The 72089-nt window shown below is 38.6% G+C and overlaps 2 protein-coding genes across 5 annotated transcripts in view; both read left to right on the top strand.

The window, feature by feature from the left end:
- The window catches only part of BMI1 (BMI1 proto-oncogene, polycomb ring finger), a 10181-nt gene extending 7121 nt beyond the window's left edge, over nt 1-3060 (top strand). For all 3 annotated transcript variants that reach the window (XM_074358514.1, XM_074358516.1, XM_074358515.1), the window contains exons 8-10: nt 153-251; nt 630-710; nt 801-3060. In XM_074358514.1, coding sequence (XP_074214615.1) covers nt 153-251; nt 630-710; nt 801-1130 — 510 coding nt within the window. In that variant the 3' untranslated portion in view covers nt 1131-3060. The remainder of the gene's footprint in view (nt 1-152; nt 252-629; nt 711-800) is intronic.
- A 14048-nt stretch (nt 3061-17108) lies between these two features.
- On the top strand, nt 17109-70045 carry SPAG6 (sperm associated antigen 6). 2 transcript variants are annotated; one of them, XM_074358141.1, is made up of 11 exons: nt 17109-17269; nt 17348-17443; nt 30787-30953; nt 34436-34619; nt 50340-50545; nt 51432-51605; nt 52786-52938; nt 55085-55276; nt 60712-60828; nt 64214-64359; nt 69209-70045. In XM_074358141.1, exons 1-11 carry the CDS (start codon nt 17245-17247, stop codon nt 69276-69278), a joined length of 1530 nt encoding a protein of 509 aa, XP_074214242.1. In that variant the 5' UTR covers nt 17109-17244; the 3' UTR covers nt 69279-70045. The 2 variants fall into 2 exon arrangements, with proteins under 2 accessions (XP_074214242.1, XP_074214243.1); XM_074358142.1 differs by lacking the exon at nt 64214-64359.
- The last annotated feature ends 2044 nt before the right edge of the window (nt 70046-72089 follow it).

The following is a 72089-nucleotide window of genomic DNA, read 5'->3' as shown; positions in this document are numbered from 1 at the left end:
AGCAAACTCAAAGACTAGCTAAGAACTTAGTCACATCCCAGTTTCAGTATTGGTACCTTTTATTATATTTAGACATATATCTAATGGACTTTTTTAAAAAGTCTTAAAGTTAGGAATTTTTAAAAAATTCCTTTTCTTAAATATACTCTTAGGTGAATGATAAGAGATACTTACGATGCCCAGCAGCAATGACTGTGATGCACCTAAGAAAGTTTCTCAGAAGTAAAATGGACATACCTAATACTTTCCAGGTATCTATTTTGTAGTCTTCATGTGTTTTATGTAAATCCTTTTTTTTCATTCAATGACTTTTTTCCTTTTTGGATTCTAAACCCAAAAAAGCAACAATTTCTTTTTGTTTTTTTTAATTTGGCACAATTTGGAAATAGTTCTTAAAAGGTTTGGTATGGATTCCTTTTTACGCTATGAAAACAAACCCCTTAATAATTTCAAGAAATGTTTTTCCTCATTTAAAGTTTCAAGAGGGATTTGTTTCTTTGTCCAAATGTTTGGAGAAATTTTTTTTTTTAAAGCCTCTTTGGATTATATTTGGATGACCAAAAAAAAAAAATCTAGATTTACCTTGGTTCTTTGTGATGTTAATAAACTGAAGTGTTGTTTTTCAACAGATTGATGTCATGTATGAAGAGGAACCGTTAAAGGACTACTATACACTAATGGACATTGCCTACATTTATACCTGGAGAAGGGTAAGTAGCCTCCCTGATGCTCGACGATTATTTTGGCAAGCTGTACTTAAAGATGTAAGACTGATTGTTTTTTCCCTCTTAACTTTGTAGAATGGTCCGCTTCCTTTGAAATACAGAGTTCGACCTACTTGTAAAAGAATGAAGATCAGTCACCAGAGAGATGGACTGACAAACGCTGGAGAACTGGAAAGTGACTCTGGGAGTGACAAGGCCAACAGCCCAGCAGGAGGCATTCCCTCCACCTCTTCTTGTTTGCCCAGCCCCAGCACTCCAGTCCAGTCTCCTCATCCTCAGTTTCCTCACATTTCCAGTACTATGAATGGAACCAGCAGCAGTCCCAGTGGTAACCACCAATCTTCCTTTGCCAATAGACCTCGAAAGTCTTCAGTAAATGGATCGTCAGCAACTTCGTCTGGTTGATACCTGAGACTGTTGAGGAAAGAGATTTTAATCCCCTGATTTCTATAGATATCTTCATGCCATTACAGCTTTATAGATGCTAATACATGTGACTATCGTCCACTTTGCTTTCTTTTGTAGTGACATTAAATTTGGCTATAAAAGATGGACTAGATGTACTATTCATATGGACGTTAATGGAAAAGATCGTTCCTCTAAAGAATGGGTTTCTGAGAAAGCAGGCAAGATGTTTTTTTTCTGTGTGTTAGGACAGATGTGAAATGGTTTCTGTAACCATTGTTTGGATTTGAAAATCTTCTGCAGTGAATATAAACATTGGGCCATAGTTTGTTAATCTCAACTAACCCTACATTACATCCTCCTTGATTGTTCTTGTTATTATGCTGTTTTGTGAATCTGTAGAAAACAAGTGCTTTTTATCTTGAAATTCAACAAATGGAAAGAATATGCATAGAATAATGCATTCTATGTAGCCATGTCACTGTGAATAACGGTTTCTTGCATATTTAGCCATTTTGATTCCTGTTTGATTTTTACTTCTCTGTTGCGACGCAAAACCGATCAAAGGAAAGTAAACTTCAGTTTTACAATCTGTATGCCTAAAAGCGGGTACTACCGTTTATTTTACTGACTTGTTTAAATGATTCGCTTTTGTAAGAATCAGATGGCATTATGCTTGTTGTACAATGCCATATTGGTATATGACATAACAGGAAACAGTATTGTATGATATATTTATAAATACTATAAAGAAAATATTGTGTTTCATGAATTCAGAAATGGTTGTTAAATTCTCCCAACTGGTTCGACCTTTGCAGATACTCTATATTTGAGCCTTACCAGCATAGAATATTTTTAAGTGTGGATAGCTGATTCTAAATTCTGTCCCATTGGAAGCAATTGGCATATTCGTAATACTGACTTTTCTCTAGTAATACATGTTTACTTTTAAAATTAATAGTTGCATTAAAGAAAAACTTTTGACTAAGGAATATGGAAATGCTGTCTTCATTTCCCATTGCTTATGATGGAATTAATGTGTTTTTAAAATGCATATTGGTCACTGGAATTCTAAAACAAATTTTTAAATAAACCAGCAAATTACTGAAGAAAGCATTTTATCTAAAATTATTTTAGTATGTGGTATAGTGATCATTTCAAATTTAAGAGTTGCTTTTACAGTTATAAACAATGGAATATGCCCTCTGTAATATCTGGAAATAGAAGCAATTTATTGTGAGCTTCTACAGGTATTAATTTTTAAGTAGAGTGAGCATGTTGAATTTAAAATATGAATATCCCCAACAACTTTCAGTTTGTGTTTTGCTTTGGTCGAACTTGGTGTGTGTTCATCACCCATCAGTTATTTGTAAGGGTGTTTATTCTATATGGATTGTTTCATGTTTGTATGGGAAAATTGTAGCTGAACATTTCATTGTCCCCAGTCTGCAAAAGAAGCACAATTCTATTGCTCTGTCTTGCTTATAGTCATTAAATCATTACTTTTACATATATTGCTGTTACTTCTGCTTTCTTTAAAGATGCAGTAAATGAAGTTTTATGAAACCACAAAATACATATATTTTTATTTTGACCTAAATTTGTATAGTCCCATTGTAAGTGTTGTTTCTAATTATAGATGTAAAATGAAATTTCATTTGTAATTGGAAAAAGTCCAATAAAAAAGGATATTCATTTAGAAAACAGCTAAGCCTTTAATAAAAATTTGATATGAAAAGCACACCATGCAGAAGTTTTGGGAACCCTGTTGTGGACTACAAGTGGTAAAAGCTAAAGAAAATCCACTGCTGTCTTAGTGATGTTGCTAAGAGTCATGCTTTGTTGTATAATTGCTTGAAAGCCCAATTGAAAGATGTATCTGTTTATTTACTCTACAATCTTTGAAGTAAAAGTTACCCATGTTTGCCAATGTTGGTGATTTTAACTCATTTTTCTAGGCCTTTCTTCTCAAGTTTTTCATCATATTATCTAAGACCTAAAAAAAAAAAAGTTAATAGAAGTTTTAAGCAATGTTTTTACTTTGGCTATGACCATGTATATAAAGAATGAAAAAATATTTTTCAAAGGCTATAAAAACTTCTAAGTGCTAGTGGATTGTCATTGACTCACACAAAACCAAGTTGTAGGATCAATATGGAACTCCAAGACTTTCTCAACCTTGTTATGGGATTATTTTTGAAATTACTTAGTAAATAATTTGAAATTACTTAGTAAGTGCAGATACTGCATTTATGGCTCATCTAACACTATTTTACCATACTTGAAAGCATGTCCATTTATTTTGTTTGAAAGAGGAATTTTCCCCTTGTCAATTTGAAAATTCCTTAAGCTTTAAAGGATATTTCATTGAAAATTTGTCTTAATAAAACAGAAGGAAGATTATAAATGTGCTGTACTCTTCTATATTCAGCCATCACAGATCTGACAATTAAGACTTAAAACTTCTGCTAAACTACCACTTAAAATTTCAACCTTTCAAAAACCTATACCAAAACTGCTAACTTTGTACCTCTTTGCAGTCAAGGCAGGGTACCTGAAAAGTTAGCTTTTCCTTCTGAAAAGTTAGCTTTTCCTTCTGAAAAGTTAGCTTTTCCTTCTGAAAAGCCTTCTGAGATTCTATACCACAAAATTAGGGCTAAAAATATCCCACAGAAAATGCCTAAATTGATTTCACAGATTTTAGCTTAAATGCAAAAAGAGAATGAGGCTGGTTGCTGTTGTGTAAATAGTGATCTATCTTGCTTTTACACATGCGTGCCACTTTACAAGAACCTTTTTTGCTTTTAAAATTACCGGCCGTTAATTGCACTGAGTTGGGGAGAAAGTTACCCATCAGTTGACTTAACCTACCAACTATATTGCTGCTTTCCCTATCCGTATGCGCAAATACTAGGATCTCTGAAGGTGCCATGCAACAGGCAGAGTTACTTGATGAGGGCTTTTCTTCATGCTTTCTTCTTATTCTTTTCCCAATATTTGGAGTTGTAGCTCATTTGTGAAGTCTTTTGGTTCACTCATTGTATAGGCCTATCCAGATAAAGTTTTGTTATGAAATCATAGTAGGAACCTAAAAGGAACCCAGGTGAAATCTACTTGCACTGGCCAAGCAGAAATGAAAATGTTCGGTTCTTAAAAAATAGCTTATGGCAATCTTTAGAGGAGATGGGATTTTAATTTTAGGAATAATCTGCACATGGAACCTAGTCCCTTTTAGAATCCTAAGGTGAAGGGAGTGTTATTTTTGTTCATTTCTCTTTATACCTTCAAAGTTTGATAAGTAAATCTTTTTCTTCTGACGCTGCTCCTGGAATGACAGTTGGAAATTCTGATTTAGTTTAGTGCTCCATGAAATGGAAGCTCCATGGTATTTTGAAACAGGATGATTGTTTCCTCCATACAGTCTTCCTTACACTTTATCCCAAACAAAAGGTCTTGATGAAATTACATTTTAAAGGACCCTTTAAAAAAAGCCATATATACCTTTAAGACATCTAAGGTGCAAACAACACAGAACGCAGCTCCAACATAAGGCTCTTGGGCTAGATAAGGTAATTTCACTTGAGGATGTTTCAGGTATAAAATGAACAGTACAAGCGATTATTTCTAAGGTCGCTCTAAAAAAAAAAAAAAAAAAAGATCCTGACTCCTCCAAAATAAAACCTTGAATTAAACTAGGACCAAAGAATTCAGATAGACGGGTCCTTTACAAAGAAAATAAAGTATCGCAAAAGGGAGCTTCCCAGTAAGTCAGACTTGGGAATCACCCCCGCGAAGCCCCTGAGCCTGTCCACCTCCTCGCAAATCTCAAGATCGCCCAGTTTTGATTATGAAAGTCTCCGAAAATGTTTACACAGTCGAGTGTTTCCTGTTTCCGCAGTTAATTTTTTTTAACGTTTTTTCTTCTTTTGGTTCTTGAAACGGATTTCCTTTATTTGCACCAGTTTCTTTTTCTGAGTGTGCAATTTCTAGAGGTCTCACATGAAGATTTCAGTATCAATTCCGGTCTTCATCAAGTCGACGACATCAAAAGTCATTTATCACTGGAAAGTCTACTCTAGGATCCTTAAGAGTTTTCTCGAGAAGTTCAAGTGCATATGGAAAACTCACCCCGAAGTCTCATTTAACCCTCTAAATGAATAGTAAGCACTCAATAAAACTTCCAATGAATGAGTTTAATTACTCCCATTCTTCTGACTCTTGTCTTAAAATAGCCTTTCCAGAGACCATTAGAAGGAATTCTCCAACATAACAAGTGATGTTCCCTCAGAGTCACCTACATTTCAGTGAAAAAAAAAATTACTTCTTGCTCTGATTGTTGGGTCATCATAAACTCCAAACTTCATTGTGAACATGATTTCAAGTTCGGTGCGGATTCGGCGCTCTCCAACTCTGTCCTTCTAAGTTAGGTAGAACCCTAAAGACCCTTGGAACGCTGTGGACCAGGTACTCGGAAAATGAGTCGTAAATTGAGATGGAAGGAAAGAGAACATTACGGAGATGGCTAGAGGGGTTACTGAAAATAAGGAAGTCGGTCCAGGAGCTACAGTCTTAGGTCTAAGTGCCCCCCAAGAGCGGAAGATACTCAAAGAAAGCCGAAGGCAGGAGCGCGCTGCAGGGCTTGGAAGATAAAGTAGGGGCGAGGGTGATTAGCATGGAATAAGCAATGGCCGGTAGAAATGGATCAGGATGCCCGGCTGGAGAAAATGACCTTCCTTTCCCGGCAGCGCTGCCTTCCCGGCTAGGGAGCCTTTACCAAAAGGACGGGTTAAGGAGGAAACGGCCCTTCTCCCTGTCTTTATTTTTTTAAGTAGCTGCTCTCGGAAGACTGGAAAGAGCTACAGCTCAGACCTCTGGCGCGGAGCGCGCCGCGGGGTTCGTCCCGGCTCCGCGCGCGAGCCCAGGCCGCGGAGCTCCGGGAGGCCATTTTGCGCGTGCGCCGCTCGCCTCGCGCCGCCCTCCGCTCGGCGGACGCGGATCCCGCCAAATTTGAAAGCGAGATTTTCAGGCCCTGCCGGGCTGGGGAGGCGGGGAAGCGAAGTCGTTTCTCCAAAGCCGGATCCCGTAGCGAGTGACGGCGACAGCCGGACAAGCGTGGCTCCACAAGGCGGCCCCCGTCCTGCCGGAGGCTTCTCCACCGGGAGAGACGCCGGCGGGGCAGCCCGGCTGCTGAGACACATCCACTGACTCCTGGGCCGCGAGCTCCGCGCGGGCAGGAAAGGGTCCCACGTCGGAGGAGGTGGCGGCTTGGCTTGCAAAGCCCCTAGAAGCACATCCTTGAGGGGCCATTCCAGATCATCGCCTTTCTTTGCCCTCCTCCCTCCTGCTGTTTCAAATCCTATGCCCTTTCTCCTTCAATAACGAGGTGTCCTTGGAGTTTGGGGTTTTGTTGGAAAGATTGTAAGCCAGATGATTAACAAAATATAAAATTGCCATCTCGAGGGTTGCAGAAGGCTGAGCTTCGTGGACGGTGACTAGAAAGGCCGATGGGAGAGGGTCCTACGGTTGAACATGTTTAATGGGCAGTAGGCTCTAATCCCCCGGGAAGGAAAGTTGACCGGGTGACAGTGTCAAGGAGAGGGTAGCTGCGCGGCAGAAAGCTCAAGCTCTGGGCGAAGGACCACACCTTGGGTTCCCAAAGACGACGGCTAAGTGCGTCTTCGGGCAGCGCGAACCTGGGATGCCCAGCGCCCTTGAGACCCCCGCTGGGTAGAGGAGCAGGCGGTCGGGTGTTAGGATGTGCCCCCCGAAAGCCGCCGGGATGCAGCCGGTTTCCTGCAGAGCCCCCGCCTGCTTGATCCTCGGGACAGAAATGCTTCTCTGACCCGGGAGTCCCACGTGCACCCAAAAACGGGGAGAGGAAGGGACGGTTTGGGGAAAGAGGATTGGGGTAACAGCACAGAAGTGAAAGCAGCCTAAAATGGGCGACGCCCGGCGAGTCCTCTTTATCAGCGCGGCAGACTGCAGGAGCCGCCATTTGGTGGCGGATTTCGGTATTTCAGTAGCACGTTGTGCTGAACGTCACAACTGGCTTGTCTACGTGGCACGGTCTTTTCTGAACCAAGGTTTTTGAAAATGCAAATTTCTCCCTGTTCTCCCCCCTCCTAGGGGTTACGGACCCCTCCCCCACTCCCAGTGGAGGGCGCCGCGGCTCCGCTCTGCCCGGGACCCGGGGCGGGGACCTTTCCTCGGGGCTGCGCCGGCCCCCACCCACGCCCAAGAGCTAGTGTGATGCGAGATGGAGCCTAGAGCAGGACTAACGGATGTTTTCCTCCTCGTTTTCCCGAGATTCCGAGCCTGCGGCTCTCCTCTCCCCCTGCGGAGAATCTCATTTCCTTGGGGCGGTGACGGGCATTGTCTTTTCGCGGGGCCATGTCCCAGCCCTGGGACGCCTCTCTCCTCACACCTCTCGGATGCAAGGAAAGGAAAGGAAAGGAAAGGCGCGCCAGGCGTGGCCGGAAAGGACCCACCCGACGAGAGGCGGCTCCTCGGGGAGTGTCGGGTTTGCATCCCGGACTTGCACTTCCAGCTCGCCCCGGAGCCCTCCGGAGATTGGGGGAGCTAGACACTTATGGAGAGTGCCAGGAGGACTGGTGTCCCAGCCAGGGTTGCCGAGTCCTCGAGGGTTTCAATTAAAAGCCCCCAAAGCACAAGGTGCCTACCCGTTGGAGAACAAAGGGCCGAGGGGCGAGCGCGAGGCGAGTCCGCGCGCGCGGCTGCCCTTGGCTGGGCCCACCTCGGAGTCGGGGGCGCGAGCAGGGCTGACTCCCGGCGGGATGGGAGGCGGCGGGCGCATTGCGGAGCCCGCAGCCCCCGCCTTCCTGGCGGACAGAAGGAGCCCCGTCTTCAAGCCAGAGCTGCCATGTTGTATTCGCGGAGAGTGCCAGTAATTTGACGCTCCCGAGGCAGCGGCATCCCAAACCCAAGAGCCCTTAGGGGCCCTAAGTGCCGCACAGCCGCGGTCACAGCCCGAAGAGACCCCGGGGCGCAGGCAGGAGCACGAGCGCTGCAGGCGGCAGAGCCGGCGCGGCCGCGGCGCCGCAGCGTTTCCCCTCGCCACCTTCCTTCCAGGGGCTGCGGGGCTGCGCGCTCAGCAGAGGCTCGGTTGCCAGTAGCAACCACACGACGGCGATTTGTAGCCGGGGCTGCCGCCGCTGGTACCGCCGCCGCCTCGTACACCTCGGTGTCCAAGCATTTGGAACTCTGCGGGTTGCCCCGGTTGACATCTCTCGTCCCCGCCCGGGTTCCTCATCTTCCGGGACCCTCAGCTCCGTTCAAAAGCCATCTCCTCCGCCTCAGCCCTGCCCCCACGGCAGACAATAGACAAATAGGCTCGGAGCGCACACAGCCGGAGCAGGCACCTGAGCCCCCAAGATCCAGGCACTTGGCCTCGTCCCAGCCCCAGGTGCCCTGGTCTCCAACTTGAACCGAAATCTTTTGTCAATGGCCAGTCCATTAAAAAGCTCTTCTCGACATCAGCAATATGGATGATGGTAAGGAAAGAAGTCAAGAGAAGACCCCCACTCCCTTTCTAGTAACATCGACACAAAGAGCTTAGGGTTGTGTCTGCCCTTAGGAACTGGGGCTTTCCTCTCTGGGTTAGAGCCACAGGCAAACGCTACAGCCTTCTCTCTTCTTTGTCTACCACGAATATTTTACATGAAATCCATAATATAGCAGCTTGCATAGCTCAGACATTACCTCCAGATGCTTGTTCTTATACACAGGTGGATGGAGCACCTTTTCTCTCTCACTTCATTTGATGAACCACACCAGCCCTTGGCAGTGTGGACTGAGTGGTCTGATGCATAAAGAAAATGATTGACTTAGGAATCTTTCTGCCTTTTCTAATATCTGGCTCTAGGACACTGGTTTAATTTTTAACAGAACTCTTACTAATGTTGTTAACAGGTTTTTATTGAAGAAAAATCTTCAAAGTATCCAGTAAAGTCTTCTATGAGCTATTAGGATAACCCGGGAAATATGCGAATTGCCAAATTTCACTCCTAATAATTGTTCCGGCCATAAATAGCCATTAAGTTAGTTGAGTGTTCTTCCTAGATTGAAATTTAATGTAAATTACAGATGTTATAGAAATTTTGAAGTTTAAAGCTCCTTGAGGAGAAGCACCTGTCTTATTTATCATTTTATGCTCCAGAGTCCTTTTAACATAACAAATATTTGTTGAATCTCTAGAAGAATCCAGAATTTCAATAACTCTTGTGAGAAATAAAACTTACTAATTACTAGAAAGCTTAGATATCTTTAATGAATTCAATAAAAAGGTAAATATTTACCAAGCTAGTAGCTCTAATCAGATATCCCCATTCATGCATATTTTTACCTAATTATATTTCAAATGTGGTAGATTGTACTAAAAAATATCTGACAGATGTTTCCAGAATTCCCAGAATGATAAGGGCTTGTAACTTTACTATTTTCCCACCAAAGGTATCTGGAAATTGGTTAAATAGGCATAAGTAAGATGATATTTTAAAGTGACTGTCATACAGCACAGGTGTAGCATTAACTGCCTTCACTGTTCAACAGAAAATCTTAGTATTGGATACTGCAAATCTACTAAGACAACACACCTTGAAGTATCCTATTTAATTTAAATAATCTTTAAAACATACTGAGAATGGTTAATATGTCTTAATCGTATCTGATGGTAAACTTAAATCAACATTCCTCCTAAAATGCCTCTTAGGTATGTTGTTATAAAAGGGTTTCATCTTTAAGCTTCACCAAATGTCAAGTTCATTAAATATGACAGTTTACTTCAAACTTAGCACTACTTGGCCCTTGGAGGCAACATAATGACCTGTAGCTTGCACAAACACCCCCCCCCCCCCACCACTACCACCTGAAAAATAGGACAGCAAGGTTTTAGTGAAAACTTCTTCCTATCGTCTTTCAAGAAAGAAAAGCCCCAACAACTTGCTTTGGACCAAGTTAAAGAGATTATCTCCCTTTTTTCAGTAAGACTGTCTTTCAATGAATTGATGGATAAGATCAAAGTGCATTCATATTCATGTGAATTATCGCTATTGACTTGAATAATGATGGATTTCATTGTTTTATTTAAACTGAAACCAGCAATGCTGCTGCTTTTGAGTCTACACCCCTAAGGCAGTAGAATTTCTTCTGAGGACTCAAACGCCAAGCAATTAGGTCTGACAACCATGTCATTTCCACAATGTACTTCCATACAGAGGACTTTTTTAAAAATTGGAATTGGTAACATTTCTATAGAATCTTACTGCACAATTTTTGACTTCTTCCCAACCTTCTGAACAAAACTCCTAAGTTCAATAAACACACATCCAAAATATTTCAATATAAATGGTACTGGGAAAAGAAAGTGATGTTTAGAAACATCTAGTTGTTCATGAATCAGAAAATTAATGCTATCAGTAATTAACTCAGGAGAATGTTTTTCCTTTGAATGAGATTCATTATAGTTTGTTTTCTACTGTAACTGAAGAACTCAGAGTAAGCTTGGGAAAATGTGTTTACCAGCTGTTCTTTCTAAATATGCCTCATGACAATTATCTTAAAATATTTTCACTTGGGTTCTCTTCAAACTATCTCAACATTTTCTAAGGAGAAAGAGGTAACGAGATCCTGTGGACCCCACTCACTTTTACCAAATAATCATTCTGCTCAAATTATTCACCAATTAAGGTTCTTTATCACTTTGGAAACACTTGAAAGGAAATTCATTAGAATAAAGTAAGTTTACAACATAATAATACAAGCAACTTTAAAATAGGTGTAAGGAAATGCTTTTTTATGAACTTTAATATACACTATCCATAAAGACTCTACACTTAAAGACAGAGCTTAGTGCAACCAAGACTATTATATTATCATAGTCAGCAATGGGTTCTGGGAATATCCTTTCCAAGAAAAATAACTCACATCTTGGTTGACATCTTAGTTGGTATCATTCTTAAATGTTTTACATATATTTAAAGCATTATGCACAAGCATCATTTTTTTTTTTAAAAAAATCTGTTTTTATATCTGGCTGTGCTACGAGAAGTCTGTATCTTCACTGTCCCCACTTGGTGTCCTTAGTATTGCAAGGCACTCTTTAAGCCAAGAGTTTGTTAGTAAGTTTGATTCCCTTTGGGACTTGACCATAAATATATTGACATTACTTGTATACGTCTAACTTTTTATGTGTAAACTTTAAGACCTTTGTCTTTGACTTAAAATAAGCAATTACTTATTATTTCACCAGGAAAAAAAAAAACACTCCTAGAACAAAAAGCATTTCTTTACAATTCATTTCCTGCCTTACTAATGGGAAAGGCATTAGTATTTTCTTCATGTAGGTAGTCATAATCTTTTCGTACGTTGTCCATATGAGAACTTTGTCACTTTAAAAATAAATATGAGGCAACATTGGAGGAGGTCAAGTAATTCAGCATTAGCACTATTCAGATGTTTCCCTGAAATATCAAAAGTAAGATGATAGGAGTTGTGTTGTATAGCTTACTTGAACTAACGAGGATGCAGATCGTAGTGCAAAAGAAATTAAAGAATGGGAAGACGTGCCACTGCGTCTTCCAAATCTAGCCTACGTTTTAGCGGAGCTCTCTCTCGGCTCTGATAATCTCTAAACCGACTTGCACGGTGGATAGCCTGTGACATTTTTGTGAAAGCAGAGACCTTGAGCACCTTCTCTCTGTACTTTTGCAGTATTTTCCAGGAGCTAGAGCATACAATTATTTTTCAGAGTAATCAATGAGCCAGAAGTTTTGGCTTGTGGACTTGATGTAGAGAAATGACGTCAAAAAGTTAAAAAAAGAGGCTCGCACATGCGCAGTGATATACAGCTTTTTTTTTTTTTAAAGTAAGCTTTGGGCTCCTCACCCCGCCTCTGGGATCCGGCCTGCGCGGCGGGGTCGGGAAGCTGAATGATGTAAGGTGGTGTAGGAGTCCCACACCCGACTCCCGGCAAAGAGTCTCACCGCCCCCAATATCACCACCACCACCACCACCACCGGGGCTCTCTTTAAGTCCGGAGAGGAGAAAGTCAAGGGGAAGCAAGGCCGACCCGGGCGGCCGCCGCGAGCTTTTCTGGCTGCGCAGAGCTGCGGGCCTCCGCTCCCGGGGTTCCGGTCTCGGCCGGCTCCGGGCTTGCCCTGGGAGTTGGCCGCACCATTCCCCGGCCCACGGGTCAGCCGCGCCGCGGGGAGGCTCGGGCCCGGACCTCTCCGCGGGAGCCCGCGCGGCAGTGCGGTGCTTGCTGGAGGCCTGGCCGGAGAAAGCAAAACGAAAGGACAGAGGCCTTCTTCATCTTGCAACTCGCTCCCAGCAGACGCTGGCTGCGACATCCACGGCCCCTTTTCACCCCATCCCCAGGCCAGCAGCCCGCGGGGCTACGAGCAAGCGGGAGAGTGTGACCCCCCCCCCCCGCTCGCACCCGCCGGCCCCCGCTGCCCCGGAGGACCCGCGGGAGGGAGGCCGCCCGCGCCGAGCCTGCGCCGCGCTTCCGCACTCGCGCCTTCGGGCTGCGCGCCCCCGCCCCTTCCTCCCGCCCGCGCTCCCGGCCCTGCCACCCCTGCGCCCTCATTTCGGCGCAGCTCAGCTACCGACGGCGGTGGCCTCGCCGGTTTCTGATCCGAATGACAGCCTGACCCCAGCCTCAACCGATTCCCGAGCCCCCTCCCCGGTTAGAACTGCGCGGAGACCGCGGAGGTGACTGTTGGAGTTTGAGAAACTTCGGCCTAAAGGAAAAGCCAAGGACATTGGCGGAGCATCACGTTCTTCCCTTCCTCTGGGGCCCCAACAGCCCATCCACACTGAACGCAGTTGCCTGCCGTCGAGCCAGGGACCCCGCGCCCATGCTGCGCGGGGATCCTCCTGTGTTCAGTTTTGCTGCGTCAGCCCAGAACTTTCCGCTCCGGGCTGGCGGAGCTGCAGCGCAACCCTGTCAGGACCTGCGCCTAAGGGTTGCGTGGGCCGCGTCCCCGCGGGTCTTGGCCCGGATGCCGGCTTGATAGGGTCCGGGGATCTTTTCTTATGTGGCACCTTCTATCTTTTGTCTCTTAAGTCCTCTACTAATAAAAAGGTGGGAAAGGACTAGCACTGACCTTGTCTGGGACAAGTCCAACAAGCCCAGGATTTCAAAGGGGGTGGGGGGGGGCCTGTGGGTGTTGAGAGGGAGTGGCTGACAGACTTCTGTGGTAGGGCGCCTAGAGGGTATCTGATGGTGCGGGGGTTTGGGTACAATTTTAAAGAAAAACGCACGTCAAGTCTTTAAAAAGAAGATATTCACATGATACACACACACACACACAAAGCAGCAATAATTTGGTTTTTATGCATGTCCCATTGCCTTAGAGAATATTATGCTGTACTTAAGACTTGTACATTAGAAGCATCAATGTTTAGTATCAGTCACTTTGTGCCATATGGTGCCTTTGGAGGTGAAGTTATTCATGTGTGGAATCCCCCTGATTCCGGTTTACTTTGGTGGTGGAAAAGATGAGTTCAATTTCTGCATCCACTGAATTACTGGAAAAGGAAGCCATGTACAGGAGTATCTAGAACTTTGGGACCAGCAAACTCATTGTCATTGTAGCACTTTATTGGCCTTAACACAAGGAAACGTAAGAATTTTAAAATGTAAGGAGTTGACTTAAAAAGGCTTGAAAAGCAAAGAATGGGATACAAGACACAAACACAACCCCAGCATAGAAATGTTAATCTTCCTCTCCTGGATGGAACTGTCTCGTCTGCTCTGTTGACAAACTTGAGGGCACATCCCGTTGGTTTGCTGAAACCCAAAAGTAAAAGCCTGACACTTTTTCCCAAAAGAGGGGCAGAGCAACATTTAAGATGTCATATGTTAGCTTTCTTCATTACAGATCATATTTTGAGTCCACTAACTTGGGTTATAGGGTATTATTATGCCTTTATTTTTTAATTGAAGTATGTACATATGGTGTTATATAATTAATTTTAGATTTGCTGTTGGCAAAATGATTATTGTATTCTCATAAATTACATGCAGTTGCCAAATGAATGCATATTTAAATACCACCAATATGTTTTAATTCTTTGGGGGAGGAGGGAAGGAGATTTCATATCTAGATAAAACTCAGCTAAGTTTTCTTAAAAACAAGACATCTTTTATTAGTTGACTGATGTTTTGGATACTCTCACCTCTTCCCCTAAGCCCCTCTTCTTTGCTCCCAAAGCACTAATAGCGCTGAGTACAATTATAGCCCTTAGAACAGGGCAGACTGCAGCATATGCTTGTTGAATGAATTAAACTTTAGATGTCTGTCTCCCACTAGATTTTCTGTCCTAGAAGACAAGCGCATTCTTTTATTAGCAAAGTGTCTGGCACACATTGATATTTAATGTTTTTGTCTTAGAAGAGGAATGTGTACACACACACGCACTTGATTCATATCAACAGCAATTTTTAAAATGTGGATATCTAATTAGCACATATAAAGCTTTAAATTTAAAATTCAATTAAAAACTAAAAAAAGTCTGTTAAAATTAGTAAAATTTAATTTTAGGCGTGTGTAGAATATATTCCCATGATAATAGGATTTTCTGAATTTCCAGAGCAGATTTTTAAAGAGAAACACAACAGGATTTTTAAACTGACTTTATAATATTGTCTTTTTGAGTCTCATTTTCATAAAAAGAGAAAATAAATGCAAAAAATGATTTTGAAGTTACATGTAATTAGCTTTGTATAAGGAGCCAAAGGCTTCCACACAGATCTTTCATGGAAGCATTTTTGCAAGTTACTGAGATAATATGTTTCATTCTCAATCAAATGTATAGTTTAATGTGTCAAGTACATTGTATATCTGTATTTAAAGTCACTAGCACTTCAAGAAGAGTAATCTTAAATAGCACTCTTTTTTAAAAAATTGAAATATCCCTTTGAATAGTTTTCTTTCTCACTGCTTAACTGTTAGAGGTGTGAATGTCATCTTGGGGCATACAATTAGCTTTGTAAAGCAGAATGGTATTTTAAAGTTAGTAATTTGAAAGTGGATCAGAAAATATAGATTGGCTTTCTTGTCAGTAAAGGTAATCTTTCAATTTTGCCATTCTTTACATTTAAATTACTAACAATTCATTTATATTTTATGATTATTCTAAGTTGAATTTCTCCATTTAATTTTAAAGACTTTGAAAAAGAAAGCCAGAAGAAAGAGCAAAGATCTAGCTTGTTTAGGATGTCCAATTTCACATATAAAGTAGGAATTCCTTATTTTTATCAGGAACAATTCAACCCATAGACACTGTTAATGACAAATACACAGACTCTATAGTTAAGAATAGTTTATATAGCATTTGAACTTGTTTTCAAACTTTGTAGTGTTCCATAAGTAGACTGTTATGTTTATAGGTTTAGACATTTTTTTTGCTATTGAACTTTTATCTCAACACTTTCAAAGCAGAAAATAAATAGTAAAAACAACTTCTAAAAATGGCAGCTCTGGTAGCTTAGGAGTTTGAATTGTTTAAGGACTGAAACTAAATATGGAACCTTTTAGTTTTAAGGGGATTTCTTTTTTCATAATGCAACAAGGAACTGAAAACAAAATTACAATGAAGGTTTATGCAATTTTAATTATTTGTCCAGTCTGTTTCCCTCCATACACACCACACACATCTCTAAATTGGAACACACAAAAACTTTAATTTTAAAGGACCTTTCTCCTTGGGGAAATGTGGAGATCACCGTGAAACTTTATGCCTCAGGGTTAAGTCAAGGGATTGTGGGTGTCAATGGCTTCTGAACTGCAGAGTAAAACATGAACCTGTTCTAGGGGTAGCAGGGACCTGGCTGAATATACTTTTTCTTCCCTGTGAAGTCCCAACTATTTGGGGCTTCACAAAATACCAGGACTTCATCAGAGAGTTCAAGTCAGAGTGAGCTTTCCAAGATTATTATATAGCACTCATCCCAAATATGAGAACAAGCTAAGTTTGCATGCTCCCTTCTCTTAAAGAACAGATATCAAGAGGTTTCCTGTCTTGGCACTACCCATCAGCAGCTGTGACTAGCTTCTCACTTGACACCTGGTGAAATTGTAGTTTCTGGTGGAGAGACATTTAAAGTTGATACCTGTCACTGAAACATTTGGTATACAGTTTTCAGACAAGCTGGAAACCAGTAATAGACTACTTAACTTTTGTTAAAAGGAACTGGGTAAAGAATTAGTTAAGTAAGCTAGGGAAGCTAGTTAAGATAATTTGAATCAGGAGTTTTCAGGTAAAGATTCTCCCTCTCTTTTGGAAACATCTTTCAGCAACAAAGTGAAGCCTAAATTTAAAAGACAAAGTGTTTAAAAATCACATAAAAGTGAGGAAACAATTAAGTTAGCAGTAATTTGGAGAAAGTCATGGAGGATAAGACGTTTATCAGATTGTTTCTTCGTCTGCTTTTCTCACTGAATCTCTAGGAAGGCTTATTAAATGCTTTCTATACGGTATAATTAAAGATATGAACATAGTTGTCTTGACCCTCGAGGAATCCTGAAACCCGAAATGCCAGGTGTGTAAAAGCGGGATTAAAGGGGAAAACATTTGACTTTGAGGTTGCACTGACAAGAAATGAATTTATGAGATTTACACAATGACACACGTGTGATTTCTCTCGACCGTCGAAGCCCAGGCGACTGCATCGCCGCAGTTTGCTCATCTCCCTGCATTTGAACCGGTTGCCTGGGCGCGTGCGGCTCCCTCCGGCCCCGCAGCGGTCAGGAAACCGCGCGGGTCTGGGTTCGGGTAGTGACACTCGACGGCGCACTGCTCTCGGCGCAGCCGGGCCAGCTCCGCACGTCCGGGGACCCCCCCCCAGGAGGAGTCCCCCAGCGGCTGCGGACCGAGCGGGGCGCCGGGGAGGGGGGCCCCGTGACGTCACTCCCGGGACTGCGGTTGCCGCGAGACCGCCGCGTTCCGGTTCCGGCCGGTTGCCCCGGAGACGCGGGTACACAGAAAAACGGCTCCCGTCGGAGGCCGACTGGTCGCCGCGATCGCCCTCTCCGCGGACTCGCCGGCCGGGCGCCGCCGAGCTGGTGGCGGGCGGAGGGCCGTGGGCGCCATGAGTCAGAGGCAGGTGCTGCAAGGTAGGCCCGGGCGCCCCGACGGGGGGCGGCGGGGGCCCGGGGCCGCGGGCGGCGCGCTGCAGCCTGTCTCTCCCGCAGTGTTTGAGCAGTACCAGAAAGCCCGGACCCAGTTCGTCCAGACGGTAGCGGAGTTGGCGACCAGACCCCAGAACATCGAGACGCTGCAGAATGCAGGTGAGCCCTCACCCCGAACCCGCGTCGCCCCGCATCCCTTGGCGCCCCAGCCTCGCCCCGCACCTCCTTTCCTAGTTGGCCGGGGTCCTCGGCCCTGCTTCGCCCCTACCCCCGGCATCCCCTGCCCCTCATCGCCGGTGTCCCCTGGCCACCCCTAGCCCCGGGTCCCTGTCGCCTCGCTCCCCTCGCGGCTGGGCTGTTGCGAGCGGCAGGATGGGGACAGGAGGACGGCGTCCCTGAGTTTCTCCAAACCACTGCGAAGGCTGTAGAAGCGTTCTGTCTCTTTAGCGGGTCTTTTCTGCTGAAGTTTCCAAATTGGCTTGAGAGGGGCCCGACGTCCTTATTTCCATCTTTATCGCAACCAAGCAACTGTAAGGTTGAAAGTCAAGACCATAAGAATTGCCTGGAAATCATTTTACATGAATGTGAAATCTACCCTAATCAGAGCCATTTTATCCGGATGCCCTGCCTTTGATCACTTTCGACTTCTCACGCCAAAGGAATTCCGGAGCGGTTGACACGTTATTTCTAGTCTTGCATTAGTGAAAGAGCAAAGATATGCTTAAATATTTTCCAAGAGTTTCAAAGAAGGCAGAGACCTAGCCTTGAGAAATCCTTATGGTGCTATTATTCCACCTCTCTGTCCAAAGTCACGTAGACTCTATAGAGAAAGGAAGAGAGTGTGTGTATGTGTGTGTGATTTTCTTATCTTTTATCATAAACAGAGAAGATAATGGTGGTCCCCTCTCTCCCTGCCTCTCTTTCCTCCCCGGCTCTATCTCTGTCTCTTGATAAAGAATGATTCCACCACTATCTGAAGGTCGCATTTTATCACTACTGTGTTATAAGAAATCTTCAGTTTATAGGATGTGATCATTAAAACTCATTTAAATTAGCACAGAATCAGAAGAAAATTAAGAACATATTTTCAGGGCAAGAATGTTTAGACATAATGTTTAAACTGGGTTTCTGTGAGGGGCATTACTATTGTGCCTAGGTGGTCATTTCTCTTGTCACTAGGAGGGGTTCTGGTGCTTATACATTGCATATTTTAATTTTGGTGGTGGTAGGGGATGTATTTAGAATAGGGAAAGTGAATTTTATAATCCTTTTTTAAACTGTTAATTGTGAGATAATTGTAGATTCACGTGCAGTGGTAAGAAATAATATGGAGATCTCATGGACCTCAAAACTGTATCACAACCAGGATGTTGACACTGATAAAAATCCATCAGTTTCTTTCGGGTTTCCCCAGTTTAAGTGTATGTGTGTGTTTAGTTCAAAACAGTTTTATACCATGTGTACCCATCACCACTGTAGTCAAGATACCACTTTCATCACCACAAAGATCCCTTGTGATGTCTTTTTATAACTACACCCAATTTGTTCTTGTCCCTAACTCTGGGCAACCACTAACCTGCCCTCCATTTTAAAAATTTCAACTTTGTTAATCTTTTGTTCCACAGCTGTTTCACCTGGACTGGTTTTCTTTCCTCTGCATGTGTGTGTGCTTGTGTGCATGCATATATACAACTCAGAGTACCCAGAGCAGTGCTGGTCACACAGTGTTGCATATACACTATTGTAACTTTATTAAAGCATACTACATTTTTTAATGCACTTATTTTTTAGATTTTTTTCCCCCTCTCAGCTCTACTCAGTAGCCTTTGTGAATGGACACTTGCTATTTACAAATGTTTAATTTTCTTGACAGTGTGTATACAGCTAAACTAAAACATGATTTTTTAAAAAGGGGAAATGATTGACATTCTTTTAGAAATTTGATACTGAAATATAGATGTACAGATAACACTTAAGATACAGAACATCATGTTTTAGTGTAATAGTGACAGATTATCTCTTCTCATAAGTATACAGTGTAGGATGTATTATGGAATTTAATCAATCCAAACAGGCTAAATCATCATCAAAGTAGAAGTGACTTAGGTATAACATTCTTTTTTTTTTAATTGAGTTATAGTCAGTTTACAATGTTGTGTCAATTTCTGCTGTACAGCACAATTAGATACAACATTCTTAAATAGCCACCTATTTCCACTTATTGTCTGGCTTATGAAGGAATGGAATATAAAAGGAATAGAACTTAATATTTTGAAGTTACACACTTGACTATTATCTTGAGAATGATAAGATTTTTCTTTCCACTGAGGAACTTATTTTTAACATATTTCATGTTAGCTAAATTCAACTTAAGCACCCTTTTAATAACTTTAAGTAGAGACAGATAATGAATATTCCAATATATATATTCTTTTAATTAAAAAATCCCTATAAGCTTTGCTGTGAAAACTTCTCTTAATAGTTAACCATCCAAATGGTTCATTTTTTGAAATGCACCATCGACTTAAAAGTGCATTTGAATGAGACACAATATGTGTACATCAATTATATATTTTGATTAAGCTTTGTTGTTGTTTTGTGGTTTTTTTTTTTTTTTTTTTGCCCAGTCAAGTGACTTCATTTTGGTAGCATGACACCAATGCATTTTTGTTCCTGACTTTAACATCATACTGTCCACATACCTAGGAGGGTTTTGTTTTGTTTTCTTACTTTTCTCCCCTAATAAACTGTTTAAATAAATATGTATCATAGGTCCAAAATAATATGAAAAAAGTTTTCCATATAGGCATCATGATTAATCAGTAGTTGACTTGTTAAGAAGTTTTTAATTCATTCAAGGTGAAAGGAACCTTAAAAGTAAAAATTGTCAAAGGAGTTTTAGTTCATTTAAAATCTCTGATCTTTTCCATTGTGTTTTCGATGTGCTAATGAGAGAATGTTCTTTATTAAATATGTCCAAAGTAATTATAAAGCAAACAAAGTTTTACAAGATATCTTCTTCAGAGTATTTGGACAAAAATAAGTTTGAGTTGTCCAAAATTGTTGCTAGCAAGAACTGTATACAGTGTGTCCAGAACCTAGAGTTTTTTTTCTTTTCTCATTGAGATTTTCTTCCTTATAAATCAAAAGAATGATACGTGAAAACATTAAAAAGTTTAATGTTTGTTATAAAGTCTCTCTATGCACCCTCAAACCCTGTATGTTTGAACCATTGCATCTTGCAGCAATTTAAAAATGAATTTGGATACTTCCACTCTTTGAATAATTAGTAACATGACTGCAATGATAGCGATAATACCCTGTTAACTTCTATCAATTGTAGAATTTCAGCAATTGGAGGTGGTTGTTATAAAATATAAGAAAAGTGTTTTGTGGTAATATTGGAGTATGAGGCCACTCTTAGGTTGGTTAGAAGGTTTTTTTTTTGTTGTTGTTGTTGTTTTTTTAATTTTAACTAAGCTAATAAAAGCTCCAGGAACATGATTTTTAAACTGCTTAGCTATATAAAATAAACTTCGGAAGCAGTTACTTACATAAGAAAAGTGGGGGGTAAATTTTTAAATAATACTTTGTAATATTTCACTTGTAACCTGTAGCAAAATGGTAAACATGGCAAATGAGTGTAGTAGTTATGCACATTTTCAGAAGAGTAGAAATATAAAAGGTTGCCTAATACTTTAAATATGCATCTGTATGAAGCTAATTTGCAAATTGAGGCAATTTATTTGGTTCAGAATTCAAGAAAATAAGTGATATATGTTGACATAAAATGATTTTAAATTACATGTGTCTGAGGCAGGGTGAAAATCTTCAGATTAATGATCTAGGACTTCAATTTGCTATGAGAAGGAAAAGCCTGTAGTGTACTTTTATAATGTATTTAAAACATACCCTGAGAGGTACAGGCACCATGATTTCCTTACAAAAACTACTGTTCCAAAGGGTACTGGAACTGAAAAGATGATTAGTAAAGCAACTTCAAAAAACTTAACCAATTATGCTATTTAAATTTGATGTATTTTGTCAATATAAAAGAAATATTACAGTTGTGAATGTATGTAATTAACTCAGAGCACTGGCTTTTTTTAAGGACAGGGATAGAGTTGGTTTTTTAAAAATATATACTTCAGTGGAAAATATTCTAGAGAACTAACAAAAATTCAGAACTTGTGTGCATCTAACAATATATCCTAAAAACAAGATCTTTCAGAATTTTAGTCTGTGTTGCAAATCATTGTTCCTTCATGGACATTCATCTGTTTTGTTATCCAAGCATTGGTACATAAGTAGAAAATACTATAACCAGAGCTAAGATCTCACTGTTTTCTTAGGAAAAGCTGGGTGACTAAAAGAAATCCAAGCTCTAGATGAACATGTAAGAGTGGGTTTTGGAAATGGCAAATGATGTGGGTTAAATTTTAATGCCACAGATTAAATGTTTTTAAAAAGTTATTTGTTTCCTACAAACACTTCATATTTAAATTTTTTTTTTTTTTTGAGGCCTTTGCTCCTCTGACTAGAACCTTTCCCTCCATTTCTTTGCCTGCTTAGTTTCTACTCATTTTTATGACTCTATTTGGAGCTTGATTCCTCAGGGAAACCTTCCCTGAGCCCTCACAGTGAGCTGTCTCTTGATTTATCTTGCCTTGATTCTGATACTTCTCTTTCATCATCCTTATCACAATTGTAATGATTTAGTTTCTCCACTAACTGAATTCCATGCCCAGCACAATGCTTAGCCTAGAGCAGATGCCAAAGATGATTCAACAGAACGAAGGAAGGAGTCATTGTTTTTCCAAGTGTTTGCATATCTCTTAAAAGATGAGATTCTTATTAACAGCTCAGGTTGATAGAATGGGTATCTTCTTTCAAAGAAGGGTGGATAATTGCCCACATCACAAAGTGAGTTAGTGGCCAAACTGGGACTAGAACCTGTTTCTTACTTGCTGTCTGACCTTGTGCTCTTTCTGTGTTGCCTCATGGGTAGGATGTAAGTTATTCCTAGATGTTCTCAGAGTTCCGAATAAACCTCAGTGTTAACTGTTAAAATGAGTCATCTGTTTAGGCCTTTGGGTACCAATGCCCATCCAGTCATTGTGCACAAAGTTCTTTTGAGTTCTCCTTGAGGACCATCACGGGTTGTTGAGTGGAGGCCGGACGCAGAGGACCAACTTTAGTTGATACATACCTGGAGGTTTGAGGGAGTTGAAGTTGTATTTAGGGCTGAAGCCGGCTTCAGAGCTCTAGAAGACCTTTTGGCTTGCTCTGGCTTCTAAGGGAAGCCTTATCAAATCAGAAGCTCTTTAAAAGCACCCGGGGAAAGTGTGTAATCCACTGGCAGTTGAGAACCGAGAGAGTACTTCAGAGAGCTGTTAGACTGAGTCCCACCATTATCAGGGAGCATGCTGAGAAGGCTTCCTCAGACCCCAGGGTGCCTAGTGCCCTGTGATAACTGCCTGCTCTCCAGGCTTTCTGAGAACATGTGAGGTAGAACATGAGGAAGAGGGCAGCCCTGGGTCTTCGTCGGTTGATTGATGTGAGTGTGTACTCAACTCTTCCCTTTGGTTTTTTATCTAATCATACATTGTGTGAAGGGCTTTTCTTCCATGTTCACTGGGAGCAGAACTTTGGGGTTTCTATGGAGTAGATGTACTGGCTCTGGGAGAAATCCTGGGTCATACCTTGAGAAAAAATTTGGCCTTTTCTTGTAATGGGCAGGATGGCCATCTGAACACGAGTCAGCCTTCTCTAATTTCCAAAGTGAAATATTGGTTTTGCTGTATACCTCAAGTTTTCTACTATGAAGGTGGCTCACTCTTAAATTTATTGTTTATTCAAGTTCTAGTAAAAATCTTGTCTCAATTTGCAAATTAGCTCTCTTACAATAAACCAAGTTCTATTAAAAATCAAGTGATATTGATATTGTGTCCATGTGTCTCCAAAGGAAATGATCTCTATCCACTTTTCTGTATATTCTATCTCTGTGTCACATGAGAATCACTATTAACTTATGTACCTAGACTAGATTACATTATTTTTCCATAGAAATGTCTTTGTAGAATTAGTCTTGTAATATGCCCCTGCCCTTCTTCAGGGCTTATTTAAAAATATTTTTTTCATAACTTTAAAAATCTATCACTGAAGACATTGTCCATTCTGCTGTTAAATTATTTTTAATATAAAGATATACTCATTTATTCTACCAATCTTTCTTAACTATCATGTGTCAAGCCAGGCCTAGGTATAAAACGTCAGGAAAAAAATTGTTCCTGTTTCCTTTTATTTCATAAAGTGGCTCCCTTTTTAAATTTTGCTGCCAGGAAACTCAGTGCTATGTTCAGAGTTCACTTGTAACAACTCTCCCTAAATTATATTTCTAGTAAAAAGCAACAACCCTAAAATCCAAAAAACCCTTTCCATGACATGGCTCTCAGTTACTTTCTTTGTATCCATACCTTTTAATCTATCTCAGAAAAATCTTAAGTAGGTAGAATATGAATAAAACAAAAAATTTCATCTGAAGATAGATTTTTGAATTGATGCCTTTCAAATGTTTCCTCTTCGAATATTACCCATGACATCTCTTGGAGCAGGCAGTGTTTTTAGAATTGTCCTTTCATCCTCTGCACTGACTCCATTCCTAGACGTTCCACTCTTCTCCGGGTAGACGAGTATAACAGGTGTGTGTTGCAAAAGAGAAATCACACTGACAGAAGACAGGACTAATTTAAAATTTGCAGCTCTCTGGAAGACTTTTAAATTAAAATAGAATTATATTTATGTGGGGTGGTTAGATGAGGGAATAGGTTAAATGACCCATTTGAGTTCCTTAAAAGATTTATGAATTTATGATAACAGTGACATTTATGTACCTGACCTCATGTAGCTAAAGAAAAAACTATGAAACATATGTTATCCATTTTGTTACTTTAATTAAAATTTACCTGGAAAGAGAAAAATGCACATTAATTTTCACAGTTTGTTCATTCATCATTCAACACACATACTGAGTGTCCAAGTGCCAGGTTCATGCTTAGATGCTGACCATGCAGAAACAGAAGGCAGAGACTCCATCCTTAAGGAGCTTATTTGCTTATGGAGGGATATATAAATAAAATACATTTTGATAAGTGCCTAATGTATAGACACATGGAACACACATGAAAGGTACCAAACCGAGCTTTAGAAATGAAGGGCACCAGTCATGGGGGGCTTCTAGGAGGAGGTGTTAGGTGTGCTGAATTTCCTAGGAGTTAGCTAGATGAAGCAGAGGGAGAGGAAGCTGCATTCAGGTAGAGGGACCATTACGTGTAAAGGCAAAGAGGCCAGAGAAAAGGTGGTACTCTGTAGAAAAGGCGGATGCTTGGGTGTGGCTGGAGCTTCTGGGGAATGGGACAGGGGAGAGGCAGGTCAGTGACTGGAGAGGAAAACAGGCCTAATTAGGAAGGCCCTCACCTGAAGTTTGGATTTATCCTGAAGTTACTGAAAAGTTTTAATTAGAGGGATGATGGGGTCCATTTTGTGTTCTAGAGAGATGATTTTCATAGCAGGGTGGAGAACAGGCTGAAGGGGGCTGAATCAGGGTGGGGAAGGCCAGGTGCCCATTTCGCTACAGCAGTCATGCTGGGTAAGGGGTCTGCACCACTTGTGACTCAGCAGAAGGGGGCGGGGGGGAAGGTGAGGAGGGGGGAGTTCAAAATGACTCCAAGGCTTCTGGTTATTTAGGCAAATTAGCACCATTCATTAATGGAAAAGGGACACAAACAGCAGCCAGAAACGGTGTTTCACTCTGTAACGGCATTAAGGCTGCCGTGGGAGATCTCAGTGCTTTTGTTGATCAAGTACTTACTGGTGTTTATTTTGTCCCAACTGATCTTTCTAGCCCTTTAGAAATTTTAACTCATTTTAATTCTCATAACTTTCTGAGGTAGTCTTGGAATTTGTCACCATTTTGTGTATGAGGAAACTGAGACACAGAGATGTTAAGTAACCTCCCTGAGGCCCCACAGTCAAGAAGTGGTGTAGTCCAGATATGAACCCAATCTCCCTCCAGACACCTCAGTCATTTGTCTCTCAACATAGGCAGTCATGTAACAAGTAGGGCAAGATTCCTTCTATTTCTAAAGCATGAAGTTTCTTTCATGTTCTCATGGGAGCCCAACAGAATGCCTGAGTAATACTGACAGTCAAAGGTGAACCCTTTGCTGCGTATCAGTTAATTGTATGCAGAAATCACTTCCAAAACTTGAATGAACTGTAGTAGCAAATTTCATAGTAAATAGATATATAGAAAGTAGTTTCAGGTTAAAATAAAACATGTTGTTGGAATTTTGAAGTTTTAAAGGTTTGTGAAATTTACAGCAACACATTTTTAACGTATTTTGTGTTTATGATAATTTTGAATAATATAGGAAAGTGAAAATATATAGTAGAAATCATTTCATTTTTAAGCCTAAAAAAACAAAGAGGGGCATCAAAGGATACTGTCAGAGAATGAAAAGACAGCTGACAGAATTGGAGAAAATATTTGCAAAGCATATATTTGATAAGAGCTTAATATTCAGAATATATAAAGAACTACAACCAACAACAACAAAAAATCCACTTCAGAAATGGGCAGAAGACTTAAAACGATTATATTTCTCCAAAGAAGATATACAAATGGACAATAAGCACATGAAAAGATGCTCAGCATCGCTAGTCATTTGGAAAAATGCAAATCAAACCTCGGATAGATACCACTTCACACCCATTAGGATGGCTACTAAAAACAACAATGAAACATAAGTGTTGGTGAGGATGTGGAGAAATTGGAATTCTTGTACTTTGCTGGTGGGAATGTAAAATGGTGCAGCTACCATGGAAAACAGTTTGGTCAAAAAGTTAAACACAGGTTACCATTTGGTCCAGCAGTTCCATTCAAATGGATACTTGTACACCAATGTGCACAGCAGCGTTATTCACAGTAACCTAAAGGTGGAAACAACCCTAATGTCCATCAACACATGAATAGATAAACACAATGTGGTGTATACATACAATGGAATATTATTCAGTCTTAAAAGGGAATGAAACTTTGATACATGGTACAACACGGATGAAACTTAAAAACATTATGCTAAGTGAAAGAAGTCAGATAAAAAAGAACAAATACTCTGTGATTTCACTGATATGAACTGTCTAAAATAGGCAAAATCACAGAGACAGAAAGTAGAATAGGGGCTCCCAGGGGCTGAGAGCAGAGGGATGGGAAGTTACTGTTTAATTGGTAGAGAGTGTCTGTTTGGGATGATGATAAGTTCTGGAAATGATAGTGGTGATGGTTGCACAATGCTGTGACTGTACTTAGTGCCACTGAATTGTACACTTAAAATGGTTAAAATGGTAAGTGTAACATTATGTTTATTTTACCGCAATTTAGAGGGGGAAAAAAAGATAAGCAGTAACCAGGGCAACCAGAAATCTTTACTTTGATTTAAACGAACCCAAAGACCTAGTTTGCAGGTACTTGTTTTTAACGGAACAAAGTTGAGATGTTAAGTAACTTTATAGAACTCCTCAGATTGAGATAATATGTGTATAAATTATACAAATGTAATATGAGAATGAGTGAGTTGTCTTTTTTGTATTTGGAAGTGCTTGACATTTCTTTCCTGATTTATTTACGTGCAGTTGGTATGCAAAATTAAAGTGACTAGGCCCATGTTGTATTAAAAGAGTTGTGATCATTTTGAGGCTATTTTATAATCCCCTCCCCTAGATTATTAGTAGGAGCTGCCTTTACTTGTGTATGTGATCCTATTTCTTGCCACTTGCTAAACCCTCGTCTATTTTTTGAATGAATGACTGTGGGCAGGATCAATGAGGCTGTTTTTATTCTTGTGTTTTGCATAACTGGATGACGATAAATTAGAAACAATGTCTTCAATACAGCACTGGAACAAGAAATATAGAAAAGAAACTCAAAGTCGGGATGGGGGAGGACTGTAAAGATTTGGCCCACAAGTTACATTTCAGAAACATTTTCATACCATTTTATCAGTTTGTATGGAGAAGACAGAATTGTTTTGTAGATATTAGAGTAGAATATATGAATTATTTTTACGATTAGTTATAATATTGGATAGGACGTGCAGACTCCTTCAGGGGAGGCCCCAGTGAGGTCGTTAGCTGCTGCCCAGAGACCCTGTCTGTCACATATTGTAGCATCTCTTCCGATTGTAATGTATGGGCTTCCATTTTCATGCATTCACTCAGCAAGGATCAATCATCATGGATTCCTAGTGGACAGGCAGGTAAGGAGAAATTTCTTTTTATGTTATATGTGCTTCTCTTTTTCCTTCCTTCCTTCCTTCCTTCCTTCCTTCCTTCCTTCCTTCCTTCCTTCCTTTCTTCCTTTCTTCTTTCCTTCCTTCCTTCCTTCTTTCCTTCCCTCCTTCTTCCCTCAGTTCCTCTGGCATCATTTTCTGTATTTTTAGGACAAACCTGCAATTAGAAAAATGAAGCCTCTAGGCTTCCTCCGTGTAAGAGACAAAAACATGTTCCTGGGGCCTGATGACTGTGAAGCACTAAGAGGCAATACAAGGACTGGAAATTTGGGGCAACGTTTTCTCCAATAAGAATGACCTTATTCAAACAGATATTTTAAATGGAAACTTTAGCTTTTACTTTTATGGATCCAGAGATTTTAAATGTTTTAAGTTTCTTATTGTGCTACTGTCTGAATGAAGGAATATGAGGCAAGTGTGGGAGAGCGGATGCATCTGGATGGAAGCCCCACTCTGATAATGATACAGGAGCAGAGGGAAAGGAATTGGGTGCCATTTTGCTGGCCTTGTTTTTCCCGGGCTGGATACAGTAGAAAAAGGGAGGAGAAAATATATAAAGTAGAAATTTCTGTTGAGTATATGGACAAATGAAATAGCTTTTGGGAGGTAAAATATCCTGTTGCTAAAATGGCAAAGTAGAAATATCCAACATCGGGAGATTTGTGGTATATTAGCTCTATTAAGCTGTTGATGATCATGATCATCGGAAAAAATAATATGAAACATATTTGTGATTCTTTTAAAACTATTCTAAGCATACTTGTACTCTTTTTTTGGCCTCATTAACATATTTACTATGAAACTTAAAATCTATGATAACAAATTTAGCTTTTCTCTTTTAGAGTATTGACTCGTTTTACTTAGTATGTTACATATTCACTATAAAAATATCAAGTTATATTCATCAACAAAAACAACCAACCCAACTAAAAAAATGGGCAAAGGACTTAAACAGACATTTCAACAGAGAAGCTGTACGAATGACCCGTAAGCACATTCAGCGTCATTCATGCAAGGGAAATAAACATCAAAACCGTACAGGGATAGCACTTCACACCTATTGGGGTGGCTACTTTGAAAAAATAGCAAGTGTTGAGGAGGAGGGGGAGAAATTAAAACCCTATGCTTTACTGCTGGGAGCGCAAAATGACGCAGCCTCGGTGGAAAGCAGTTTAACAGTTCCTGGATAGTAGTGATGATTACACACCATTGGAAATGTATTAAATGCCACTGAGTTGTACACTAAAAATGGTTAAAATGTTAATTTTTATGTTACGTATATTTTACCACAATTAAAAACCTAAATGAAGTAATAAAGCAACTATAGAGAAGAAATCAACAAATTATTTTAAATCCAACCTTCTAGAAGGAACCCGTGTTAATATTTAGTAGTCATTCTAATACTTTATCGTGAGATGTGTCAGAAATTATCTCTGTGAAAAAAGTGTAGAGAATAGTGTAAGCAACACTTAGGTCCATGGACATGCTGATCTGTTTAACACGATCTGGGGCCTGGGCGTGAGGAGGGGGGCTGTGTGCCTGCAAAGTTGACCCACCTGCATGGGCTGCAGACTTGTACCTGTGGCCTTATGGGGACTGATCTGACCAAGCCAGCTTAGATATTAGAATGATCACTAACCTGGGAACTACGAAAAGCAGCAGGTCACATCATTAAATGCTTCAGTGATAAGCATCATTATTCTCCACTCATGTTATTTGGTAGTATTATTTATCTTATTTTGGTCTAATCCTAAATGTTGTAAATGTTTTCCTTTTATTCTGTTTCACATGTTTCTGGATATACCATTATAAACATTATATATATATATATAAATACACACACACACACACATATATATATATATATAAACATTATAAAAGAATATTGGTAAGATGTATTTGCTTTTATAGGTCACTGGGGTATGTTTTTAAAGAAAAGATATAATAACATCAAGTTGAATAGCCTGCTATAAATTAAGTTTAGAAAGTCAAGGAGCACTTTGTTCTAGTTTGAACTCTGTCATTACTTTTTTTGTAATCGTAGACTAAAACACCATCATCAAGGCACAAACAGCCGTGGATTATTTTGCATATTTTATAGTAAGGCCAAGTTACTATAGAGTTGGAATACCCAATAAAACGACCCAAATGCAATTATTTTCCCCCACCGACTCAGTTTCCCAGACACATTATTTATTTAGTAATTACAATAAAGAATGTCTGAATTTCTAACCTTGCTCCCCCATTTTAGTTGTGTGACAATTTCCTTAACCTTTCTCAGCCTCCATTTTCACGTCTGTAAAACAGACATAAGAACAGAGCCTACTTCATAGGTTTGTTATGAGAGTTCAGTGAATTAATATGGAAAACAAATCCTTAGAACAATGCGTGCACGTAATAATATATAAGATACTTTTATTGTTGTTGTGATGATAATATTCCTACTATGTGTTCATTCGATCCTAGAATAAATATTATGAGAGCCAGTAACATGATACACTTCCTTATCTCAAAGAATTTATTTATCTGGAGTTAATGTCAGAAATCTGAATTTGCAGCCCTTTATGAATGTGAGACCCTAGCCAAATGGCCCTCCTAGCTCACCTGGCCCTGAAATAGGTCCTGATAAAATTTCTGTAATAGACTCCCAAGTTTTCAGTTGGAATCAGAGAAAAGACCCAACAGTTGGAATCAGAAAAAACAAACAAGTCTTGATTGAAAGGAAATGGCTGATCCGAGGCCTGAAAACAGGATTGTCAGAGGCTGCGGTGGGGGATCCCAGCTCCCCACAGCCCGCTCCACACATTAGGTTGGCCTTCTTCTGTGTGGTCACAGTGTCTCTCTGCCCTCCTAAGGACAGCCCCGTCATGTCGCACAGCTAGTGTTTGCCAAACCAGGGATTTAAACTCTCATTCTCCAAGGCCTTTCTTACTTCCATGCTAGGCTGCTGCTCTGATAATTACATGTTGTATGATTCTATGCCTTGGCCAGTTAGGCGCTGCTTAATATCCCGTTAGTTTTTAGTGATGATTGTTTTGTTTGTTTTTTACCGATGTTTTCCCCTTAATTTTCCTATCTGCATATGCACTGAATTGTATGTTTGCTTTTTAATGTACATTTTGCTGATTTCTGTTTTCTCATAACTCACCTCAGGTGTGATGTCTTTGCTGCGGCCTCTTCTTCTGGATGTGGTCCCAACAATTCAGCAGACTGCTGTGCTGGCTCTGGGGAGACTGGCTAATTATAACGATGACCTAGCAGAAGCGGTTGTGAAAGGCGGCATTCTTCCTCAGCTCGTTTATTCATTGGTAGAACAGAATGTAAGAAGTTTTAAAAAAATTAATTACATGGGGTTTTTTTTCCCCTTTTGTTTTGGATTTTAAGATTTTTGATAGTTTGGGTACAGTTGCAAATTTGTAGGCATAGAAATATTAGGATGTTAATATAACCTTCAATTCTTTGAACTGCACAGAATAATATCTTTAGGGTATTATATCTTTGGAGCTGATTGGCAGCTTTTCTCTATTAGTGTTTATATAAGAAGAAGACATTAAAATTTGTAATGGAATTATGCAGAAGGCCATATTCCTATATATGGGCATATTAAAGTTACAGGATCAATCTCAGAAAGGTATATGGAGCCCTGGGCAAATAAGAGACAGCTTCGAAGCCAGGGGGAGAGAAACATCCAAAAGGAAGGAGAATGCATGTAAAGGAAGGTTTGACAAAGCATTTTTTGTCAAGGAGACAAGCCTGCCTAAGAGTCATCTAAGCGCACCTCCATTCTTCCCCAGCCTGTCTGGCTCCCTCTGTGTTTCTAATAGTCAAGGACCTTCCTCTAGGTAGGGTCTCGGACTGTTCATCCCAACCTGCTGTTTTACCATAACCTAGGGATATATGTTTCTTGACATGTCTTTAAGATTAAATTCCTATTTGTGTAGCCAAAGGACAAACAATCCAATTCAAAAATGGGCAAAGGACTTGCATAGACATTTATCCAAAGAAAATGCATGAATAGCCAATGAACACGAAAAGAGGCTTGACAGCATTAGTCGTTAGGAAATGTAACTCAAAAACCATAACAAGATAGCACTCTACCTACCAAGATGGCCACAGAAAATCAGAGAAATGAAAAAAATAAGTGTTAGTGAAGATGTGGAGAAGTCATGTAAAATGGTGCAGCTGCTACGGAAAGCAGTTTGGCAGTTACTCTGCAAGTTAAACACACTTACCACATGACCCTGCAATTCTATTCCTTGTTATAGTTCTGAAAGAATTGAAAACAGGTGTTCAAACAAGACTTGTACACAAATGTTCATTGCAGCATTATTCATGATAGCCATAAGAATGACTAGGTTAAAAACAATGTTACATATGCATTACAATGGAATACTGTCAGCCATAAAGAGGAATGAGGTTCCGATACATCCTGCAACATGGGTGAACTTGAAAATGTTACGTTGAGAGAAGGAAGCCAGACAAGTCTACATATTGTATGATTCCATTTATATGAAATATCCAGAATATGCAAATTCATAGAGATGGAAGAGGTCAGTGGTTGCCAGGGCCTGGGTGCAGGTGAGGAGCAGTAAGAAGCAGCTGCTTAACATATAGACGGGTTCTTGTTGGGGTGATGAAAACATTCTGGAACTAGATAGTTGTGGTTGCACAACATTGTAAATGCACTGAGTGCCACTGAATTGTATACTTCAAAATGGTTAATGTTATGTGTTTTACCAAAAAAAAAAAAATCCTAATTGTTTAAAAATGTGCCTTAATTTTTAGATTGGAGAGTCATTTGCTAATGACTGTCTTATCCCTAGAAGGAGTTCTAGAAATCTTATTTTTCTTATAGGCGCTCCTTCTATCATCAGATGCTGTTAGACTGTCCTCTTCTCTGACTCTTAGCTCCTTCTCTGAGGGCAGGGTCTGTGTTTGGTGTCCAGTGTAGTAGGTTCTCAACAGAGAAGTTCTCTAAATGTGAATGAGTGCCCACTAGTTAACAGAGAGACAAACAGTGCTAGGGCCGAAGTGAGGGCAGAGTGGGAGTGCGGGGCACTGTTCACAGGCTTCTGCCTCCTTCCCCTACCAGTCCTTTAGCCCATTTCTCCCAGGAGATTTCATCTCTTCTTTATGAGGTGCCAAGTCCTCTGATTTCGCTCTTCCTCCCTCCCTCCCTCCCTCCCTCTTTCTTTCTTTCTTTCTTTCTTTCTTTCTTTCTTTCTTTCTTTCTTTCTTTCTTTCTTCCTTTCTTCCTTTCTTCCTTTCTTCCTTTCTTCCTTCCTTTCTTTCTTTCTTTCTTTCTTTCACAATTCTTTCAGCAAGGAACGGAAGAGAAGAGAGTTAGGGATTTGGGAAGTGGACATCGGGAGGAAGGAGGAATGAGGTCAGAAGAGTGTGAATTCTAGGCACTATAGTTAGTCTGACTATTGGTGCCCAGTAAATTGTCTGTGAATTTGGAAATTCTGCAATATCAAAAGTCAAATTAGCTTAAGGGAATGACAAGAACTGTATCACCATTAATTTCCCACAAGTATAAGAAAATAATTTAGGGAAAGCTACTTTAAAACTCTCTAATTTTTTTTATGTTAGTAGATATTTGGTTATTGACATGTTAAAATTAGACTTTATAACAAATATTTTAATGTCTATGTATGTTGCTATTTAAGAAACTAAAGAAATATATCAAATCAAAACATTGTTACTAACATAGTATATTTCTTATACTATCAACATATACCAATTTTTGAGATATAGTGTGTTAAAGTATGCTTGATATATTGTCTCTCATATAATTTTTATTGAATCTTAATATTTTAGCCTTAATAAATAGAATGCTTTCAAAACAGGTACTGTAGTCACCTAGTCACTTTTTAGTAGTCACTGGAAAGAAATAGAAACTTAGAATCCAAAATAGGGCACTTACTGGGGTTCTATTAATGAAACCTAGCGTTAGGAGACCATCACTGTCATTATGCTAACCATGAAACAACAGTGAGTGTTATAGACAAATACTTCCTCTGCATTTATTTTAATTTTTTTAACTGTCCAAAGAAAACATGTTAGCCTTGTGTTTCAGTTCTATTTCTTAATCTGATAAAATTTACATGTAGAAAATATTATAACTATATGAAGCATTACTTAAAATTCACATAATGGTAAAATTTTTATTTATCTTTTTAAAAATGCATTTCTTAGAAGGGTTAAATAACATATCCTACTCTTGGCCTGGTTTAATTGCCAGGAGAAGTTTTAAAATGTATCACAAATGTTTTGCCTTTATGTTTACCTGATGATTGCTAAGTGCGCCTCAGAACATAACAGTTGTTATTTCAGGATAACATGGGACCCCGGAAAGGTTAGTTGAGGTCATGCTTAGAGACTGAGGGCAAGTAAAGGAGATGAGTTTGTCAGGGGACAGTTTACTTTCACACACTCACAATCCAAGAATTCCCACAGGACAGGCCTTTCAGTGCCATGCACATACATAAAAGCTCATTATTTTATGAATTTGTAGGAACTATAATGTTCATATTTTATCTTATACAATTTCCAGATCCATGTTTCTGAGTAAAACATTTGAAATGTGATCAAAGACTTTGTTTTAGTTACTGAACAAAAGCAATGGGGGAACATCAAAAATTGAAAATGATTTAATGATTTTGCAGGATACTTTTCATCTTTTGTATTTAAAATCTGTTGAGCTTTTTTTTTTTAATATCAATGTCATTTTTATGTTGGTTTTGGTCTATTTTAACTTTTAGCTCAATTCACTGAGTTTTGTCTATTTTTATCTTTGTAGCGGTTTTACAAGAAAGCGGCTGCCTTTGTGTTACGAGCAGTTGGTAAACACTCCCCTCAACTAGCTCAGGCGATAGTGGACTGTGGAGCACTGGATACACTGGTTGTATGCTTGGAAGATTTTGACCCTGGAGTCAGGGAGGCTGCAGCCTGGGCATTCAGCTATATTGCAAGACATAATGCAGGTAATGGGCCTTATTATAAAATAGGATTATTAAAGTTTACATTAATTAAGTAAATCTGGTTTTGCTTAGTTAACCATAGATTAGATTTTAATGATATTTCTATACATTATGGGAGATAGATTTTGAATGATGACCAAGTTGTTTGGATCACAGATTCACACACACAAAAAACCCCCTACATTTCAGTCTTTATCTTAGTTAGCAGAAGAGAAATTTGAAGACAGAAAGGGAAGCAGAGGGGGTAGATGGAGAATGAGATATTGATTGATTCTCAAAGACGTTGGTAAATTGGTTCAGTTACAAAATTATTTTAGTCATCCCTCAGGGGACATTGGGTCTTTGCTCTCACTTATGGTAGGGTGTTGCAAACCAGCCAGGAGCCATGTCGTGTGACTGAATAATGTTGAAAAGACATAAGCATGGTGACTTTCAAGAACATACTTGTGTTCGGCCCGTATTGTGCAGGAAGGAGGAGAAAGAGGAGGAGCACCTTCTTTTATAAACTGACAGCTCAGTGAAGGCATCCAGAAGGGGCCTGGGCCTCCTGTATGAAGGCGGTGCTGACACAGCTGGTCAGTGAAAAACACACAGGGAACAAAATTGCCCCCGCCACTTTACAGAAGTTGCTAAATAATATGAACCAATAACACAAGAAAATGACAGTTTCAAAACAAATGTATGTAAAAATAACTTTACTAGTAATCAAAGAACTGCATATTAAAACATGAGTGAAAGTATCATTTCCTACCTATTATTATTCGGGGGGAAAAAAAGAGTAAAGCACAAATAGAGCCAAGTGGCTAAGAGCACTGTGGCCTTAGACCAGATCTGAGTTTGAGTCCAAGGTCTACTACTCAGGTGCTGTGTGATCTTGGACATGGCTTTTAAACTTTCAGAAACTCAACTTCCTCATCTGCAAAAGAGGAAGTACTTCTTCAGAGCTCTGTTGTGAGGATGATGAGATAGGTCGGTGCTGGGCACGTGGTAAATATCCAGTAAACATAAGATATCAGCATTAATAGGGAAGGTCAGAGAGGATGCGATGGTGTTCCTGCCCACTGGGGGAGGCACTACAGGTTGTCTAAACTTGTGGAAAGCCGTTTGGTAAAACTAATCTAAATCACAAAAGAGTTCATGGTTATTCTAAAAAGTCTGCTTTGGGAATTCATCCTAAGGAAAGAATTCCACAGAATGAAAAAGCTGCATTCATACAAATGTTATTGTAATGTTATTTCTAATATCAAAACCCTCAAGTATTTGGCAGGAATTTAGTGGTGAAATTATAGTACTTTGCTTAATGGAATCTCATTCAATAAACTAAAAAGGTAATTATGAGTCCTATGAACATGGAAAAGTGATTATAATGTGAAAAAAATTATATATTACAATTATAATAATATAAAAATAGAATTTTATATGGATGTAAATTACAAAGAAATATATGTTTATGTTACTAGGGTGATAGAATCAGGGATTTTTTTCCAGATTTTTCAATGTGTATGTAGGTATAAAACAATAGCTACCATTTATTGAGTAATTACTATGTGCCTGGCTCTGTGCAGTATGCTTTAGGATATGATCTCTCTTTAACTGCAGAGACACTTAGGGGAGGTGTGTATGACTCTCCCAGGTAAACAGAGGAAGAGAGTGGAACTTAGGATGCCTGAGGTTATATTAACGGTGGAACCAAAATTTGACTCTAAATCTGTCTGACTCCAAAGCTGTGTGTCAACCACTGTACCATACAAGTTTACTATGTATTTCTTTTTTAAAAATATATTTTATTGAAGTATAGTCAATTTACAATGTTGTGTACAGCACAATGCTTCATTCATATAGGAACATACATATATTCATTTTCATATTCTTTTTAACCATGTTACTACAAGATATTGAATATAGTTCCCTGTGCTATACAGTATAAACTGGTTGTGTATCTATTTTATATATAGTAGTTAGTATCTACTATGTACCTCTTGAAAGAGTATTGAGGAAGAATTCAAAATAGAAACAGGAAGTGGCTGTCCCATGGCTATGTTTAATTTGGTTTTTTAAATGGTGACACTATTGGAGACAAAAAAGAAATAAAATGATATAAAAGTAAATTGAGAAAGAAAATTATCCTCATTTAGAGTTGGTATATTAAAATTATTTCCTTAATATCTAGGGTATGGTTTTCAAGGAGGTTCATCTTAGGACTGTTGTTTAATACACGCTGATTGAGAAAACTAAGGCAGTGTTTTTAAATCTGAAGCTGGTTATCATGGGGAAACTACATGAGTATATTTAGCAATTTTTTTTTTTTTAATGTCAGAGGACTTTCTGGCAAACATTGTAACATGAGTATTTTAAAGGGTGGTTCAAAAGGGCTCTGAGGGACAACTGTACAGACACACTCTCGGGCAGGTACCCATAGATAACCTTTGCACACCTCCCTTTGTTGAATCTGAGGCTAAATGGTTATAGTTCATGAATAGGATCTGTCTTAGGGATTCCATTCCAAATTCTTGCTATAATCTGGCTCCCACATGGAATTCCCAGTGTAATTTCAATACTTCACAATATTTAGGGGCCTGGGACCCAGAAGCTCCCAGAAGAGATTCCCGCTATAGATTTTTCAGAAGGAAAGGGAATTGTTATCTAGTGAGCAGAAAGTCATCATTCACATCCTGAATATCAGAGAAAATAGAAGATTTACCTCCAAATAACCCAATTTCTTTCTCAGTGATTTCCTAAAAATGGAATATATTGAGATTAATGGGATTCATTCAGTGTTTCCTTTGAGAATTAGTGGTAAAATGTTTGATTAGACAGTTTAGGAAATAGAAACCTTAAAGGAGGTGCAAAAGACATGTACCTTTAATGGCAATAGAAGGAAACACTTTTGTGTATAGGAAACAAAAATAAAGCAAGCAATTAGAAGAGAGAAAGCACTGGGCATCATCTGACTTTTCCTCATTTGAAGAATACAATTTCTAAAACTTACTTCTGTGTATAGATTTTAAAACATTTTACAGATAACCAAAGGAAACTGGGGGGCTAAAAACCAGAAATGGCATTAAAAAAACCTCTGCAAACTGTCTCCTTGAACCCCTGTGACTGAATCACCAGTTACTGAATACACCTGATAATACACACCTCTTTAAAGATAAATAAGCTATTTCTCTGTATTTTCCCTGCTCCCCTCCCGCCGCACTGTCCCCTCCCAGCAGCAGCAGCAGCAGCAGCAGCAGCAGCAGCAGCAGTCTGTTTACCTTGACCTGATAGGGTCAAACCTCTCACTCCTTCCAGGCACTAGTCTTGCTTTTGGAGAGACGGGTGGGGGGTGAGGCCGGAGCCGGCGCAGGGGGGAAGCTGAGGGGCGAGGCGGAGGGAGGTGGGCCCGGTGGTCTGAGCGCTCCCGCCCGCCCAGAGGGCCCAGAAAGGGCAGGTCCCGGGCCCGACCCTCCCGCCCGGCAGCCTGGCCTCGGCCTCGGGACCGTGGGCCGCGCCGCGCAGGAGCGCGGGGCAGCGACTAGAGCGCTGGGCGCCGCGCGGGGAGCAGCGGTCAAGGCGGGGTTCTGTAGGAGGGGTCTGCGCATTTGGGCTCAAAACCAAGTTTTCAGTGTTTGTTCAGGAGCTTTCGCTAAAAACGCTAACTCTTGTCCACTTTGTCTCCTGGAAACCTCGGTTGTTCTCCATCCTGGCAAAGAGGAGTACTTCTAGTCGGTGTTCCTAAACAGTTTAATTATGAACCTAGTTGTCATGTATTACAGACGAGGAAACCGAAACAGAGAGGCTAAAGGACTTACTCTGGTCAGACAGCAATTTACAGCAGAACTGCCGGCAGTTACTCAGAACAGTGGTCCTTTCTGTGAGAAGGGGAAAGGCAAGTGCGGGAAAGCTCTTTCTCCTCGGCTTTGAGCTCCTAGTATCTGAAAGCCTTGCCGGATGCCCCTGTTTTTACTCCCTGGTGACTGGTTCCCACGAGTGTGACTAGTCCTTCTCCTGTGGACCTGATCTGTATCCTTAGACCCACTTCAAATGAGAAACGTCCCTTCCAGCTCAGGAGCAGTTAGGAGAGGCGCAGTGCTCACAGGAACTGGCTGGTCTGGATGCCACAGGGAACCTTCAGTGGACTGTCGTCTCCTAGGGACCAAATAGACGGTGGAAGGAAGGAAGCCAGACAGAGCTGGCCAGCCTGACTTTTCCACGTCGTGTAGAATGATGAAATGATAAAAGGAGAAAATAATTGCAAAATTCAGAATTTTTGCAGATATTCTTATGCCACGCATGCCACCCACATATAAACACCAGCAGTCCAAGTCATGTGGAGCAGGCTTAGGAAGCACTTTAAACAAAATCTGTATATTAGTGACAAATATCTGAGACAACTAGGGACTTTGTACTGTATGTCTTAGCATGAGGATGGATGGGGTGAGGGGCCAAGAGCCAGATAATGAAAACTTGGTTTAAAAAGCCCTGAAGATAGCTTTCTTCGCTGATGCCTGTAGATGACAATGTTGATTTCTGTGGCATCTTTTTCTTTTTATAACTTATCTTGGAGGGGTTGAGGGAACACATAAGCAAACAAGCAAATGATGTATATGGGATTATACATATTATATATTATACCTACTTTGATCTTAATATTTATTTCTACAAATATTTTTCTATTTTTTTAGGTGTTGGTGAAAAAGGTTAAAAGTGAAAATAAATGTCTCTTCTATGTTCTTTGGACGTAGAAGCTTAATGTGTTAAACAAAGTAACATTTTCATTTTACTCAGTAGTTACCTAATTTGTTAGTCATTATTTAGGGTTAGTTTCTATGCTGGTAAATAATTGTGTGTGCATTCTTCTGTGTTTTTATTTCTTGAGATTTTTAAAGTTAAACTCATAAAGTTCTCTAAGCTTTTTTTTTTTTTTTTACAGTTTTTTTGGAATTCAGAATATGGAGCAGTAAAATATAATTCTGTGATCTCAGATCCCTAAGTCACTGAGATCTATAACTTTATATATAAGGCTAACAAACAATTTCTTTATCTCCACCGTCATCATCGTAATCATCAAAAAGTATATGAGGCACTTATGTGAATGTTACCATGTCTTTTTTACTGTACAAACTAAAATAAGTTGGCTAACATCTCACCTCTAAGCCTTTACAATCTAGAATCTGGGCAAACACTGAACAGAGATGTACCATATTGACTGGGGAGGATGTGTAATACACGGGGTGGTACATCAGACCAAGTGAGAGATGGATCATTATGTTTTCACACCATGGCAGGAAGGGGAATCTTTACTGTCTTATTAAGAACTTTGTTTCATCTAGATAACCACTGAGCCAACTTTGGGCATAGAAATAAAAAGAAGTAACACTGATAGTGCAGTTGTAGGAGGAAGGAAAGCCCTCGGCCACTCAGAATACCTCTCAGTCTGATGGTACCTCACATTCTTTTAGTCTGACGCTCTTTTCTGTTTAGTTCCAAAACCTGTGGGAGAATTGTCACTCTGTGTGTGTGTGTGTGTGTGTGTGTGTGTGTGTGTGTGTGTGTGTGTGTGTACGCTGAGTGACTAAAGAGAAGGGTATTTGTATCCTAGTGGTTTGTAAATAAACCACATTTGAACAGCGCATCATACCGTATTTTGTGAGTTTGAACAGAATTGTTTCTTGAACCTTGTTTATCTTCCGACTCCTAGCATATGAATCCTCCTAGCACCTGTTAGATATTGAGGGAAAAACACTTTTATTTACATATGAATTTTTAGAAGTGCATTAGGCTTAGAGTACTTGACTGAAATTTGAACATACGCCAATTAAGCATTTCACAAACAGCTATGAGAGTTTAGTTATTGAAAGCTTAGGACTTTGTTAACATAAGAATTGTACTTTGAAATGTCATGTTTGTCATCTTATTTCACCATAAATTTTAAAATCTATAATCTGCAGGAAAATAGTTGCTGTATAATTATCATGTTACCTGACTGATTTTGCACAGTTAATTTTCGGGTCTACTATGCTTTTGTCTGTGGTTTTAGATAAATGAACCAGCTTGCTATAAAAACGTAGTACAGGTTAATTGCATCAAAGCATTTTTTTTCAAGATAGGACCTCTGACCTTGAGAAATTATTTAACCGTTTGTGTCATAATTCCGTTACTAGCCATGGAATATTTCTCTGTATCTTCTTTGATTTCACACTACAGTTTTACCAATATAGTAGCCAGTAGTCACTTGTATACTGTTGTGTACTTGAACTGTGGCTAGTGTGTCTGGGGAACTAAATTTTAAATTTTACTTACTTTTAATTAATATAAATTAAAAATAGATAATCAATTCAACTATCAAAAAAATTTTAGGCATGATAGGAACAACATGGGTATGTGACTTTACTTTTTCAACTGTAAACCCTTTGAAATCTAAATACTACAGATCAAATATTTCCAGTGAAAATTTAAGCAGCTAAACTGAGATGTGCTGGAAGTGCAAAATATTCACTGGATGTCCAAGACTTGATGTGAAAAAAGAGATTGAAATAACTCATTAAAACTTTAAAATACTGATTATGTGTTGAAATTATAATATTTTGTATATATTATGTTAGACAATGTATATTATTAAAATTCATCTCACCTATTTTTTTTAGTTGTTAAATGTGGCTACTAGACAATTTTACATTGTACATGTGCTTCATATTCCTGTTGGACAGCACTGTGCCTGTGCTGCTCTCTGGCTTTTTATTAAAAGGCAATATAGTACTTAATGCTGAGGCCTCAAAAAGTCACACTTAATATTCGTGTTTATTAATGAGTGTCACTAAACAGTAGTAGGCAGCATGTTAAGGAACATGGAACTAAACTTACCATCTGGCGACAAGTAAATTATGAGTCAACTTTGAGCAATCACTGATGTAAGGGCTGAAATGTATTTTATAAGTGGCCAAACTACTAGACTCACGTTGTTGATGGGGACACACTGATAATCCCCTTTGGAAAACAAAACTGCAGTGCATATTGGGTTGATCTGTATGAAATTACCTATGTTCAATTGATTTTGACTTAACAAAAACAGCAGTTTCATGTGGTTTTGTCTAAAAATATCAAGAACCTCAAAAAATGTTCACACTCACCCCCTTGGTAGCTTCATCTCTGGGCCTCTATTTTAAGTAAATACACACATGTATGCATATACATACAGATGTATGTATGGTTGTATAACCTGGGACTTATATGTGTATGAATGTACAATCCGTGGTGGCCAGCCTCCAAGACACCCCTCCAAGATCCTGTGTCCTGGAATTCACACCCTTGTCCCCTCCCACATCGTAACAGGACTGGTTGTGTTACCACTGGAATGCAGCAGAAGTGATGGTGTGTCACTTCTGAGAAAAGGTGACCAGCTCTACAAGATTAAGGCGTCTGTCATGGGAGCCTCTCCTCACCTGCTCTGAGGGAAGCCAGCTTCTGTGACATGAGGATGCTCAGGCATCCTGTGGAAGGGCCCGTGTCAAGAAGAACTGAGGTCTCCAACAGCCAAGGAGCCAGAGCTTCCAAAGAAGTACGTGAGTGAACTGGGAGGCAGGTCCCCCCGCTTGTGCCCTCTGATGGCCGCAGCCCCAGCCAGCAGTGCGACAGTGACTTCATGAGATACTCTAAGGCTGAACCCCCCAGCTATGCTGCTCCTGGATTCCTGACCCACGGAAAATGTGAGATAATAAATGATGTTGTTTCAAGCTGCTAAGTTTGGGTCATTTGGTTTGTAGTTATGGATAATTAATACATAATCTTTTTTTAAGGCATCACTGAGGTGATTTTTTTCCCCAAGTTTTAAAAACTTTTATTTGTGTTTATTTTTAATGGAGGTACTGGGGACTGAACCTGGGACCTCATGCGTGCTAAGCAGGCACTCTACCGCTGAACTATACCCACACCCCTAACTAATGTAATATTAATGCACAAAGAGGTTCAGTGTACTGTAGTACATAATGGCAAAAACCAAAATCAAGCAAAACAACTGTCCTGAATTGGGGGGATGTTTAAGTGAATTATGGCATGGTTACTCAGTGGGATATTATGCAGTTATTAACAGTGTTGGGCCGGCTACATCCTCAGAAACAAAAGGGGACAGTGGAGACCCTTGGGTAGCTTCGAGGAACCACTCAAAGGGAGTCCCACCAAGAACTGCTGACCAGGGAGCACTTGTATAAAAGCGCCGTGTAAACTTTCTAACCATCCATTTCCTTTCTGTTTCCTCTCTCCTCTCTGTGTTCTTGTAGAAAGTTCCACTGGAGCACTGGTAAACCCCTACTGTTCAGCCTCCTCCATCAGCCTGTGCTCCTTGAAGGCAGGAACTTATCTAAAACTGGGCTGGAACAAAGACTGAATGTCAGTGAATTTGAATAATAAAATCTGCATTTTCCATTTAAGGTTTCTTTTTTTTTTGAAGCAGAATGCAGATTGTAGGTGGAGTGAAACTACAACTATGGTTGCAATATTATATAAAGCAAGTGGAAACAAATGTAAAAATTTCTAGGTGCAAAAAAATATGTTTTGTAAAGATCTGTTTCCAAGTAATTTATTGTCATTTTCTTCATTACAAGAGCACTCCAGACCCTCTCTGTAGTTTTGTCTTTTCCAATATGGCTAAGTCTCAGCTGTCTAGTAGTTCTAAGTACAAAACTAAGATGTGCTAAAATTGGGGTTTGAAAAATTGCCTCATATCTTATGCTACCTGTTGCCTTCCAGGGCTATACCCAAGTCTTTACCTTTTCCCACCTTCTTTTTCTCTTGTCTCCACTTCTTGAATTTTTTTTTGTAACCATATTTTGAAGGTGTTTTTCATATTTGAGCCTTGTGTGTGCTGTCCACCCAGCTGATTGTAATTTCTTACTAAGTAAGGCCCCATTAGCTCCAGATCAGTGGCTTATTTGATTTACTTGACTTTTCAAAGGAGCTAGAATTATTTAACCTTCAAAGCGTATGTATGTATGTATGTATGTAAACCCTTGATCTCTCAAACACTCAACCCATATGGAAGGGTTAGACAGCAGCTCTGAAGATCGAGGGGAGAGAAGTGGTGTGGAAACAATGAGTAGGAGAAATGACATTTGTGGGGGTGGGGGATACATAAAAATCATGCATTAGACTTCTTCATAATAATATGCAAATTCCCTTCACCTTCTCTCACTCCCACCTGCAATTGGAAATGTCAATTTCTCAGCTCAGAATCTAGCTCTAGGGAACTGCTGTTACCTATGGAAGATGTGTCAGTGAAGAATAAAGGTTTTTGGTAGCTGGCTTCCATGCCTGCCTCCTCCTATTCACATCCTTGTGTAGTCTCCTTCTACACTGAGCAGGTGAAAAATAGTAGAAGTTACAGTATCTCACTTGCAAGGTTAGATTATGAAAGACTGCAGCTTTTGTCTTGGGTTCTCTCCTCTGGACCACTCTCTCTGGGGGAAGCCTCCTCACAAGCAGCCTATGGAAAAGCCTGGAAATGGGGAGGAACTAAACTGATGTCTTCTCCCAGCATTCCCACGAGTGTGCTAGGAAGAAGATCCTGTAGACCCAGGCGAGCCACAGATACCCGCAGCCCTAGCTGATGGCTTGATCGTGACCTAGGGAGACACCACAGCCTGAACCACCCAGCTACGCTGCTCCCAGACTCCTGATCTACAGAAACTATGAGATTATGTTTCCTGTTTTAAGCAGCTAAGTTTGGTGTGATTTCTGACATAACAGCAGATGAACAAACCAGTTGTAAACAGCTGGGTTAGACCAAAAACTAGACAAATGTCTTCTACTTTGGAAGTGACATTCCTAAAATCATACTCGAGTATGGTCAGCATATAAGCAGCTTTGGTGATTGCAACTCCATATTTGTTTTCTCTATAATTTCACTGAGTCATGAAAAATTTGGTTAAATAGGATGGCTGATTATTGTAACATAAGGTTAACATCATAAATGGTAGCCAAGTCTTAAATGTGGTTTTTAACCTGCTTTATTTCAAAAAGGTCTTGAGGTGATACAGTTAAGTACTTCAGAGCCAGATATAAAACCAGCCTACCTTTAAACTGATGGGACCACCTAAATGCAAAGAAGTGATGATTCATAAGTTTCTTTTAATGAAACAAAATATAACTTTTTGTAGGACTTAGAAACAGGCAGTTAAAATCCATGTTTGGAAAAATAAATAAAAGGCAATAAAGTTAAAAGGAATTAAGAGTTTCTGAGGTGTTTTCTTAATTATTTTTGAATTACTGTGCTAAAGACACATAGATTTTTCCCCCTTTTTTCCTTTGGGAGAGTCTTTTAAAATTTTGAGTCTTTTTTATGAGTTCTCATGATGAACCCCTTAATGTTGCTCAAGTTCTTCCCTCCTACATTTTCACTATGAGCAGAAAAATTAGTTGAGTATCATAATATACGTTTAGATTAATCCTTTTTTTTTTTAACAGGCCAATTTTTAGCTTTTCATCAAGTTCTTGGAATTCACCTCTGAATTTTCTTATACGACCACTATAGTGGTTCTTCCTTTATGACTCCAAAACATGTCTTCAAGAATCAAAAGTAGAAAGAACGTCACCTTTTTACCTCCAGAAAGTCCCCACAGCTCATTTTAGAAGGTGTAAGGTTTAAGCCTGGGGTTGTAAAACGGTGACCCACAGATGGACGTATTTTATTTGGCCTGTGCTACGTTGTCTTACGCAGTTTTGGTTTTTTTTTTAAGTTGCTAACACTTAAAACCCGGGCAATTTCATGTTAAAAAATCTGATGTCTGGCTTCTCTTAAAAAATCCAAAGATCTGACAACAGTAGTCCTATATCCCTGCGTGGCAGCCCCAGGCTGAAGCTGAATGGTTGCTCCTTGCAGCCGCTGTGTGTAAATGTCCAGTTTCCTAGCTCCAGTTTCCTAGCTCCACACTTGCTATTTTTGTTTCGCCTCTGACTTTGCTTATTTCAGCTACTTGCCTGGGCCCTGTGTTTACCACTCCTGATCTAAACAAATGTAACAATTAAGCCACAACAATTAAGAGGAGGGGGTCAAAGCCATTGTGAGCCCTGTTAAAGCAAGATCCCTTTGCCCTGATGTACCTGGTTTTACCTGTTACAGCCTGTTTTATGCTGATGGGCATTCCTGTCTGTGCAAGTCTCTTCTGATCAGCAGAAAGTCACTTCTAATATTCCACTCATCCAGCTTTAGATAGTACTAATTTTATGAATGTTGTTGATCTTAAAAGTCCTCCCTTTTATCCATGTCTCTTTTAATATTAAAATTATATCTAATGCTTGTCACAGTCCCATAGAAGAGGCTGCCTCAGTTCCTCCACTCAATAGTGAGATATTCAGGAGGGTGGACAGAACTAGCTAGTCCTCTGCTGAGAACACTGGCCATCACATTTGAGGACTGTATATTTCATTGCCTTCATGCATGTAATCGATGGCTTTAATTATTATTTATGAATAAGGAAGGTGCTATTGGATGGTTTTATTTCCCCTGACAATTTGAAGCCCAAAAAAATTGTTAAAAATGAATAATCCTTAACATTTAAAAAATGTAACATTTTAACTGCAATAAGGGCATGAATTAAGATGAGGGAAAGTGTGAAAGAGTAAATGGATCATATTTCTAGTACATGTTAGTAATTCTTCAAAGAATATTCATGTATGCACTCTCTTTCCTAATATTTTGTTTAAAAGACACATACATTCCCACCATTTTTTAAAGCAGGATACTTTCTGCCTTATTGAGATACAAGCTAAAGTCTTTATATTTATTTTTCCTTTTAATAGTAGTGTTAGTATAGTTACTCCCAGCAGTAGCTGTATGTATAGTTGAAAGCCATCTTTTATTTTTAAAAAATAATCATGTTGTTCATGTATAACTGAAAAATTGTGCTCTACACTGGAATTTGACACAACATTGTAAAATGACTAACTCAATATAAAAATGTTTAAAAAATCACATTGAAGAAAATTTGGCAAATAGAGAAGAAAAATACATCATCAGTAGTACCATCGGTACCATATAAGTCCTTTTAGTGGAGCTTTTTTCTCTGCATCTTTTTGCGTATCTACTTTAATCTTGCTTGTCATCTAACAGTAGATGATTATGTCACATGTTCTTGCATAAAAGGTACAGTTTTTAAAAATTAATTTTTTGAAGATTCATTTAAAATTTAAAATAAGGCTAAGATATTTTCAGGCACTGAAGACAAATTTCTTGACTCACTGCTTTTATTTTGTTGATCAAACCTTTTACGAGCATCTGTACATATCAATCTTTGATTTCCTAAATATAATAATTAATTGAACAACACAAACTCATTTCCAAATTAGAGTTAAGAATGTATCCTGTGAGATTTCTCCTATGGGGAGTAATTTTAAGTGTACCAGAATTTTGTACGTGTTGTACTGCTTTTTTTAGGGTAGAAAAGTATAGGGAAAAAGAAAATGAGAGAAGCAAGTAAGATGGGAAGCATTGCCCGAAACAGCAGCCGTGTATGCATTTCCCCAAACAGTCCACACACCTGACTCCCAGCTCCGCTCTGCACGGTGGTCTGTTTGTATATTCACCCTGAGCAGAATCTGCCAGTACAGAACACAGTTTCACTCTGTTCTGCTTCCCCAAGATCTAGCTGAGTTTCTAGCACATATTAAGCATGTGATGAATACTCAATGACCAGAAAAGAGAGGGAAATATGTAGATACAACAAGCCTGAGAAAGGATAGAATTGTATCAGTGTGTTTTGGGGTAAGTTACAGAATCTCATACACAAGTGGCTTAAGCAATGTGGACTTTTTAAAAACTTTCACAGGACACAAACTTCAGAGTCAGGGCAGTTCCAAGGTTGGTTATGCAGCTCAACAGTGTCATGGAGGACCCAGATGGTTTTCATTTTTGTACTCAGCCATCCTCAGCACATTGTTGATTTCTTCTGTGTTAGTTGCAAGATGGACGTAGGTGTTCCAGATGTCATTTGCAGGCAGACACGACCACATCCAGTAAAGAAGAGGCCGTGTCTCCTCTTGTATATCTCCATTTGTTACAGAGGAAAACCTCTCACAGATGCTTCTAGCTGACTTCTTCTCAGGGTCCACTTGCCAGGATTGATTCACAAGCCCATGCCCTGACTGACATAGGCTTGTTAGGTGGATGCCAACAGCGACTGGCACAGGAATAGCAGAGGAAGTGACAGAAGGGAAGAAGACAAAGATATACCACAGGGAAAAGAGCAGTGACTGTGGCAGGATGAAGTCGTGAGCCTGTGGGATGTTCAGGCCTATTGTACTGTTACCTGATATGCACTGTCTTATGCACCCAGTATCTGTATGAAGGTGGTAGGACCATGTCATCTATGAGCGATGATGTGTGCCACCCACAAGCAGACCTGGGTTTTGTAGGACAATATAAATTGGAGTTGTAAAGTATATGAAACTACAAGCACAAAATTGCTAGGCCCCATCCAGGTCCTTGGAATCTTCACTCCCTTCAGGCAAACCCTTCTTTGGTGCCATCCGCAGCCCTTCCCGCATTTAATATCACTGCTCCAGAAAGAATGGAAAACAGCTTCAGAGGGGAATGGGTAACAAGTCAGAAGAACCGCTTGCTGAATTATTAACATTATACAGTCCAAGGAGAGGAGGATATGGCACTCAGTTATTTGAGGAAAAGATAAAGTTTTTAGTAATAGTACTTTTAAACAGTTGTTTACTGCATATTCTTTACTCTTAGAAACTATGTATAGAAGTGAAAATCTATAAATAGATGAACTAATCCTTTCAAATAATACTCTTTCAAAATAAAGTGTTTAGCCTATTTAGAATTGACCCTTGAATGATGCAGGGGTTAGAGGTGCCGACCCTCCCTGAAGTGGAAAATCTGAGTATAATTTATAGTCAGCCTCTTATCAGCAGTTCCTGCGTATCTGTGGTTCCAAATCCAACCAACCACCATGGTGTAGTACTGCAGTATTTTCTATTGAAAAAGTCCGCCTTCAAGTGGACCCACACTGTTCAAACCCAGTGCTGTTTGGGGTCAACTGTATATATATATATTTTTTTTTCCAGGTACCCTTAAATATATACATATAAAGTTGATGCTACCATACAACACCTGTATAATTTGGAATGAATTGAATTAAGTAACAAGTTCATAATTAAGATAAAGTATAAAAATTTTACATCTAGACATCACAGGACATCACACTTTGTTTTCCTCCCATTTCCCTTGGGTGAGGGTGGCCAGACAGAAATAGTGATCATGTGTTTCACCTGCTGTCTTTTTGGTCTTCAGGTGATTGCAGTAGAGCCTCAGAGATGCTTCTGAGGAATCTCTTCTATTGATCTGTTAGACTGATAGTCCAGTCTGTTGCTGCTATTGTCCTTTTTGGAAAAAACCCATCTTCCTCTTATCTGCATCTGGTTCTTGAGATTACAAATTAACTTCCTGTTGTATTTCATATTTCACACTAGAGTTTGTAAATTGAAACATATTTGCTAATCAGCGTAGTGTTAATTTGTAGACGTGTGTCACCTGCACCAGTGCCGATTGAGTCTGGCACATAATAACCTTCCATTAATACTTGTTTAATGAAAGAATGAATCATTTAGACGATCTTGGGACTTCTAAGATAATTGTAATAATTGAAGGAAAACAAGTGTTGGACACTAACCTGCATTTTCTAACATTATTTTCTTTTTTTTAGAAAATGTGATATTACCAATCTTTTGAAAAATTAAAGACTATTTTCTTTAAAGACTGTGACATGCTCAATTGATAGCTTGGCTATTAAGACATAAATTTTCAAGGCACTACAAATCTGAGAAAATGAGAACATAATTTGAAAGGAAGAGATTGTAGAAATGGATATATGTGATTTAGTAAGAGAGGCCATCAACACAGTGAGAGTAGAATCTGTATGTACTGTGTTTTATGCTTCTCAAAAGACATTTTTTACACATATATTGTATGGATCTGCCTGCTTGATTCCTGTTCTCTATAATTTAAAAATGTGTTTTTTTATAGCTGTTATTCTTGGACACACAAGTAAATCAACATGTATATTCAAAACATATGATTTCTGACATGTAAAATTAAGAGAAATTTATTTCTTTATCTAACATTAACATGTATATATATTAAAGTATGTTGTTCAATTGTAGCTCTCATTTTTGAAAGTGTTCCTATGTGTATAATGAAAATGCATCTTTTAGTTTTTGATAAAAGTTTTAAAAATCTTTTAAAAGTACTCTAAGATGAAAGGAATTTAAAAATCGACATTATTGGCACAAGCTTCATGTTAATGTTTACTCATGTAAGTAGCACAAAATACTGCCTAATTAGTGTGGTTGGTAAATTTTTGGTACTTTAATTTTCTCTGTTATTGTAAACCATGCATAAAATGCTTGCCTATTGAGAAGCGCAGAATTGTCAGAGCTTAAACAGCTGACATCTGCTTACTCTCTTAAAAAAAAAAAAAAAGAATAACAAGCCATTTCAGCCTAATCTACCTCAAATGTGTTCATGTAAATTGAGGTCCGTCCATTGACCTGCATTCTTTTCAGCTCAGGATTGGTCCACATGGTTCATGAAGCCAGGAAGGCTGATTAGAAATGCAGATGTCGAGACAGTGAAGTACGCCCTCCCCTCTTCCCTTTGCTGTCTATGTCAGGGTGAAAAGTGGCTTGTACCAGGGTCAGTAACCCATACTCACTTAATTACTTTTCTTGGACCCACAGAACTGTCACAAGCTGTGGTGGATGCGGGAGCCGTTCCTCTTTTGGTGCTCTGTATCCAGGAGCCAGAAATTGCTTTGAAAGGGATTGCTGCTTCGGCCCTTAGTGATATAGCAAAGCATTCTCCAGAGCTGGCTCAGACAGTGGTGGATGTGGGAGCGATCGCTCACTTAGCCCAGATGATCCTGAACCCTGATGCTAAATTGAAGGTATTTAAAAATAAAGTTAACCAGCAAACAAACCAGGCTTCTGATAATCTAAGAAAATGAAAATGTGTGCAGCTTATTATGTGTTTAAAAAATAATTAGTAAATTATCATGGAAAAGAGATATGAATATATTATGTATTTGGTCCTTTAATGCATGAAAATTATGCTGTAAGGATTAGACAATAAGAAACGTGACTGGGAAAAATGTGTGCAATGCTGAAAACTAGGAGTAGCATCAGAGTTAATATTTATAGTTAAAATCAGGAATAACAAAATGATTGAATCTCAGGGTTAGAAGAGACCTAAAAGTTTTCTAGCCCACTAGACTACTGAAGTTTCTTATGAAAATTGCCATATTTATATTAGTCTTTTTATAGTTTTCTAAAATCTAATTTTTAGTTCATAGTCACCAATTATACTTTTATATTCTAATAGTTATATTCTATTAGGTTTAAATTAGTAGTGTTAATTAAGCAATGGAAAGTTCTTTAAAACGGTATCAGCAACATGCCAAAAATATTAGTTCTGCTTGACTATTTTTGTGTTACATTACTGCCTTTATTGTAATTATTTAAGTATTGCATAATTAAGAAATAGTATTCATCCAGGGATCATTCTTTGACCAGCCTCAGTAGATAGAGGTTTAAATAGTCAGTAGTGTGAACTAAGACCTTTAACTTGGGAATTAGGGAATTTAAGAACTTGAGCTTTTAGGTGTAAGACTAGGATGTGAGTGCCTCGTGACTCAGAAATCTTAGGCCATGTTGGATATGTGATTATTTTTTCCCTTTCATAAAGGAATTTGCTTGTACATAAAGCTGTTTAAATTACACCTGAGCTCTTCAGCGGACTCTTCGTGATGTTTTGCTTTGGTTTTTGCTTAACAGCGTCAGGTCCTTTCCGCTCTCAGTCAGATCGCAAAACACTCTGTGAATATGGCAGAAATGGTGGTTGAAGCGGAGATTTTCCCTGTTGTACTCACGTGTCTGAAGGACAAAGATGACTATGTGAAGAAAAATGCTTCCACTTTAATTAGAGAGATTGCAAAGCATACACCTGAGGTAAAAGAAGGAAAAAAAAAAACAGTTTCTGATTACAATAATATGTAGTTAGTTTTAGTTTTTAAGTAAGATGTCAAATTATTCACAAAGTCCCGGGACGATGTCACATGTTCTCCGGATTTCTCATCCTCAGCACTGCTGACCTTTGGACCACATATTTCTTTGTTGTGGGAGGCTGTACTGGGCACTGTAGGATGGGTGTTCAGCAGCATCCCTGGCCTCTGCCTGCTAGATGCCAGTAGCACCCCTCCCCTCAGTTGTGACAATCAAAAGTGTCCCATGTTGCCAAATGTTTCCTGGTGGACAAAAGTGTCCCCAGTTGAGAACCATTGGGTTATATCAACAGAGTTTCAATCTGAAGTCTCAGTTTTTAACCATTTTCTACTTTCCATTTCTAGATTGTAGGGACCGTAGACTTTGTCATTCCATCACTTTAGGTCAGCTGGGTGTAGTAAGAGATAGTGCACCCCTAGATTGGGAGAGCCCACCAGGCCCCCAACCTGGTGTAACCTAACAGCCACTTGTACATGGTGCATCCGAGCACTTAGATGCAAAAGGAATAGAGACCAAGTGACCACAGGTGGATCCTGAAGTTGTATCTTCTTCTGTGTATATTTTGATGAATCAGTTTCATTTCACTAAACCTTAAAAGTCCTCATCCTTTATTTCACCCAGTGTCTTTATCTGGCTGAGATTTTTCAAGATGGCAATGCCATCAGCTAGTGACCATTGCTAGCAAAGGAGGGATAATTAGGCTGGACTACTTCAAGTCTGACCTTGCCTTTCAGCATTCAGTGAGTGTGACCAGTCTGCTTCATACTCACGCACAGGGATGGGGGATTTCAGCAGTTAGCTAGTTACAAAGTGGCCCTAGGGTTAGTGTTTGGATGAGGAATTTTGACATCCACAATGACAGGGATAAAAGTTGTGCCATCGATGCATGGAAAGTCGAACCACGGAGAGGCTCCTCACAGGGAGCCCTGTCTACACGCCAGAAATAGGATGGTTATCCTTGCACAGTTCTTTGATAAATATAATAGTTTCACTAAATGACAGTTCAGATTTTACCAGATGCATTCTAGGTCCTAAATATCAAAGTTTGGCAATGCTAGAGTACCATTTAAAGACCACCTTACCCTTTAGGGTCATGGGTTATCCAGCTCTCCTCCTCTTCTCTTAGCTTTCGCAGTTGATCGTGAATGCAGGAGGAGTTGCTGCTGTGATCGACTGCATCGCATCCTGCAAAGGGAACATCAGGCTGCCGGGCATCATGATGCTTGGCTATGTGGCGGCTCATTCTGAGAACCTGGCAATGGCTGTCATCATCTCCAAGGTTTGTTTTGGCTGCATTTTCCTCTCATGATTGCAGTGAGGGACTCTAAGACAGAACCACAGATGAATGCTCTTCCACAGGATGTGAAATACAACCGACCAGAGTCAAAGAACTGCCAGTTCTTTTCAAGTTAGTAAGTTTCCCAAAGCAATGCTTGAAGTAAGGCTTACTTGGCAGGAAGTTTAGAGTTCTACTCAGTATTTAATATCAATACCTCTGAGTATTATTAGTATTATCTGTACTTAAATATTACATGCTTGTATCTTGAAGGATTGGCTGTATCTATTTACAAATAATATAAAGCATACTTTGATTAAAGACAGCTATCATAAAGGACATGCCCCATGGTCATTTTCATTATTCTCAGAGGTCTGTACATCCTCCCCCTTCCTGCCACTGGGTAGGCTCCCTCTCCTGCAGCTTCCATGAGGTGGTTTCTCTGTTGGACTGAGGCAATTCAGAGCATGTGGTGGATAGCAACATTTGTTTCCTTGCTCTGGGGACTTGGTGGTATCTCAATTTACAACTTGGTATTAACCCACCAGATTGTGTAGCCCTGGCTCATAGTAGGTGCTCAAAAAAAATATTTGTTGAATGTATTGATCTCTCAAAACGTGCTTCAAAGGCTGTGTGCTCCCAGTGTCTCTGGAGACCCTCTAGGGTATGGATTTCTTATCAGCATGGAAAATCTGCCTCTGTATGTTAAACAGAAGTGTTGTTTTTTTTTCAATCCCTTGCTAATCCTCAGGATAAAAAAGAGCCTCAGATCTTTATGTTCTACCTATTCCTTGATAATTCTTTACTTCATTCCCTTTTTATCCTGCGCTTTTCCTTTTGCCCTTCTATTATGAAAGTCTCCGATCATGGCCAGAGCAGCAGCACTGCTTTCTGAAGGGTCACCGTGGGGATGTTTTTGGGATTTCTGATTCTCAGTCCTTTTTGGGTAGTCAGAAAGTCTGCATGTAGGAAGGAGGTTGAAAGGCGCAGTGATTGCTTTTCCTTCCTGTTTCTTCCCCAGATGAACCAGGAGGTGCTCCCCTCCTTTGGTCCGGGGCCACGGCTGGCCTCTCCCGCCTGGTTTGTCCTTTGTTCAGTTGAGGATCGAGGTGGGGGCAGCAGCGGTTTGAGACAAACCACACAACACTGTCTCAGGCTTTTCCTTTTCCAAGTGGCACTGTAAGGACTACCAATGAAGAAATAGGGCACATTTCCTCAGGAGATTGGTCTTAAAAAACCAAATGTTAAGTTGGAGGGGAAAAAATGTATATATGATCACTTGGCCTTTGCTGTGGTAGCCTGACCATGTGATCGTGGCTTTTGTGGTCCTCAATTTAAAGTGATAATTCTTACTGTCTTGAGTTAGAAAATTATGCCTATACAGAATCTGGAATTATAATTTGATATGGTTATTTGAGTCTTCCTTGGATACATAAACTGTAATGTATTTGAGGTCCTTTAGTTAATTCTGTTTTGATTATTTAGATAAAATTGAAGTTTGAAGTGCAGAATATAAGCACATGCCATCTGTATAACAAAAATACTCATCTCTGCTTTGATAATCACATGAAAATGGGCAAAAATATCATTTAAAAGTTGACCAAAATTAACAGAAATTTACTATTTCAGGAAAGGTTTTAGTGAATATTTAGTGAAAAATTCACTTAAATAGAATCCTTGCTCATATTAGTCATTTGATTTTGGATCTAGAGTAGTTATTTTGTTCTCAGATCTATTGTACTTGGTGAAGAGGCAATTTTTTAAAAGGATTCTAAGTTAACTTTTTTGACAAAAGAAAAACAAAAGGTTTTAAAGTCCTTTGCATTTTTGATTTGTCACAGTGGAATCTGGTTTTGCCTAAATACTAATCTGTGGCATCTGTTTTTTGATTAAATGCCTCTGTTTGGGGAGTAAATGCTAGTAGAGATATTTAGTTTGGTTGGATTGTAACAGATAATTAAGATAAATTAGTTCTAGCCATTTTATCAACTTGAAAAATGACAGCCCCTGTGAAGTGCTCATTTATTGAACCATTTAGGGGAAAAAAGGATCAAGACCAAAATGATTCCTTCTAATGTTTGTGAAGCAGGGAAGACTCTTTAATCCCGCTCGAGATTCATAACACTTGCTCTTTTGATCAACGCTGCAGGGTGTGCCCATGTTGTCAGTCTGCTTGTCGGAAGAGCCAGAAGACCACATTAAGGCTGCTGCCACCTGGGCCTTAGGACAGATTGGGAGACACACTCCCGAGCACGCCCGGGCTGTCGTGGTCACCAATACGTTGCCTGTTCTGCTTTCTTTGTACATGTCAACAGAAAGTTCTGAGGATCTTCAAATAAAAGTAAGGGTTTAATTCTTCACCGTTTTAATGAAGACTTGTTAGATTTTTGACTCACTCTTAAAAATATGTAATTTAAAATGTTTTAATTTTCACTACGGACAATATTGCTTTTCTGTGTTGAGAAAGACATTTATCAGAAGAACTGAGGTGACTGAAAATGCATTAGTTACCCTTGACTCAAAGAATCCGAGAGGTATTTTAAATTAAGTTCTCAACAAGTACAAAGTTGTTTATACAATGAATGTCTGGTTGCTGCCTTCTACATTTCTGTGGACTTTTCTTATGAAACAGGGATTGAATAATAGAATTTTGGATGTGAAATTGGCCAGAGAGAACTTTAGTCCATTTTACATTAAAAAATTGAGTCTAAAAGAATTTTAGGTGATTTCCAAAGGTATTCCTGAAGCCACGAGCTACCTCTCCTGACTCCAAGTCCTCCTGATCTTTTTTTTTAAATTTTTATTTTTTCAGGGAGGAGGTAATTAGGTTTATTTATGTAGTTTTTCTGATGAAGGTGCTGGGGATTGAACCCAGGGCCTTGTGCATGCTAAGCATGCGTTCTACCACTTGAGCTATACCCTCCCCCTTCTTCCTGATTTTTTAATTATATCTTTGTTTCTTAAAAGAAAATTGACCATAAGATTCACTAAGCATTTTAAATCATGCATTTAAAAAAAATCAAAATTTCTGAAAAAAAATGTTACTAGCTACTAAAATGATTCATAAAACATGAATATAAAGTAGAATGAATTTTTAAATAATTTAGAGTCACAAAGAAAGAAAAATATTTCCCAGAATGCTCACTATTAGGAAAACATGTAACTTTTTGAAAGCCACTTTCAGAATTGACTTGGATTGGGGGAATTACACAGAAAAGACAATAATTTAAAATAATATCAACAGTAAGTTAAATTACATTTGAATTTTAATTGAACAATAAAGTAACATAGGAAAACATATTTGCTGGAGCAACTTTAGATGGTAGAGTGAAGCGGGTAGTCTTTTTGAGCCACACAGTTGAGGGAATCTGAAAGTGATGTAGGGAGTCATTTATTTGGTTTATAAATTTTATAAAAGTGAGTTTATGTTGATTTCATTATGTGTACATGTTTTTTTCTCTACAAATTCACTGAGGGAAGTTGATTTCTAAGATTAAGCCTTTTTCAATTTTTATAAGACTTTCTAGATCAAAGCAATGACTTAATAGCTTTAGGGGTCCCCTTACACATCTCCAATCTTGAGTCCATTCCTTGGCAATGCTTTGTAGAGAGTGAGATTGACAACATGCTAAAGTCTTTTCCTGTTTAACAGTTCTGTACATCTTTGACTTTCTGATGAGAAACCACAACTCCATTTCCAGTCATGAGCTGTCCAAGTACAGCTGACTTACATATGTGTAATTTTAACCCATACATGGAGTTCTCTTTTTGCCTCATATTTCTTTATCCTATTATCATCATTGTCTTTCTTCCTCCTTCTTCCCTGTCCCTCTCCCCTCCTTCCTCCTCCTCACTTCTCATCTGCCCCACCCTCATATCTGGTGATCTGGGGAAATAAAAGAATACATGAGCCAGAGCATGAATTATTAATAGCAGAGCCAATAGTAAATATGGTTTGAGAAACCCTTGCAAATAGTTACTTGGGGAGCACTACATACTATTTATATACTACCAAGTTTATATAACTTGGCTTTTAATGAATTATTATGATGTTATATTGTATACATATCCCTGGAGTAAAATAAGTTTGAAAACTTCACTTTTTGAAGTCAGATAATTTTTATTGTGTACTATTTTAACAAAGGTGGTTTTATTAAGACATTTAGGTTTACTAATAAAAGGTTCCTTCTGCCTTTATTTGATACAATGTTTACTTTCAGGAAATACAGTGGGTATTAAATTAAAAGTGATTTATCAGTCATTACCCTGTCAGCAATCTTTCCAAGGCTTTAAGTCCACCCAGATATTTTCTTATTGTAGGGACTTAATCATTCCCTTTTTCTCTTCCCCAAGGTCTCTTGGATTCTATCAGTTGTTTTAAAGGCTTTAGATTAAAGTCCAAGCCTTTTCAATTTGACACTATCTTAGTAGGGAAAATATATCCAAGAGCTTTAAGAACTGTCTAATGGTGTTTCTCATTTGTTACTCTGTAGCAGCTTTCAAATTATAAGGCCATGGTGAAGCTCATTTTGTCCCAAAGGTATGTCAGCTTTTGTAAGCATCTCTAATTGGTTCTGATCCAGGAGAGCCAAGGAGCAGCCCCTTGGAATTTCTTGCACATTTTCGCATAGCCTGACTATCTGCTTGCACCTGTGTAATTTCAAATACCTTATAAAAACTGAAACAATATATATGTTGTATATAAGAAGCTTACCTACATGTATTTTGAAAATATTCAGGCAATTGCATTTCCATTTGTTTAGATTTAGAGGTATCTTGTGTTTTCATTTCTCTTGGGTATACACCTAGGAATGGAACTACTAGGTCACATGATAATTCTTTTGACCATTTTGAGGAACTGCCAAACTGTTTTCCAATGTGGCTACAGTGTTTTACATTCCCACCAGCAATATAGGAGGGTTCTAATTTTTCCACATCTTTGCCATCACTGGTTATTGTCTTTGTTTTTTATTATAGCTATCCTAATGGGTGTGAATTGGTATCTCATTGTGATTTTGATATTCTGGATACAAGTCATGGCACTTAAAAGCACAAATAATCAAAGAAAACATTGATAAATTGGGTTTCATCAAGATGAAAAACTTGTATGCCTCAAAAGACACTACTGAGAACATGAAAGGACAAGCCACAGACTTTGAAAAATTATTTACAAATCATGTATTTGAGCAAGGGCATGTATTCAAAATATGTAAAGAACTCTTACAACTTGATAATAAGAAGACAAATAACCCAATTAAACAATGGGCAAAAAATATAAATAGACATTTCACAGACAGATGATCAATCAGCACATGAAAAGATATTCAGCATCATTAGTTACTAGGGAAATGCAAACTGAAACCATAATGAGATGTTACTTCACACCCACAAGAATGACTATAATTAATAAGACAAACAATTACAAGTGTTGATCATCATATGGAGAATTGAACCTTCTTACATTACTGGTGGGAATGTAAAATGTTGCAATCATGTTGAAAAACAGTTTGGCAGTTTCTCAAAATATTAAACATCCATTTACCATTATCACTCAACAACTCCACTCATCAGTATTGTCCCAAGTGAAATGAAAACATTTGTCTACACAAGGGCATGCCTATGAATCCTCATAGCAGCATTATTCATATTAGCCAAAAGTGGAGTTAACCCAAATGTCCATCAGCTGGTGAATGGCTAAATGAAACATGGTAAATTTGTGTAATGGCATACTGTTTAACAATGAAAGGAACAAAGCATTGATGCACGCTGTCTAACCTGGATGAGCCTTAGAAACATTATACTCAGCGAAAAAGGCCACACTCAACACTTCACATATTGTATGATTCCACTTACATGAACTGGCCAAAAAAGTCAAATTTATAGAGACTGAAAGTCAATTAGGAGTAGTCTGGAGCTGATGGGGTAAGTAGGGGGAGGCAATAGGGAGTAACTACAAAATGGGCATGATGTTTCTTTTGAGGTGATGAAAATGTTCTAAAACTAGATTGTGGTGATGGTTGCACAGCTCTGTAAATTTATTAAAAATCCATTGAATGGTGCACTTTAAATGAGTGAATTTATAGTAAATAAATTACATCTTCATAATCTTAAGCCCAGAAGTTGACAAGTAAACAAAAATCTTACTTTTCTAATATACTAATATTTATTTCATTCTGGATAATACAGCTGATTATTGATCATGACATAGATCCCTATCAGGAAGTTTATAGTTGAAAACTGAGTATGTTTCTTGACAAAGGATGGTAAAGCTCAGTGGATCTCTAGTGTCATTGGAGTTCTTGATTAATAACTTGACAGTCTATCAACACCTTGGAACTGCTAGGATTGGAATAAATCTGTCTGCGTGGTACAGTGGATGTGATCTTGGCTATCCTGTTAGTAGACCTTGTCACCAACAGCAGTTAAGTTAAATGTGTTGGCCTGCTAAGTGCACTGTGATCCTAAGGTGGTTCATAAAGATATAACTAGGTGTGTTGGGAATTGAGAGTTTAATTCCAGCTTCTATTACTTGTAGAGAAAAGTTGGGCTACATTCTTACATTCCTTGTTTTTATTTAATCTAGTTTTTAAAACAATGTTTGAGGACAAAAGTGTCAAGAGATAAGCGGTCACATAAGACTGTTTAGCTTGGGTCTCTGGGAAACCGTAAAATCAAGAGATCCTTTACTGACAGCACAAGTGTGATGAAAGGGTTTTTTTTTTTTTTTTAGTGAATCCATTTACTAATTGTAGAATTCATGGTGTGAAAATCAAAATTCTCTCTGACATTTCAAAAGCATTGCTAGACATTCAATAGCAAGCTCCCAGAAGACTAGGTCGGCTAAGGCTTTGAAGAGGGAAGAGGTGATCAGAGGAGAGGTTGTAAGGATGCGCTCAAGCACAGAACCATGTACAAGCAGGTGTGGAATTCTAGTGAACACAAAGCTCCTAGAGTGAAGGGGGCAGGCTTTCATACTATAAGGAAACAGAATCACCACCAGCCGTGGCCCAAGAGCTGCCTCAGGGATGTCCTACAGTCACAGGGGGGCCCTTCTTCAGCCCCACTTATGGTAGGGGGCAGTGCCAAGGGGTATCACTGTGAAATACAGGGTTCTGGGGAGAGTGGGAAGGGGCCATGCAGGTGCCTCTTCTTTTACTGCTGGTGTTACAGCCCCTGTTGCTGAGGGGAGCTTTTCTACACAGTAGAGTGGGTCCTCTCTGTTTTGTTTCTGTCTGTGAATGGAGCAATTTCTAACCATGTGCTGTAGCAGCATATCTGCAAATGCTCATTGAATGATGCACATAATAGAATATTTCTCACTACATGCCTGTACGCCGTGAAACCTTTTGGAGAACGTGAAATGCCTGATAATGACTTTCTACAATAAACCACCTTCTCTCATTTGTTGATTGGAAGTAATAGGACATATTAGTTATCTCACAGTTTAATATATATTAATTCTTATACTAATAAAATATGATATATATTAATTTACAATCTATAGCTTTATGCTATAGCTTTATTTCCACATAGATAGTTTAAGAGCTCAATAATACACTGTACCTTTAAAAATTTAACATGAAGACAACTGTCAAGGTATTTGATGGTGAACTAATGAAAGATAGTTTTTCTGACAACCATTTTTAAACAATGAAACTCCAGGTTATACCAGGAAATTCATGTCACTTTAAAATTCCAGGAACACAAGACATGAATTTTTGTCCTGCTTTCATTGATTACTTACTTTGGTATGTATTTTGCTTTGTATTCCAATAGAGTAAAAAAGCCTTAAAGAATATCCTACAACAATGCACCTATTTACCAGCTCTTGAGCCATTACTGTATGACGCTCCTCCCAACATTCTGAAGCATGTGGTTGGACAGTTCAGTAAGGTAAGGGCTGTTCTCTTAGCCTGGAAGTGGGGGAAGAAAATTAAAATGAGGTATTAGCTCATTTTTTTCCCATTGGGTCAATATTGTCTTCTGCAAGCTGGGGGCAGGGTTTTCTTATTTCTCTCTCATGGGCTGTATTGACAGGGAAGGTAATATAGTTTAAAAAATGAACATAAGTTAATAAAATTCACACTTTCTTCTTCCTCACATTTTTCTCACAGCCTCTGTACTGTCTTTTTTATGTTCTTGGAGAGAGGAAAGAGTCAACATATGAAAACCTTATAATGCAGATAATTTATATTGATAAGCAACTTTGGGTAATTTTTCCGGTGTCTGCTAGTCTCATGCATCTGAAAGATCTTATAAAGAAAAGGTAAAAGGTCTCTGAGTCACCAAAATATTTTTTGCAAAGTTCATGCACTTTACTGGAGATGCTTTCAGTCATTTGGAGTTTATTGACTTATTTTGTGAACACTTTTAACAAATGTGGCCGTCATATTTCTTAGGTCAATGCAGATTAAAAGTAGTAAGGTAGAAAGTTTGAGCTGCTGGAAGGGGTACAGCCAGTGGGGCTGACTACTGACAGCAGAGGTTGAGAGAGAGAGAGAGAAAGTGCTTTCCCATAGCCATGGACAGCCAGGATGGGGACGCTAAGCTATCGAGAACTGGCCACATTGTGCTCAGGGGACTGGATTTAAGCAAATGGGGTTTTTGGAGTTAGTGTCCCACAGTGGCTGTGAGCTCAGGCTCTGGAGTTGGGTGGCCTGGGTTTCCTGTTTCCCAGCTGTAATATTTTTAGCTAAGTATTGACCTCTTTGAAACTTAGTATAATGACCCATAAAATGGGGCTAATAAGAGAACCTATTTTATAGGGCCATTGTAAAGATTAATGAGATGTTATATGTAAAGAATTTAGCTTAATCCCAGGCACATATCAAGCATTCAAAAAAAAAAAAAACCCCACTAAAAACCCAAAAGTTGTTTTTAAGAAGTAAAACATTGATGTTTTAAGGCTGGTTTTTAAAAATTAATAAAAAATGAATGGTGGAGTGGAAATTCATTTGAATAGTCAGTTATAATGCTGTAGAAAGGAGGTCCTACTGCTTGTGTTCTGTATTTCTACAAACAATGAACAAAAGTATATATTGCTATAGCATTTAAACTAGGCCCTGCAGCTGCATGGGCCTAGTTTTTGGTACTCATCTGAAGATAATACTGTTAGCAGCCCTCAGTTCTCCGAACCCTTTCCATGATCTCCCACAGCCTGGCTGCCCCTCAAGGACCACAGTCCCTGAATGGTAGAAGGTTTTATGTTGTTGAAGGCACCTCAGTGTACAATTCTCTGCATCTAACACTTATGCTCTGTCTTCCTCCTTCTAAGAAAATAATCAACATTTTTTTCTTTCTGAGTGCTCAGTAAGGGAGTGACCTGCTAATTTGACCAGCGAAGGGGGAGGGAGGAGTAAGGAGATGAGTGGTTCATCTACAGACAGGGGGTCACCAGCTCTTGAAAATGAGCAGCTGACATGACTTCTCCAAGCTTCATTTTACAGTCTAATATTTTCAGCTACTGAGTGAGATATTCTAGTTTTATTGAACTTGCTATGAAAGTGAACACTAACCTGAACTGAGTTCAAAATAAGTCACTTTTAAAGTAAATCAGGGGGGTTTGTAGAAGTCAGCCAAGATCAAATGAAGACAATACTGCATATCATATACTCTTATAAATGTGCCTTTGGGAATATTTGCTTCAGGTGGAATTTTGTGTTTTCATAATCTAAGGATCCAGAGCCCTAGAAAGAGATGGGAAAGTGCTTTAAGGCAGAATGAGAAAGATATTAATTTAACCTGGCTGCAGACAGATAGGAGGTAATGAAAACTCTCCAGGCCAAACAAAATATTTTAAACAGACACATCAGTAGGCTATTCCATTTGCTAGAAATACACGTGTCACCTTTTATTGTCCAGTTGATGTGTATTATCATTTTATTAGCAAGATCCTTGTGTAGTTTTAAGTATTTGTTAAATGCCTATGTGTACCTGGCACTCTGTTAATGATTAAGCAATAGACCAAAAAGAATAAGACCAAATTCTTCTTCAAGGAACTTTATAATCTAGCTGCAGGCATGAGATAAAACAATTAGAAAACACTTCAGAGTGCTAGACTTCAAGATAAAGTTACTTATTTATTTTTTTCATTTGAGAAGGAATAAGTGAATGCAGCCTGAGGTATTCAGGGAGGACTTTAATGGAGGAAGTACAAGTGAAAAAAGCTGGTCTTTGAAAAAAGAGTAAGGTTGGAGGGGGAAGAAAGGGTGTTTCTGTTAGAGGCAACAGTAGCAATGACCATGAGAGAGAGCAGTAATTCCCAGCCCCACCCTCCTTGTCTGATCGTCCTGTTGGCTTGAATAATTAACTTCATCTCCACTGCCTCTTTCTTCTAAACACAACAACATCCACTGTGGCTTTATTTAGTTCTCATTGGTTGCTTCTTAAAATCTACGCTTGGATTTGTTGATTCCCTACTTCCCTGATTTTTCTTGTCTCTAACATCTCAATTTCCTTTCTCTGGCTACTCCTTAGTATGTTCACTCATTTGTTAAATGTGTGTAGAGTGTCTGCTAGGCTCCAGGCACTAGAGAAATGAATGAGTGAATGGTTTCTTCCTTCGATGACATTTACATGTGACAGACATATAAAGTGATAATTAAAATATTACATGGCATGTGCACTGATAGGGGTTTAACAGAATGTTGTAAGAGGTGAAAAGTACCTAACTCATCCTGGGAAAAGAGAGTAGGGTTGTCCCAGAGAAAGTTTCTTGAAGGAGGTGACACCTGAACTGAGTCTTATAAGATGAACAAGAGTTAGCCAAGAAATGGGGGACGTGCATGGAGGGAGGAAGGGCATTCTAGAAAGAGGGAACAGCATAGGCAAGAAATAGCTTGGATGCACCCTTTGAGGTTATTCACACAAAATTCAGCATGGAGATTGGTGGAGAAGGAAGCTGGAGAGGTATTTAGGACCTGAGTCACAGAAGGCCTTCTGTGCCTTGTTAAGGAGCTTGCCTTTAATTTTGGAGAGACCTCAAGTGGGCATAAGCAAAGGACAGACACCACTTGGCATCTTACATATATGAGTGGATCTCCATCACCTTTATTCCTGTTCATTGCCTTTATTCCATCTCCACAACATAAAAAGTTAATACATTTCTAAAAAGGCCACATTTTACTTCCAATCATCAGCAAATTGAGGCTCATTATGTTACAGGTATATTGGACATAAATTCTCTTTTATATTTCCTCGGATGTATTACTGCTTTTCAGTAGCAAAAATCCAACTTGGAAAAGAAAAGCTGACATTTTTATGTGCTTCACTTTTCAAGGTGCTGCCCCATGACTGCAAAGCTCGAAGGCTTTTTGTAACAAGTGGTGGACTTAAAAAGATTCAAGAGATAAAAGCAGAGCCTGGATCTCTCCTTCAGGAGTACATCAACAGTATTAACAGCTGTTACCCAGAAGAAATAGTAAGGTGGGAAAAATGGACTTTGAGAAGTTCAAAGTTATAATACAGTTCTTCTATATCTAGATTTTATATCTACTTTGAAATCAAAATGTGGACTTTGAAATACCACATAAGACCAATGTATACTACTCTCTTGATCTCTTTTATCCCTCAAGTTAAACGATGCTCTGATTGACACATACATTTCCAAATCGAACTAGAATGTCATTTGAGACATTTCTGTACTAATTTAATACATGCTTTATTGAAGAGTACCCAAATACAGAGTTCAAGTTACATTAACAATCCTTAATGTGAGCCTGATTTAGAAAGAGTCTGATTTTCACCATTCCCTGCATATTATTTTTCTGCCTTAAGCTCACTTTCATATCAATGAGAGTATTACAAATAGAAAAGAGATGTTGAATGGCAAAAAAGAAAGTTACTATCTATATTTGAAAAAATAAATAATGTTTATGAAATGCAGATGCTTGATAGTAATGTAGCAGGAAGCTCTTTTCTTTTTTGCAAATTAGATACATTTTATTAGGAAGCTATTTTCAAGATTAATTTTTTAAAATGATGTTGGTTTGCAGAGCATTAAACCTAAGTCTCAGTCCTTGTAAGACTAGAGGAGAACTAAACCACTAAACCCCAAATAAATAAGAAAGTTACCAAAAACAGAGTTATTAAGCAACTGAATCTTGAAAAGTGTCCACAAAACATACAGAATTAAAGGCCATATTTATCTATATTTTTCTAATACTACACTTACTTCTTATTTTCTCTTAATTGATATTGGAGAACATAAATTCCAATGTTTAAAATTTGTTACAATTTATATAAGTTATATAAACTATAATTCCTGTTTAACATCAGTGGTTTTTAATACATATGGTAACGTTGATTTTAAAAGCACAAAAATAATTTTAAGATTGAAATTTGTTCTATATTCACATGTATTCTGCCAGTAAATTCTTTCCAAAGGTACAAGTTAATGCACTTTGGGGAGGTTTATGAGAACTTCTTGACCAAAAGGGTTTCAATAACAGCTTTGAAAATTACTATATATATATATAAAATACATCCCAGGAGTAGTGTAACATGTATATCCACTATATATAATATATGAATAAAATAACATACCCACAGGATTATATAACATATAAAATATGTACAAAAACCAGTAAATGAAGGAAATAGGAAAATCTTTTATCAAGAATATAAAATTAATTTTTATACATGGAATGTATGTCCCTTCAGGAAGAATGCTTTCAGTGCAATTTTCTAATATAAACAAAATTACAGAAAAATGAAGAAAAGCAAACTAAAGGGCTCCCCAAATGGAGTGACCTATTAGAATCAACCAATGGAAAGGTACTTCCTTGAGTAGAAGTCTTCTTTCTGCTCCTTTCTAGGATTATTTTACAGAGCACTAGGGGAAATCAAAAACTCTGTCGTATTAGAATTGGATCTGCTGCTTTGCCAAAATACCATTGTAAATTCCACTTCTCACATTCTGTGATCTGGGATTTCATTTTAAAAACTGGCTAATTATGAAGAATTTTGGTTTGCCAACTGTTTCTAGTTTCTGATATTTTTTGAAGCATTAGATTCTATAGAACTTAGAGGAGTTTTATAGAATTCTTTGAAACCTTGTCTTTCTATGAAAACAGACAAATATGATCTCAAAAGGGTTTTATTTTTTGCTATCATAATTCTCAAAAATGACTTGGTGACTATTTTAGAATTATTCCTTATAGGACACAGTATCAGTGGATACATTCTCTCAGCTATTTTTAGCCTAAACAGTTATTTCATATTACCTCCTAATTTTAGCAATCTTTAAAGATGTTTAATAAAGGTGGTTGGTATGATGAGAGGGAAGGGGCCCAGGACTAGATGTCAGAAGACCTAAGTTCTAGTCCTGGGCCATCCTACAGCCAGAAAGTATTTTTGGAACTCTTGTCTTCTGGATCTCTGCCTAAACTGGGAAGGCGAGGTTGCTCTTGGGAAACATCTAATTTGGGGAGGGAGGCATGCATACAGTCTTCCAGTAGGCACATTTCTGGTATGATAACAATAGAATAGCCCAAATTCTACCTGGGTCTAGGGTGAAGTTGATTCCCCTATATTCTTAAAGGCCATAAAGAGGTAAGTCGAAATAGCAGTGGTTGACAGCAGAAGAAAGGAATTTCCAGGGCTTTGGGGGAGGTTTATTTTGGTTCTTTCATAAGGAGTATGGCTAAAAGCTCGGACTTAGGTATGAAACAGATCAAAATTCCTATCTCAGTCCCAACTACTTAGTAATGTGGTTTTGGAGATACTACTTAACCCTCTTAGCCACTTTCCTCATCTGTAAAATGTGGATCATTACCTACTTCATAGAGTTGCTATCAGGATTAAGTGAGATAATGTTTAGCCAAAGGGTTTGCACATGGGAAGAATTCAACTCAGTAAATATTCTATAGTCCTCTGTGGGTGCCCCTATTCTCTTTTTTATATCCGGGTTAAATCACATTATTAGGTGGATCAAACTTAACATTATAATAATACTGAGGAAACTGGGTAGCAGCACTTGGCCACTTACATTTTTTCACTATTTGTTTTGATGATAAATGTACATCAAGCAAATATTTGTGTCATTTTTTGCCAATATAAAAGACATAAACAAATATTCTGGTTAGATTTAAATTGCTTTTAATTGCTAATGTAGGGGTTCCACACTTTTTTCTAATGGAAAGCTGCTTTTGAATGCCTTAGCATCAGACAGATTCTAGCTGGTAGGGGGTTTCTGACAGTTAATGGACAACCTGATGTACTTATTTACAGGATCATATACCAAGATACGTACATGTGTGCATTTATGAGCAGTTGGGTAGTGCTAAATTTAGCATTCTGCTGATGGGGGTGAGCAGTATAAGTCCTCCCTTAGCACATTTCCTACCCTGTGGGGAATCCTGGGGATTGTGGCATCTCCAGGTCCCCGGGGAGGGAAATATGCAGTGGCAGTTTGCTTGGCAATTAGCCAGGTAAAACCTCAAGGATTATTGGTAGATTCTGATTGATTTGTTGGGGAAGCTTTATCTTAAAGTAATGCTATCCAATAGAAATATAATGTGAGCCACATATGTCATTTAAAATTTTCTAGTAACCATATTTAAAAAAAGTAAAATGGAACAGGGTAAATAAATATTAATGATGTATTTTTCTTAGTCCAATATATCTAAGTATTATAATTTCAACTTGTAATTAACATAAAAACTATTAATGAGCTATTTTACATTTTTTCTCCTAAGTTTTTGAAATATGGTAGGTAGTTATCACTTTCTGCACATCTCAATTCAGATACTAAATTTCATTAGAAATACTTGATCTGTATTTAGCTTATGTTAAGTTTACAGTTGAAAAGTATATTCACAAGTTGTTACAAACACACCTAAATTTTTTCCAATAAATGAATCAAATACCAGTTTTTAATATTTAATTAAAATTGAATAGACAAAAATTCAGTCACTTAGTTATATTTCTCGTATTCACATTCCGCTTATTTCTAGGGCTTGAGAACCACACACAGCTAGTGGCTACCATATGAAACAGCACAATTTTCAAGTTTTGGTTTTCTAAATCTACTTTTTACCCTTTCTCTAAAAAGTACCTATCTTGTGTCTAACACATTTATAAGACTGGGAAGGTGAAGACTGATTTAAAATTTGTGACTAACTCAGCGAGAAACAGTTATAACTTCTTTCACTTAGGAATACTTCAAAGAGACTCACTGCTGGGGGACAATTTTTTTGAGGGTAGGAAGCCTTTAGAGGAGAAACATCCTTTAAGGTAGCTCGTTATGTATGCATGTATGTATCTGTTTATCTATGACTGTTTGTAAGCACACTATTAAGAAAAACAGCTCTGTTTTATCCACCTTAACCTGACAAATTGTGGAAGAAATTAATGTAATATAAATTATGAGCTTTTAAGTCAGGCATTTGAGGATAAAGATAATTAACAAAGGATAAAACAAGTCTTGAACATTAGGTTTCTTTTTTTTTTTTAATCTGGAGAAAACACCTTAGAAGGTTTAATTATTTTGAATATTTGGGGAAATTTTTAATTACACCTACCTAGCTTTTTTATCCATTTATTCTAGAATGTCTGCCAAAATTTTTGACATAATTTTATATGCATATAAATTCTTTCCATGATATATGAAGCACCCCACAATGCATTGATCAACATATGTAATACTTTTATACTATATATTTTATAAAACATTAAATTTGTAAGTATAAATTTATAGTACTATAGATGCCCCAAACCAATGAAAATGATTAATCTCCTAGGTTTGTATGCTGGGCTGTTTGTAAACTATTTATTAAATAGTTCTTTAATGTGAATGATACTCCCAGAAATTTTTGGTCTCGTGAGTGACCAGATCTAATTAAAACATACATTGAGAATAATCTATCTGTAAGGCAGTCAGGATGCAGGCATTGGTTAGTAATGATAGACTGTGTTGTCTAACTTACGGGAAAAACCCTATTAGCTGTGATGATCAAAGCAACATCAGTCACTTGACATAATACAGACTAAGTCTCTCTAATAAAACACTGTCACTAGATCCAAGTTTCCTGCTTTGGAAATACCCCTTCTTTGCCACTGCAATGACACCCTTTAAATGTCCTGCTATTTATCTAACATGGTCTTCCTGGATCATCTCTAACCTCATGCACAAAGCATTTCTGGAGCATCACTGGTCAGTGTATTTGAAGTTTCCCTCATAAAATTATTTCAAATAAATATCTAATGTTGAATCTTTTGTGCCTACTGTGCTGAATCTTTTCACAAAGATCTAATAGAAAATTTTCTTTTTCAGGTATTACTCTCCTGGATATTCAGACACACTTCTGCAGAGAGTGGACAGCTATCAACCACTTACTCACTGAACAAAGTTATAATTTTATACCCAAATTCATAGAAGAATGTCTCAAAATAGTTGAACAAAATACATTCTAGGTTTATTCAATGGCAAATATCTTTGGATTATATTTTCTAAATTTAGGTAGTACTTTAAGAATTAGTGGCTTGAATATATGTGGAACTATTCGTGGTAATTGGTATTGGATTTGTTCTAAAGGTAAATTTTAAAAAGATATTAAAGAATCTTAAGGCATTTGTTAAATTGTTCTGTTAAAGACCACACACACACTTTCAACTAGATGGAGATGAAAGAGGATGTTCAAAAACTCTTAGATATTTTGAAAGAGGACATGGATGACAAAGTACAGAGCATTTGAAAGACACACTGATGCTAGTTGTACAAATGTGCTAACCCAACACATGGAATCTATGTCAGTTTTCCTAAGAAATTAGGAAGCTCTCCTCTTCATCCCAAGTTTTCTAACTCCTTTGTTATTCTACCTAAACTCTACCCTTGCCTTTCCTGGAAGTCAGTATGAAGCATTATACAGACACGCTTTTCATTTTCACTGAAAGATTTCCTCTGAGTCTAGCCCTGCTCATGAATAAACAAGGAAGCAGGCAAGTCAGATCCTCAGTGTTCCCTTGTCCTTGCTTCACTTACCCAAGTTTCAAAAGTCAGATTCAAGGAATAATTTGAAAAGAGTACCATCAGACTCAGACTTCACATGCATTTTGGTCTGCGGAGCTGAAAGGGTGAGAGGGAGTTGCAATAAAATTTTAAGTAAAAGCAGCATTGGAATTGTCTCTTTCATTTTTCATATCTAGTGTGTTTCTGACCTTGGGGAATATGTGATTAGACTGAGGAGTTTTAGTTGGCATGTGTGTGTGTGTGTTTTTTTTAAATCTAAAGGGACATTCCTTACAGTGATGGCCAGGGAGGCCTGGAGAGGAGGTAAATGATGACACTTGGACACATTGTTTCCATCTTGTTGGCTTTCAGGTTTCCTTCTTGGACTCTTTCTTCTTTTCCCCTTCAAAAGAAAGCTACCCATTTATTTTTGGCATTTTCTGGATTTACCTCTGTCATCATTTCCCAACAGTGAAGTTTTGTTGCATCTTTTTAAAACTTCATCATACCCAAGATTGTCTCATTTCTTTTTGCCTTGTATCAATCTAGGATTGCCTCTAGTTTGACTTTTTAGTATGTTTTTTGGGCCTATTTTGTTTCCTTGCAGTAATTTCATTGATCCATTGCATAAGAGGATGTAATTTTTATCTGCAATTTTGTGGATCCCTTTTTCTCCTTCCTGCCTGCCCAGCTTCTCCTATGAACATTTTAGCAATCTGAGAAAATAAAAGTAGTTTTCATCTGTCTTCATTAATACTATTTTTCTTAGATGACAGTGCTAATAATGACAGAAACTAGTCAGTCTATCTGGGATAAGACCTCCTCAAATGTTGTAAGAATGGTGAATTTCCTGTTATGTATTTCTTGCTATCTTGTGTTGTATTTGAAAATTTTCACTTCTTAACATCATACTTATCAAAGAGTTTTAAACTAAGAAAAATAAGATATTTAATAGAATTTGGATGGTTGCTTTAACCTGATCATCTGCAATTTATTTATTTCATATGCTATGAAATGTTTCTTGACATGAAATACTTAAAGCAAAATGAAGGTTTGTTTATTCTTTGAAAAAACTCTATTATGAGGCTTTAAAAAATATTTTCCTACTTGTGCTAGAGGAAAAATAGTGTCTCTTGATGATGCTATCCTTTGATATTTTCACCCCAGTTTGAATTTTGTCAATTATAATTCTCTGGGCTGACCAACCTGCCTTATTGTTTCCCCTGCCACCCCACCCCCACTGCAGTTTATTTAAAAATCAACTTTCATTAGGATATCCCATTTACCTTATATGAACAACAATTTATTTTTAGGGCTTTAGCTCAGGAATAGAATGGTTGAATTGTATTGTTGGTTAAACCTTATTATTACTCATTCAGTTCACCTGTTGTGGAAATAAGTGCACATCTATCAGTGATGCTTAAAAGGAGATGATAGAAATCTGGGTTCTAGTCATGTCTGTTAAATAGTAAGAGTGATCATTCTTGCTCAGCTTACTCATAAGATGCTTATAAAGATAACTTGCAATGATGCATGTAACAATTTTGTAAACTGTTCCATTCTGTGCAAACCAGTATGTGATTTATGGGCAATCTGATAGTCGATGACAGATTACGCATTTTGGCCAGCACTTGGGCACCCAGGCCCCATACTCTTAGATAAGTGGAGTTTATACCAGATGATTTATGATAAAGAAAAGCTAAATTTCCTGCCCTCATGGAGTTTTCTAATATAAACACATTTGCCCAGACACAGAGAGTAAAACAAGCGCAGGACACAGAGCACCACGCGGGCATTTTCCATGCAGTGTGTGAAAGCGAATGACAACCTCATATTTACAGGAGGCTGACCTGTTTTTCTAACCTTTCCTCTCCAACCACCCTCTTAAAGACAGGATTAAAGATTTGCCTGTTTCTAAACTTGATTTGAGGTTCTGCTTAACATAAACCTTGACCTTAAATTCCTGGGTGAGGCCATCTCCAATCCAAGATGTCAAGTTTAGAAACTAACCTTGGAAGAATGAAGGATTTGTCTGCTGTGTTTTCAAATCTCCAACCCTTTCCTTAAATTCATAAACCTTGACCTTAAATTCCTGGGTGAGGCCATCTCCAATCTAAGATGTCAAATGTAGAAACTGACCTCGAAAGCATGAAGGATTTGTCTGCTGTGTTTTCAAATCGCCTAACTTTGATTAAGTTAGATGCTA

The sequence above is a fragment of the Camelus bactrianus genome, chromosome 35, assembly GCF_048773025.1.
Source record: "Camelus bactrianus isolate YW-2024 breed Bactrian camel chromosome 35, ASM4877302v1, whole genome shotgun sequence".
Lineage (NCBI taxonomy): Eukaryota > Metazoa > Chordata > Mammalia > Artiodactyla > Camelidae > Camelus > Camelus bactrianus.
Note: the sequence above shows the minus strand (reverse complement) of the source record. Positions and strands in the feature narration are given on the sequence as shown.

Coding starts and splice junctions, on each gene's coding strand:
- SPAG6 (XM_074358141.1), top strand. CDS start 17,245: ATGAGTCAGAGGCAGGTGCTGCAAG. Junction 17,270..17,347: donor TCAGAGGCAGGTGCTGCAAG/GTAGGCCCGGGC, acceptor TCTCTCCCGCAG/TGTTTGAGCAGTACCAGAAA. Junction 55,277..60,711: donor CTGAGGATCTTCAAATAAAA/GTAAGGGTTTAA, acceptor GTATTCCAATAG/AGTAAAAAAGCCTTAAAGAA.